The 70,146-nt window shown below is 49.1% G+C and overlaps 7 protein-coding genes across 7 annotated transcripts; 4 read left to right on the top strand and 3 right to left on the bottom strand.

Moving 5' to 3' along the window:
* Positions 1–12,830: 12,830 nt before the first annotated feature.
* On the top strand, positions 12,831–13,787 carry LOC102453623 (olfactory receptor 10A4-like). Its single transcript, XM_006112324.2, has one exon. The coding sequence runs from the start codon at positions 12,831–12,833 to the stop codon at positions 13,785–13,787; it is 957 nt and encodes a 318-aa protein (XP_006112386.2).
* A 9,206-nt stretch (positions 13,788–22,993) lies between these two features.
* On the top strand, positions 22,994–23,959 carry LOC102453362 (olfactory receptor 10A4-like). Its single transcript, XM_075911808.1, has one exon. It carries the CDS (start codon positions 22,994–22,996, stop codon positions 23,957–23,959), a length of 966 nt encoding a protein of 321 aa, XP_075767923.1.
* Positions 23,960–33,603: 9,644 nt separating this feature from the next.
* LOC102453107 (olfactory receptor 10A4-like) lies at positions 33,604–34,572 on the top strand. The gene has a single exon (XM_075912046.1). It carries the CDS (start codon positions 33,604–33,606, stop codon positions 34,570–34,572), a length of 969 nt encoding a protein of 322 aa, XP_075768161.1.
* Positions 34,573–41,639: 7,067 nt separating this feature from the next.
* Positions 41,640–42,608, top strand: LOC102452859 (olfactory receptor 10A4-like). The gene has a single exon (XM_006112323.2). It carries the CDS (start codon positions 41,640–41,642, stop codon positions 42,606–42,608), a length of 969 nt encoding a protein of 322 aa, XP_006112385.2.
* A 3,108-nt stretch (positions 42,609–45,716) lies between these two features.
* LOC102452599 (olfactory receptor 10A4-like) lies at positions 45,717–46,670 on the bottom strand. The gene has a single exon (XM_006112322.2). The coding sequence runs from the start codon at positions 46,668–46,670 to the stop codon at positions 45,717–45,719; it is 954 nt and encodes a 317-aa protein (XP_006112384.2).
* Positions 46,671–56,000: 9,330 nt separating this feature from the next.
* LOC102452343 (olfactory receptor 10A4-like) lies at positions 56,001–63,273 on the bottom strand. The gene is made up of 2 exons (XM_075912158.1): positions 63,190–63,273; positions 56,001–56,963 (listed from the first exon to the last, which is right to left on the bottom strand). Exons 1-2 carry the CDS (start codon positions 63,271–63,273, stop codon positions 56,001–56,003), a joined length of 1,047 nt encoding a protein of 348 aa, XP_075768273.1.
* A 3,439-nt stretch (positions 63,274–66,712) lies between these two features.
* On the bottom strand, positions 66,713–67,666 carry LOC102452097 (olfactory receptor 10A4-like). The gene has a single exon (XM_006112320.3). It carries the CDS (start codon positions 67,664–67,666, stop codon positions 66,713–66,715), a length of 954 nt encoding a protein of 317 aa, XP_006112382.2.
* Positions 67,667–70,146: the final 2,480 nt, after the last annotated feature.

Raw genomic sequence — 70,146 nt, 5'->3', positions numbered from 1 at the left:
AACAGGGTAGGCCCATAGCTCAGTGAGGAGGGAGAAACAACAACAGGAAACTTGGAAATGGCTGAGGTTCTTAATGACGTCTGTGTTTCAGTTTTTGTCAAGGAGATCGATGGTTACAGGATGCCTAACATAGTGGATGCCAGTGGAAATGGGGTTGGTTTAGAAGTTAAAATAAAAGAACAAGTTACAAATGACGTAGTAAAGTGAGATGTCTGCAAGTCCCCAGGGCCTGATGAAATGCCTCCTAGAATACTCACGGAGCTGAGAGAGGAGGCATCTGAGCCTTTAGCTGTTCTCTTTGAAAAGTCATGGAAGTCGGGAGAGATCCCGGAAGACTGGAAAAGGGGAAATTTAGGGCCCATCTATAAAAAGGGAAATAAGAACAACTCTGGAAACTACAGAGCAGTCAGTTTAACTTCTGTGCCAGGAATGATAATGGAGCAAGGAATGAAGGAATTTAACTGCCAGCATGGAACAGCCAGCTTGGATTTGAAAAGAACAAATCACGTCAAACCAATCGGATAGGTTTCTTTGATAGGATAACGAGTCTTGTGTCTAAGGGGGAAGCAGTGGACATGGGATACCTAGACTTTAGTAAGGCATTTGATGCAGTCTAGTATGATCTTCTTATCAACAAACTAGGGAAATACAACCTAGGTGGTCTACTGTAAGGTGGGTGCATAACTGGCTAGAGAACCGTTCTCAGAGAGTAGCTATGAATAGTTCACAGTGATGCTGGAAGGGCATTAACAAGTAGCAATCTAGACGCGCTTTTCCGGAAAAAAGCCCCAATCGCCATTTTCGCGATCGGGGCTTTTTTGCGGAAAACAAATCTGAGCTGTCTACACTGGCCCTTTTGTGCAAAAGCTTTGCGGAAAAGGGACTTTTGCATGAATGGGAGCAGAATAGTATTTCCGCAAGAAGCACTGATTTCTTACGTAGGAAGTCAGTGCTTTTGCGGAAATTCAAATGACCAGTGTAGACAGCTGGCAAGTTTTTCCGAAAAAGCAGCTGATTTTCTGGAAAAACTGGCCAGTCTAGACACAGCCTATCACTCTGGGAGATGGCTGTAAACTTTCATAGCATTTTGCAAATGCACAGAGGCCTTTGCTCGCAGATCTTGGCACATCTCATAGATTCAATGATTAAAAAAACAGGCAGGGCGGTTTTGAACATCAAGCCTCAGCTCCTGCTTTATCAGGACAGAATTTGACCTGGTGAGTGAGAGAAACACTGTACATAATTTATATTCCATCTGTAAAATAACAGCTGTGTTCAAACCTCATAGAACTCGAAGAAATTTCATCCATGTATACAAATGTTGCCCCAGATGCCTGTGTATATAGCACATACTTGTAGAACTATAAGATAAATATACTTTTTGTATATTCTTTTGATGAAACATGCTATTCTCCTTGCTCCTCTGTCTATATCACTGCCTACAGATAATAAATACCAAATGAAAAGCTTCTATCTCTAGCTCATTTGCATCATTCTATTTCTTTCCCACAACATCCTTGGAGTACATTTATACGAAGCTCAAAATACCCAGAGACTCTGAGGGTACGTCTAGACTACATGCCTCTGTCGCCAGAGGCATGTAGATTAGGCTACCAGACATAGGAAAATGAAGCAGCGATTTAAATAATCGCCACTTCATTTAAATTTACATGGCTGCCGCGCTGAGCCGACAAACAGCTGATCAGCTGTTTGTCCGCTCAGCGCGATAGTCTGGACGCGCGGGTGTCGACATCAAAGGTATTTGTCGACCACCCAGGTATATCTCCTGGGATGAGGTTTACCTGGGTGGTCGACAAATACCTTTGATGTCGCCACCCTCGCGTCCAGGCTATCGCGCTGAGCCAACAAACAGCTGATCAGCTATTTGTCGGCTCAGCGCGGCAGCCATGTAAATTTAAATGAAGCGGCGATTATTTAAATCGCCGCTTCATTTTCCTATGTCTGGTAGCCTAATCTACATGCCTGTGGCGACAGAGGCATGTAGTCTAGACGTACCCTAAGATGCCATGCCTCCCAGTTTGTGAAGGGTTTTTTGTTATTTCTCTTTGATCTTCCATGGTCTACAAATAAAAAAAGAGTCGTAGAAAAAGTGGAAACAAGGTCAAATTCCAAGGGATGAATATAAGCAAACAGCACAGGTGTGCAGGGGCAAGATTAGAAAGGCAAAGGCAGAAAAAGAGCTAAATCTAGCTAGGGGCATAAGGGGTAACAAGAAGATGTTCTAAAAGTATGTAGAAGCAAGAGGGTATGTTAGAAGACCAAGTACAGGATGGGCCCTTTAGCTCAGTGAAGAGTGAGAACCAATAACAGGAAACTTGGAAATGGCTGAGGTGCTTAATGACTTCTGTGTTTTGGTTTTTGTGAATAAGATGCATGGTGATGGGATGCCTAACATGGAGAATGTCAGTAGAAATAGGGTAGGGTGTGATCTTAAAATAAAAGAACAAGTTACAAATGACGTAGTAAAGTGAGATGTCTGCAAGTCTCCAGGGCCTGATGAAATGCCTCCTAGAATACTCAAGGAGCTGAGAGAGGAGGCATCTGAGCCTTTAGCTGTTATCTTTGGAAAGTCATGGAAGTCGGGAGAGATCCCGGAAGACTGGAAAAGGGGAAATCTAGTGCCCATCTATAGCAAGGGAAATAAGAACCAGCCAGGAAACTACAGAGCAGTCAGTTTAACTTCTGTGCCAGGAAGATAACTGAGCAAGGAATGAAGGAATTTAAATGCAAACACCTGGAAGATAGTAAGGTGATAGGGAACAGCCAGCATGGATTTGTAAAGAACAAACCACGTCAAACCAATCTGATAGGTTTCTTTGATAGGATAATGAGTCTTGTGTCTAAGGGGGAAGCAGTGGACATGGGATACCTAGACTTTAGTGAGGCGTTTGATACAATCTAGTATGATCTTCTTATCAACAAACTAGGGAAATACAACCTAGATTGGGCTACTATAAGGTGGGTGTATAACTGGCTGGAGAACCATTCTCAGAGAGTAGTTATTCACGGTTTACAATCCCGATGGAAAGTCATAACAAGTGGGGTTCTGCAGGGGTCTGTTTTGAGAGTGGTTTTGTTCAATATGTTTATCGACAATTTAGATATTGGCATAGAGAGGATGCTTTTAAAGTTGCAGATTATACCAAGCTGGGAGGGGTGACAAGTGCTTTGGAGGATAGGGTCAGAATTCAAATTGATCTGCACAAGCTGGAGAAATGGTCTGAGGTCAATAGGATGAGGTTTAACAAGGACAAATACAAAGTGCTCCTCTTAGAAGGAACAATCCGTTTCACACACACAGAATGGGAAGCGACTGTCCAGAAAAGAGTCCTGCAGAAAGGGATCTTGCGGTCACAGGGGGTGTGTTGTACCTAGACTTTAGTAAGGCTTTTGATATGGTCTTTCATGACTTTCTTATCATGGTGCCCATCAAATCTGACCCATTGCTGTATTTGACCCCAGCCCTGGGACACACTGCATTGTGCTGCCAGTGCCCATTTATCCTGCCTCACCGCCTGTGTAACTCCAGCCCTGGATCCCACCCCACAGCCTTGCCAGTGCCCATCCATCCTACACCCCCCAACCCTGTGTTACCCCAGCCGTGGGACCCACCCCACAGCTCTGCCAGTGCCCATCCATCCTGCACCCCGCAACCCTGTTTCCCCAGCCCTGGGACCACCCCACAGCTCATCCAGTGCCCATTCATCCTGCCCCCCCAACCCTGTGTTACCCCAGCCCTGAGCTCCCACTCCCAATTACCCTGGGTATTGTTCCTGCCCCTGACTCTGTGTGTTGGGGACAGAACTCTCCTTTTTCTGGACGGCAGTGTCCCACTCTTCACCACAGCCAGGAAATCCCATTACAGTTGTTCATCGAGAAAACAACCTAGACGATTGTGAGGCTGGTACAACCTCCTGTGGCCTGACGGAGGCAGTGAGTGTTGCTTGGCTGCTGTTCCAGGCCGGGTGGCTCTTCCTCTGGGAATTATTCCCAGCAATTTCCCGTGGGGACTTGCTCCCAGAAGCTGGGGAAGGAAATCAAATCTCCGCTATTCCCTTCAGCCGGTCCAGCGTCTCCAGCGAGCGGAGGGAGCTGCCTTTCTCAAACTTGGGAGTCAATACATGAATGACCGAAGCTCCCAGCCTTTCTCCCTCTTAAGGGTGTTAATTAACTTCAGTTTTCTATATGTGGCAAAGAATCTTACGATATGAATGCAGGCATAACTCACAGACTAAAACACACATCTGTCTGTCTGCCTGTCTATCCCCATCCACCCTATCTATCTATCTATCTATCTATCTATCTATCTATCTATCTATCTATCTATCTATCTATCTATCTATCTATCTGTATGTCTACACTACAGAGTTAGGGTATGTCTACACTAGAAAGTTAGTTCGAACTAACTTTCCTATGCGCTACACTAGCGCTCCGCTAGTTCGAATTTGAATCGAACTAGCGGAGCGCTTAGTTCGAACTAGGTAAACCTCATTTTACGAGGACTAACGCCTAGTTCGAACTAGCTAGTTCGAACTAAGGGCTGTGTAGCCCTTTAGTTCGAACTAGTGGGAGGCTAGCCCTCCCCAGGTTTCCCTGGTGGCCACTCTGGCCAACACCAGGGAAACTCTATGCCCCCCTCCCGGCCCCGGACCCCTTAAAGGGGCACGGGCTGGCTACGGTGCCCGTGCCAGGTGCAAGCCTGCCCGCACCCAGCTAGCAGACCCTGCACCTGGCACGGCACAGAGCCACCCACCCGATGCCCCCCAGCCCACCCCCTCTTGCCGGGACCAGGCTGGCGGCTCCCGGGAGCTTGCCCTGGACCGCAAGAGGCGGGCACCTTCCTGGGCTAGTGCGGACATCGTGGACCTCGTCCACGATCTCCGCACTAGGCACAGGAAAGTGGCCATCTAGGGCAGGAGAGCTGCCAGCCTGGCCACCCAGGACCAGGTGTGCATGAAAATCAAGGGGGTCCACTGAGACCCCCGACACTGAGCCCTGAGCTTACAATGGCCGTCCTGGGTCAGACCAAAGGTCCATCTAGCCCAGTAGCCTGTCTGCCAACAGCGGCCAACCCTAGGGACCCTGGAGGGGATGGACCGAAGACAATGACCAAGCCATTTGTCTCGTGCCATCCCTCTCCAGCCTTCCACAAACTTTGGGCAGGGACACCACTCCTACCCTCTGGCTAATAGGACTCCATGGACCCAACCTCCATGACTTGATCTCACTTCCCTTTAAACTCTGTTCTAGTTGTAGCCTTCACAGCCTCCTGCAGCAAGGAGTTCCACAGGTTAACTATTTGCTTTGTCAAGAACAACTTTCTCTTACTAGTTTCAAGCCTGCTACCCATTCCTTTCCTTTGGTGTCCTCTAGTCCTTCTTTATGGGAACTCATGAAGAACTTTTCTGAATGCACCCTCTCCACCCAACCCCTGCTTTTAGAGACCTCTATCCTGTCCCCCCTCCGTCTCCTCTTTTCTAAGCTGAACAGTCCCAGTCTCTGTAGCCTCTCTTCATCTGGGACCTGTTCCCAACCCCTGATCATGTTAGTTGCCCTCCCCTCTCCCAGCCTTTCTCTTCCCCTCTCCCACCTCCTTTTCCCAGTCTCCCCCAGTTTTTTTCAATAAAGACAGAGTCAATGTTGGAAGAAACGTTATCTTTATTTTGTACATCAATAAGAAGGGGGGCTAGGGAAGGGCAAGTGGAAGGAGGTGAGGGAGGAATGGGGTACGAGCCCCCGATGGGGAGGACTGGGCTGGCTCTGCGGGCTTCTGGGGGTGGAAGCTCTCCTGCAGCCCCCCAATTACTCCCTCTCCCCAGATGGCAGCCTGCGGCAAGTGCAGCCGGGCTGATGGCCGAGTGGTGTGATGTGCCCAGTGTGGGCACTCAGGGCACTCCAAGCCAGAACTTCGTTGCAAGCGGGGCACCCCTTAGAACTGTGTGTCCGGGGTGGGGGTCGGGACCCTTTAAGCGCAGCCCTCGGCTAGCCTGAGACAGCATCTCCATGCTCTAAGTCCTCCTTTTATGCCCTGCCGGCACTGCTTCCGGCCATCATTAAGCCCTGTTCAGAGTCCACTCAATGTGGACTTACTAGTTCGAACTAGCAAAACGCTAGTTCGAACTAGTTTTTAGTTCTAGATGCGTTAGTTCGAACTAGCTTAGTTCGAATTAACTAATTCGAACTAAGTTAGTTCGAACTAGCGCTGTAGTGTAGACGTACCCTTAGTTCGAACTAATGGACGTTAGTTCGAACTAACTTTCATAGGCGCTACACTAGCGCTCCGCTAGTTCGAACTAGGAAAACCTCATTTTACGAGGATTAAGCCTAGTTCGAACTAGCTAGTTCGAATTAAGGGGTGTGTAGCCCCTTAATTCGAACTAGTGGGAGGCTAGCCCTCCCCAGCTTCCCTGGTGGCCACTCTGCCCACCTCCTGGCCCCGGACCCCTTAAAGGGGCACGGGCTGGCTACGGTGCCCGTGCCAGGTGCAAGCCTGCCAGCACCCAACCAGCAGACCATGCACCTGGCACGGATCGAGCCACCCACCCGATGCCCCCCAGCCCTCCCCCTCTTCCCGGGACCAGGCTGGCGGCTCCCGGGAGCTTGCCCGGGACCGCAAGAGGCGGGCACCCGCCTGGGCTAGTGTAGATATCGTGGACCTCGTCCACGATCTCTGCACTAGGCACAGGAAAGTGGTCGTCTAAGGCAGGAGAGCTGCCAGCCTGGCCACACAGGAGCAGGTGTGCAAGAGAATCAAGGGGGTCCAGTGAGACCCCCGACCCTGAGCCCTGAGTTTACAATGGCCGTCCTGGGTCAGATCAAAGGTCCATCTAGCCCAGTAGCCTGTCTGCCGACAGCGGCCAACCCTAGGGACCCTGGAGGGGATGGACCGAAGACAGTGACCAAGCCATTTGTCTCATGCCATCCCTCTCCAGCCTTTCACAAACCTTGGGCAAGGACACCACTCCTACCCCCTGGCTAATAGCACTCCTGCTACCCATTCCTTTCCTTTGGTGTCCTCTAGTCCTTCTTTATGGGAACTAATGAAGAACTTTTCTGTATGCACCCTCTCCACCCCACTCCTGCTTTTAGAGACCTCTATCCTGTCCCCCCTACGTCTCCTCTTTTCTAAGCTGAGAAGTCCCAGTCTCTTTAGCCTCTCTTCATATGGGACCTGTTCCAAACCTCTGATCATTTTAGTTGCCCTCCCCTCTCCCAGCCTCTCTCTTCCCCTCTCCCACCTCCTTTTCCCAGTCTCCCCCCGTTTTGTTCAATAAAGACAGATTCCATTTTTGACCACACGTTTTCTTTATTTTGTACATCAGGAAGGGGGGCTAGGGAGGGGTAAGTGGAAGGAGGTGAGGGAGGAATGGGGTACGAGCCCCCGATGGGGAGGACTGGGCTGGCTCTGCGGGCTTCTGGGGGTGGAAGCTCTCCTGCAGCCCCCCAATTGCCCCCTCTCCCCAGATGGCAGCCTGCGGCAAGTGCAGCCGGGCTGATGGCCGAGTGGTGTGATGTGCCGAGTGTGGGTACTCAGGGCACTCCAAGCCAGGACTGCTTTGCAAGCGGGGAACCCCTGAGAACTGTCTGTCCGGGGTGGGGGTCGGGTCCCTTTAAGCGCAGCCCTCGGCTAACCTGAGACAGCATCTTCACGCTCTAAGTCCTCCTCTGACGCCCTGCCGGCACTGCTTCCGGCCATCCTTAAGCCCTGTTCAGGGTCCACTCAATGTGGACATGCTAGCTTGAATTAGCAAAACACTAATTTGAACTAGTTTTTTAGTCTGGAACCGTTAGTTCGAATTAGCTTAGTTCGAATTTACTGATTCGAACTAAGTTAGTTCGAATTAGCGCTGTAGTGTAGACGTACCCTGAAACAAGGATGGGACCCAGAGTCTGAGCCTCAGGGACCGGGAGCCATGAGTCCTGGGGGTCTCCCTGCCGCTGCCCCTGCCCCTGCCCCTGCCCCTGCCCCGACTCCGTGTGTTGTGTGGCCTGGGACGGAGCATCCCTCCAGCCAGGGAAACTCATGTCACAAACCTTCCCACAGTTTGTGCAGCGTGTGACAGTTTTCATCTCGAAACCACGGTGCTGCTGAGAGAAACGCCCTTGGAACACCCGGCCTGGGGATGGGGATTGGCTGCAGTTCCAGGCAGGGCTGCTCTGCCCCCGGGGAACAGGGCGAGACTTTTGCACCAGGGGCTCGGTCCCAGAGGCCAGTGAATGTCATAAAACCTTCTGGTCCCGTCCCCCCGTCCAGAGCCTTCTGCAAGGAGAAAAGGTAGCTGCTAACCCCCGGCCATCTCCCTCGGTCTTCTCTGAGTATTGGGCCCCCTCTGCAACCGGAGCAAAATCATCCCGTTGCTTCCTTCATCTGGGTTTGCTACCCAAGGGCAGTGGGAGTGTATGTCTGAATACACAGGTTTTGTGTGTATTCTTATCTCGCTCTCTCTCTCGCTCTCTCTCTATCCCCACACACCCCCTATCTATCTATCTATCTATCTATCTATCTATCTATCTATCTATCTATCTATCTATCTATCTATCTATCTATCTATCTGTATGTCTATTAGTACATCAAGTGACCTGTGGGTCTCTGAATCTATCCTTGTGTCCTAGCTTATCAAACGTGGTCAGGTTAAGAATCTGACCTTGGGGTGAAAGTTCTGGTCCCAGGTTTCCGGACAGCCCGTCCAAGTGGGTGTGGGGATGTTCAGGGTGTTATTTTGTGCTTCCTTCTCTCGGCTTTACTCCCCTCTGTTCCCAACCCTCCTCCTCACCCCCTGAACTCCGAAAAGGGTCTTGCATGTGGAGCTGAGCCCGGTCAAGTGGTGGGCTCAGTCTGAACCCTTCTTTTTGGACTTCCCACCTTCTGGCCTCTGTCCACAGCACATGCACTACCCCTGGCGCCCAAGAGTTACCTGCTGCCCCCTTCTAGCTGCATCTTCCCCAACCTCCCTGCCCCAGAACGCATGTTTCTGTGGTCACTTCCATGTTCTCCTGCATTGAAATAGTGTCCTGATGCCTTGATGAGCATCCCTGTACTGCCACCCAAAGCACCTCTGGACATCTTCCTGCTCATGGTGAGTGAAATGCTCCATGAAGCAAAGCCTTATCACGTATCTGCAAAAACACAGAAATACTCCACATCCCTCTGGCACAATTATTTTAACTCTGCTGACGTTCTCTAGGAGAGAACACGGATGTTGATGGAAATTGTCTGTTTCATATGACCTCTTCTGAATCACGGTTTGGGTTTTTGCTATTTTAATGTTTTGTTTTCACTCCAGGTGAAAACACGTATCGGGATATTGGGATTTTCCTTACATGGAAACGCCATTTTCCAGCCAGTCCTGCATCCCCTGCCCTGGGCATGCAGGAGAAAGTCCTCACAGAAGTGTAGGTTCCCAAAGTATCTCTTGAGAGACACACAAGAATTCCCATCTTTACAGAACATGCTATACCAGTGTTTTCAATTGCTCTGTGCAGTGCTCTTTGCAACACCAGCGTGTGCTTCTCTTGTTGGATTTATCTCACTCTCTGTGATTGGCTTTGACTCTGGGTATGCGATCCTGCTGCACCCCTTGGAGAGTTGGAGCCCTTTCTTCTGTGTGTGTGTATAATTTTCCAGGCCAATGGTTGTGTGATTATTCAGAAATCCAGGTAACAGGAGAACTCAATTTCCATGTATGGAAATGCAGACTCAGTGTTTAATCCCAGTCTCCTCGCTCTCTCATTCCCAACTTCCCTTATATTATGTGGCGGTTATTCAATGCGTGGCTTTAAGAGACGGATTTTGAAGGTGATAAGGGCATGCAATCTACGATATTTATTGGGTCTCCTTTTAATTTCGACTCTGTCACTTCACTGTCTCGCTTGTTATTATGAAAATCCTTTTCAGTTAATAACTTTCAAGTAAACCATCAGCGAAAAGTGTATAAAATCCTAGAATAATAGAACTGGAAGGGACCTTGTGAGGTCATCAAGTTCAGTCCCCTGCCCTCATGGCAGGACCAAGCACCGTCTAGACCAACCTTGCTTGACGTCTATCCAGCCTGCTCTTAAATGTCTCCATTGATTGAGATTCTACAACCTTCCTAGGCAATTTATTCCAGTGTTTAGCCACCATGACAAAGAGGAAGATTTTACTGATGTTCAACCTAAGCCTCCCTTGCTGCAGTTTAAGCCCATTGCTTCTTGTCCTGTCCTCAGAGGCCAAGGAGAACAATTTTCCCCCCTCCTCTCTGTAACACCCTTTTAGATACTTGAAAACTGCTATCCTGTCCCCTCTCTGTCTTCTCTTCTCCATCCTAAACAAGCCCAATTCTTTCAGTCTTCCCTCATAGGCCATAGGGCTTCCCTCATAGGCCATGTTTTCTAGACCATTAATCATTTTTGTTGCTCTTCTCTGGAGCAATTTCTCCACATCTTTCCTGAAATGCAGTGCCCAGAACTGGACACAATACTCCAACTGAGGCCCTATCAGAGCAGAGTGGAATGGAAGAATGACTTTCTTTTTTTGCAACAGTATCACACTGTTGACTCCTATTTAGCTTGTGGTCCACTATGACCCCTGGGTCCCTTTCTTCAGGACTCCTTCCTAGTCAGTCACTTCCCATTCTGTAGCAAAATGCAGAACTATGTAGCACTTTAAAGACTAACAAGATGGTTTATTAGGTGATGAGCTTTCGTGGGCCAGACCCACTTCCTCAGATCAAATAGTGGAAGAAAATTGTCACAACCATATATACCAAAGGATACAATTTTAAAAAATGAACACATATGAAAAGGACAAATCACATTTCAGAACAGAAGGGGGCTGCGGGGGAAGGTAAATGTCTGTGAGCTAATGATATTAGAGGTGATAATTGGGGAAGCTATCTTTGTAATGGGTAAGGTAGTTGGGGTCTTTGTTCAATCCCCCCCCGGAGAGTGTTGAATTTTAGCATGAATGACAGTTCAGAGGATCCTCACAGACACTTACCTTCCTTCCCTCCCCCCCCCTCCCGCATCCGCCTTCTGTTCTGAAATGTGATTTGTCCTTTTCATATGTGTTCATTTTTTCTTAATTGTATCCTTTGGTATATATGGCTGTGACTATTTTCTTCCACTACTTGATCTGAGGAAGTGGGTCTGGCCCACGAAAGCTCATCATCTAATAAACCATCTTGTTAGTCTTTAAAGTGCTACATAGTCCTGCATTTTTCTTCAGCTACACCAGACTAACACGGCTACATTTCTATTACTATTCCCATTCTGTGTGTGTGAAACGGATTTGTCCTTCTTAAATGGAGCACTTTGCATTTGTCCTTATTAAACTTCATTCTGTTTACCTCAGACCATTTTTCTACTTTGCCCAGATTATTTTGAATTATGACCCTATCCTCCAAAGTAGTTGCAACCCCTCCCAGCTTGGTATCATCTGCAAACTTAATAAGCATACTCTCTATGCCAATATCTAAATAGTTGATGAAGATATTGAACAGAACTGGTCCCAAAACAGACCCCTGCAGAACCCCATTTGTTTTGCCCTTCCATCATGACAGTGAACCATTAATAACTACCTTCTGAGAACGGTAATCCAGCCACTTATGCACCCACCTTACAGTAGCCCCATATAAGTTTGTATTTGCCAAGTTTATTGATGAGAAGGTTGTGCGAGAGCATATTGAATGCCTTCCTAAAATCTAGGTATACCACATCCACCGCTTCTCCCTTATTCACAAAATGTGTTATCCTATCAAAGAAAGCTATCAGATTGGTTTGACATGATTTCTTCTTTACAAATCCATGCTGGCTGTTCCTTATCACCTTGTTTTCTTCCAGATGTTTGCAAATGAAATTCTTAATTACTTGCTCCATTATCTTCCCAGGCACAGAAGGTAAGAGACCCTTACCCTGTAAGATTTTCCTTTTTGTAAATTCTTCATAGCAAGGTCCTAGAATAAAGACACACAACTGGTGTAAATCACTATAGCACCTATTATACCCATTGAGCTGTTCATATTTACACCAGCTGTGGAACTAGTCCTGAGTTTCTTTCCGTGTATTGATACACACCAATGTATTTTTGATGTTGTTATGACAGCAGCAGGAATTATTTCATTTGTTCTGTTATATTCAAGGAAGAAAAGGCCCAAATCCCCCATTATTTGTAACATCCATCCTGCTTCTCACTTTACAAATGGCTTCAAACATGGTGGGATCAGGAACCTCAGTTTCATCGTACGAGCAGTTCTCAGACATCTCAGCTGTAACTTCCATAGGAGGCTCCCTGTTAGTGTCACTGTTCCTGGGATGGAGGTAGGAGTGAGATTGGAGACAATCGGTTGGGTCAATGTGCTGGTAGAGGAAAGAAAGAAAGAAAGAAAGAAAGAAAGAAAGAAAGAAAGAAAGAAAGAAAGAAAGAAAGAAAGAAAGAAAGAAAGAAAGAAAGAAAGAAAGAAAGATCCTTTTCAATTTCCATGTAGAGAGAATAAGTTTGATCTCCTGATATTGGAAGCTTGTATGCCCCCATTGCTGGGATAAACTGATGTAGGTCCTGTAGAGTCAACATAGTCAACTCCCATTGCTTGTATATCAGCTGTAGCTCTACTGGTGTCCAAGGAGGCATCTCTCCAGCTGACCGACCCTGGAGAAATGGGAATGACATCCCAACTGTGTCTGGGCTGGATATGTGGGTCTGTACAGAATTGCAGCAGGTTTTAGTCAGAGGCCTTCCAGCAGAAAGGAAGTCAGCAGGAATTGGGTGAGTCACATCCCCCTGCTTGGTTTTCCTGAGTTTCAGCTCCAGTGTATCTCTGTCGTCCCTGTAGATGACCTACTATGAGATCGACCCAGGTGAGAACCAGACCATCTCCAGTGTGTTCATCCTGGTGGGGTTTTCCTACCTTAAGAAGATGCAAATCCTTCTGTTTCTGGTGCTTCTGGTGGTCTACCTGCTCACCCTGATGGGGAACCTGCTTGTTATACTCTTGATATTGCTAAACCCTTCCCTCCACACCCCCATGTATTTCTTCCTGGTCAACCTGTCCTTCCTGGAAATCTGCTTCACCACCAGTGTGGTCCCTCAGCTGCTGATTCACCTCCTGGTGGATGAAAAGACCATCTCCATTCATGGATGTGCAGCCCAGATGTATGTCTACACCATCATGGGCTTCATGGAATGCTGCCTCCTTGTGGCCATGTCCTATGACCGCTACGTGGCCATCTGCCACCCCTTGCACTACACGACCATCATGAGCGGCCGGGTGTGTTCATGGCTCGCGGGGGCTTCCTGGATCATCTGTATCTTAGTGGCCGTAGCTCATACAACTTGGCTTTTCAGCCTGCCCTTCTGTGGCTCCCATCACATGGACCACTTCTTCTGCGACATCGCACCAGTGATGAAGATGGTCTGTGCCGACACAACAAACATTAGGATTGTGGGGTTCATTTTGACTGGGCTGTTTGTCATGAGCCCTTTCCTGTTGATACTTCTGTCCTACATCTGCATTATCTACACCATCCTCAAGCTGCCATCAGCAGAGGGGAGGCGTAAAGCCTTTTCCACCTGCTCCTCCCATCTCGTGGTGGTGACTTTGTTCTATGGAACGGCCCTTTTCACCTACCTTGTGCCCAAATCTGAATCCACCATGGAGAGTGATCAAATGATTTCCCTCATGAACACCATTGTGGCCCCTGTGTTGAACCCCATGATATACACACTGAGGAACAAAGAGGTGAAGGGAGCCTTCAGAAAAGCAATAGAGAAGAACATCTTTGCACGTTGATGGAGAAATTAGAGAAAGAAAAGAAGAGTGAGTCAAAATGGGGGGATTAAGGAAAATTCATAAATATTTTGTTATATTTCTCACAACGACTCTAGATTTTTATTCAAATGTTGTCATATGAAAGGTTTTGATCTCTTCTCAACTTGCCTGGATAATGGAAAGAGAAATCATTGTCATGAAAAACAACCTCTAAATGTTGATGTTCTTAATGTACCTGAAAATAGTACCTTTTAAAAAAAATCATTGAAAAAAAAATCAAAGGAGAAGACTTAGTCAATGGAGCGTCCCGATCATCAAAATATGAAATGAAGCTTCAAAAGGGAAACATTGCCTTCCTGGCACACAGGCAGCAACCATGTCTGTCATGGGATGGAATACATGGAGCTGTTGGGTTGTTCAGCACCTCCCAGGCGGACCAGCGCTGGCAGTGATCTAGGCATTGATACCATGTGGGGTGTTGACAGGGAGAGGTGTGTGTGGGGGCGGGAGTACAGCTGTTTAGGTCTTCATGGGCTGCAGCAGGAGGCGAGACGGTAGGAGCCAAAGGGGCAATTGCAGAGGGTTCAGATGATTTATAAGGGCCTCCAAATGCCATCATCGCCGGCAGCAGTGTGTCTGGAGACTGTGGGCCATGTGCTCAACAGGCCCATTCTACTCCACAGTGGGGCACAGCCAAGGGCCCTTCCCATTGGGGTCCCCCAAGAGAGGAAATTTCACATGGGGCGGGGCTTGCCGGGGGAAAAGGGGCTTCCTGTCCAGCTGCACCCCAGGCAGTGGAGTTAACTTCTGTGACCAGAACGATCAGCCTGGGGCATTGTGGGACAGCTCCTGGAGGACAATATCAATCAACATCTGTGCCCATCCTATTCAACTTGATAATATCGACCATCGCTCTGTGCCACTCAGGAAGTGGGTGTTATCCAATGGGCGTGGCCAGGGAATATATGAGAAGACACATAGGCTGTGTCCAGACTCAAGGGTAAACTTCACTTGAGTCTAGACTACAGCCGCGTTCTTTCGAAATTAATTCGAAAGAACGCGGCTTTTCTTTCGACGGCGGTAAACCTAATTTCACGAGGAAGAACGCCTTTTTTCAAAAGTGCTCTTTCGAAAAAAGGCGTTCTTGAATGCAAACAGGGCGTTTTCGAAAGAGAGCATCCAGACTGCTTGGGTGCTTTCTTTTGAAAAAAGCGGATTGCTTTTTCGAAAGTACTGATTACAGTCTAGACGCTCTTTTTCGAAAGAGGCTTTTTCGAAAGATTCTTTCAAAAAAACCTCTTTCGAAAGAGGTTTGCAGTCTAGACGTAGCCACAGAGAGCTAGATTAATGTAGGCAGGCCTTGGGTCCCGTATGTAATCTCTGCCCCAATCAATCATGTACGTTTCCAAAGCCTGTTGAGTTTGAGGGGGCTAAAAATAAATATCAACAAAAATGAAATAAATTCCAAAACATTATTAATCATTGCCCTTGAGATTGAATTCTCCAGAGCAGCACCTGGCTTGCTTCGGCTCAGTCGAGTTTGGGAGATTTGAGTGAGTCTTTAACCCTGGCCAGTCTTGGGGTGCATGGCTCAGATAGGAAATAAGGGGTAGATTTCTACAGGGGGTCTCTTCTTTGGAAGCCTGTACTTTGCCCCAGCCAGGAAAAGAGTAAACTAGAGAAGTCACTTCCCCAATCCAGCTTCAATTATTTGAAAGTTGCCAATTCTGAGACCACAACAGAGAGGTCGAGTGAGATAGCCCTAATGATTGTAGAAACGGGTCATGGGGCACTAGAGACAGGTGTCGTTCTTGCGGAGCAGAAGTGGGTGACGAAGATCCTATGCAGTGTTCCGGAATTTACAGGGCAGAATGATATCGGTGACTAGGTATGTTAACGTAACAGGTTGCAAGACGTATGCACTACAGACATACTGACAAAGAATAAAAGTTCCCTTTCTCTGAGAAACTTAGAAACAGAGTAGCTCAGGCAACCCTGACATGGAAACCAGAAATTCAGCCAAAAGTTGTGCATGAGCTTTGGCTTATATAAAATGAATGGATAACATGTTGGATAAAGAATGCGGGGAGAGGGGTGTTCAGCAATTGACAACAGGAAAATGTAGGAGAATACATATCAAAAGGAGGCCCAAAGCTGGAAAAATGATGGACCAGAAACCAATGAAAGAGACTAATGGACAAGACCAGAAGATCCAGGGAGGTGAAAACTATCATGGGAGAAGGAAGGACTTGTCCCTTAAATGTGGTAAATTGGGCCTACTTAGCTACTGTGACTTACCTGTTGTTACTTGTCACCAGAAATATGTCCAGACACAATGGCTACGTCTACACTGGCCCCTTTTCCGGAAGGGGCATGTAAATTTCACTAGTCGTCGTAGGGAAATCCGCGGGGGATTTAAATATCCCCCGCGGCATTTAAATAAAAATGTCCGCCGCTTTTTTCCGGCTTTTAAAAAAGCCGGAAAAGAGCGTCTAGACTGGCCCCGATCCTCCGGAAAAAGTGCCCTTTTCCGGAGGCTCTTATTCTTACTTCAAAGTAAGAATAAGAGCCTCCGGAAAAGGGCACTTTTTCCGGAGGATCGGGGCCAGTCTAGACGCTCTTTTCCGGCTTTTTTAAAAGCCGGAAAAAAGCGGCGGACATTTTTATTTAAATGCCGCGGGGGATATTTAAATCCCCCGCGGATTTCCCTACGACGACTAGTGAAATTTACATGCCCCTTCCGGAAAAGGGGCCAGTGTAGACGTAGCCTATTAGTGACACTAATTCTCTCTGTAATCATGTTGAATACAGCCAAAACTGATTAAGCCATAATTTAGGGATGTCTGACTCAGTTTCCCACTGTACACTCTCAACCACCACTCAAATAATTTGATACAACAGGGTTCATTTCACATTAATTCCCTCATCTCTGCTTCATTCAATAGTTTAGCCAAAGTGCAACACGCATGTCGTAATAATCAAAGCAATAATCCTTGACATGTTAGCGAACACAGAGGTGTTCAGTTACCGTATAAACCGTGCTATGAAAACCTGGCAGTTACAAAAGCTGCATTAGCACATGTCGTTTCCAAGTGGTTTGTTCCCTCTTCCTAACCTACATCCCCCACTACCTTGCTCTCATATCACTTAAGCTGTATCACGAATGGATACAAAATGTGTCAAAGGGTGTGTCTAGACTACTGAGTTTTGTCGACAAAAGTGGACTTTTGTCGACAAAACTATACCAGCATCTACACTACTGCTGAGTTCTGTCGACATAGCGTCAGGGGTTGCCGGGAGTCAGACCAAAGATTCGATCGTTGGCTGGGGAAGAAGGACTCAAACTATTCCCCTGCGGGGGTTGAACCGGCCCCTCCTGGGCTCCAGCAAAGACATTCCCTGCAGAACAACAAGGCTGACGCAACCGACTTCCCGCCGTCACCAACAGCATTTCCCTGCGGAGTAGTGGTCTAGATGTTTTCAATGACTTCAGAAACACGAGGCGGGGGGGCTGGTATCTTGTCTTGCCGGGAGAGACAGCAGCCTGTCCAACAGGAGACCTCCCCTCCCCGCTGTGTCTTGTTCATTCCCTGGCTCACAGCAGCCCTGCCCACGAGAGCAATTGACGTCGTGAGTGTCAGGCCAAGGCCTCATTGCTGGTCCAGAAGTGGTCTCTCCAGGAGTGACCGTCAGTCAGTCATGTCACCGTCCCCTGCCGTGACAGCCCCTCCGGGCTGTTTCTTCCTCTGCCCTCATCTCAGAGGCTGCAAAGAGCAGGGAGGGGACCTGGGTGGCGTGGCCAGGCCGGGCTGGGCTAGTCTTACTGCTGGACGGCGGCTGATGGCTGCCCAAAAGGGGTCAATATCCGAGGTCCAGGCTCATAAAAGGATAAAAGGATCATTGGTCTAAAGAATCAAAGGGCTAGCTGCGTTAGTCTTTGTCACTTTTGGTCTAACTGAGAAATTGACCCCAGTGTTGCCATAGAGATGAAAGACAAGTAGGGTGGGAAGCTCGGCTGAACCTGCATCAGGCACCGTCACATCAGGGTTCTGAGCCCTGTCAGGGCAGTGGGGGATAGTGGTCAGAGCAGGTGGAGCCGGGAGCCAGAGCTCCTGGGTTCCCATTGTGGCTCTGAGACAAGAGCGGGGCCCAGAGTCTGAACCTCACGGACCTGGAGCCATGAGCCCTGGGGGTGGTTCCTACCCCTGCCCCGACTCTGTGTGTTGGATTGTGTGGGAGAAATAAGTGTCACCCAATTTACCACAGTCAGTAAATCCCAGGGTGAGTTTCCTCCACAAAGCACACAGGATGACAAGGAAAAGGGGGTAGGTACAATGTCCTACAACTCGACTGGCCACGTGAATTTGTTTTGCTGCAGTTCCAAGCCGGGTTGCTCGTCCTCCAAGGAATATGACGAGATACTCCCTGCAGCGACCGGCTCCCAGAGGCCAGGGAAGGAAACAAAACCCCCTCTGTTCCCTCAGCACATCCAGCGCCTGCCGCGAGCAGAGGGAACCGCTCCTCCTACACAAGGTATGCTCTGATGCAAGCACCAAGTTCCCCAGCCATTCGCCCAATGAAGGCCGTTGGCTCCCTTCCCCAGTTACAGCAAAGCCAGACCACTTTCTTCATCAGAACTTTCCATGCGTGTGTCGAGAAGCTTCATGTGTGTTGGAGCACATGGGTTGTGTGTGTATTTGCATCTATCTATCCCCATACATCCCCTCTATCTATCTATCTATCTATCTATCTATCTATCTATCTATCTATCTATCTATCTATCTATCTATCTATCTATCTATCTATCTATCTATCTATCCCCACACACCCCCTCTATCTATCTATCTATCTATCTATCTATCTATCTATCTATCTATCTATCTATCTATCTATCTATCTTAGGGTATGTCTACACTAGCTCCCTAGTTCGAACTAGGGACGCCAATGTAGGCATTCAAACTTACAAATGAAGCCCGGGATTTAAATATCCCGGGCTTTATTTGCATTTTCCCATCCAGTCGCCATTTTTAAATGCCACTAGTCCAGACTAACTGCCCGCGGCTACCGGTGGCAGTTAAATGGTAGTTCAAACTAAGTCGTTAGTTCGAATTACCTGTTATTCCCCCTGGAATGAGGTGTAGACATACCCTAAGTCAAATCCATCTGTCAGTCTACCTATTAGAAAATCAATTGTTTAGTCTCTGATTCTTTCCGTATGAACGTAACTAATTTAACTATCATGGGTCACGTGAAGAGCTTGACTTCAGGGGTGTGATTCTAGTTCAAAGCAGAAGATGTTGGTCCCATAATTTCATGCACCCAACCAGGCGGATCAATGAGCATCAAACATGATCATCACCAAGCCATGATTCCTTCTGCTACTTTTGTCTGGATTTTGCGTCTGGGTTCCTAGAGTCCTAGAATCCCAGGATTGATAGAGTCCTCAAGAGTCATCGAGTCCAGCCCCCTGCCCAAAGCAGGACCAATCCCAACTCAATCATCCCAGCCAGGACCTTGTCAAACTTGGACTTAAACTCCTCTAGGGATGGTGATTCCACCCCCTCGCTAGGGAACCCATCCCAGTGCTTCACCACCCTCCTAGGGAAATAGTTTTTCCTAATCTCCAACCTAGATCTCCCCCACTGCAGCTTGAGCCCATTGCTCCTTGTTCTGCCACCTGCCCCCACTGAGAACAGCCTCTCTCCATCCTCTTTGGAACCTCCCTTCAGGGAGTTGAAGGCTGCTCTCAAATCCCCCCTCACTCTTCTCTCCTGCAAACTAAACAAACCCAAAGCTCTCAGTCTCTCTTCATAGGTCATGTGCTCCAGCCCCCTCATCATTCTGGTTGCCCTCCGCTGGACCCTCTCCAATGCGTCCACGTCCTTTCTATAGTGGGGAGGGAGGAGGCAAAATTGGACACAATACTCCAGATGTGGCCTCCCCAGTGCTTAATAAAGGGGAATAATCACTTCTCTAGATCTGTTGGCAGAGCTCCTACTAATGCACCTTAATATGCCGTTAACCTTCTTGGCTACAAGGGCGCCCTGTTGACTCATCTCCAGCTTCTCATCCACTATAGTACCCAGGTCCTTTTCTGTAGAACTGCTACTTAGCCATTCAGTCCCCAGCTTGTAACTATGCTTGGGATACTTCCGTCCCAAGTGCAAGACTCTGCACTTGTCCTTGTTGAACCTCATCAGATTTCTTTTGGCCCAATCCTCCAATTTGTCTAGGTCACTCTGTACCTGATCCCTGCCCTCCTGTGTATCTACCTCTCCCCCTAGCTTAGTGTCATCTGCAAACTTGCTGAGGGTGCAATCCATCCCCTCATCCAGGTCATTAATAAAGATGTTGAACAAAACCGGTCCTAGAACCAATCCTTGGGGAACTCCTCTAGAAACCGACCGCCATCCTGACATTGAGCTGTTGATCACTACCCGTTGGGCCCGACTGTCTAGCCAGTTTTCTATCCATCTTACAGTCCATTTATCTAATCCATACTTCCTTACCTTGCTGGCAGGAATCCTGTGGGAGACCGTATCAAAAGCTTTGCGGAAGTCAAGGTATATCACATCCACCGATATACCTTTCATTGCTTTCATGTTCTCCTGTGCACAAATCCAGTGTCCCGATATCTCGAGGACCTCTGAAAATGTCACTCAGCTGCCAGTCTCCACCTTTAGAGATGATCATTCGCTTGTGTTTTAAATTGTGCAGCGTGCTGCACTGTGTAGTGTACAGTCTATATTGTATAGTGTAGATTGCATAGTGCATCACCAGAGTTTGCGGCGGTTGTTTAATTTAATTTTCTCTCTCTGATTCCTTCAATAGTCTTGTGTGTGCATGTGTGTGTGTGTGTATTCATTTCTAGGACAATGGCTCTTTGTGTATAGAATGTTCCAGATCTCAGGAGATGCCGGTTCCCATTTCTGGCGACGCTGACTCAGTGTGTAAACAGTCTCTTTCCTCCATCATTCCCAGGTCCCCCTTTCGTAGCTCATGATTGTTTGTTGCCTTAGCTACAGGGGTGCAAAATGCTGTTTCCTATTGTCCATTTCCCTCCCCCCCCCAACTGTGTCGTGTCACTGACATGCCAATTATCATGGCGTCTCTTGTCAAGAAAGCGCCTTAAAGTAAAACATCTGTGGGAAACGTCTCTCACACTGTAGGACATTCCTTCTTGTGAAACACCTTGCAGTGAGGTCATGGGACAGAGAACCTCAACTGGTATAAATCAGCGACGCTCTGTGTCTATCCAGGGAGCTTTTACAATTTACTTCATTTAAGGAACTGGCCCTAACTCTAGGTTTGGATATTGGGAGACACCAAGTGGGATGGGGGCATTCCCCACGCTTTATGGAAATCGGTTTGTGAATGTGACTATGACGCCACTGGAATATCTCATGTATGTGTATATATCAGTCATTGTGGGAAACGTTATAATCTTCTGAATATGATTTTCCCACTTGCATGCAGGTATCCCTTTGGTAGACCAAGCTAGGAATATGGAGTAGAAACCGGCATCGATAATACAGCCATGCTAAGTGAGCACTATTCCTGATACTTCCGGGCTCTATTGACCCAATAGCAAAGAAGCAAGGAAGCTTTGCCTTCCTAGGGACTCGTGGGTTGGCCCATGAACAATGGAGATGTGCATCTTGCAGAGACATGTGATCGTACCACCTGATACTGGAATCCATCTTAACCCATGGACTTTTCCATGAGTTGCTGGGAGGGGTCAGACCGAAACCAAGGGCTCTGGCTTTCTGCAAATCTGACGTACGAGCGAGGAGGGAGGTGATCCCGGTCGCCGGTGCTCCCTGGCTTGGGAGATTTTCCAGTCTTATTAGAGCAACTCAGGAGGCAAGAGATGACATGGAAGTAGTGTCTTTGTTGTGTTAACTTTAGCTTGCGTGTTGTGTTTTATTTTCTTTAGGAAGCTACCTGTGTCCTGCCTGCTGTCTCTTATGGCCACTTCCAACCTACACTTTTATACATAATAAAACCACTATTGTTTCCTGATAAACCCAGTGACAAGAACATTTATGGTGGGTGGAGGAAGGAATCCGGGCACCTCACCTTATCCTGAGACAGAAGGAGAGCATGAGCTCTTCTTTTTTTTCTTCATGCAGTGCACAGTCAACCTGTGGAACTCCTTGCCAGAGGATGTGGTGAAGACCAGGACTTTAACAAGTTTCAAAAAAGAACTCGATAAATTCATGGAGGTTGGGTAGGAGTGGTGTTCCTAGCCTCTCTTTGTCAGGGGCTGGAAATGGATGACAGGAGAGGGATCACTTGACGGTTGCCTCTTTATACTCATTCCCTCTAGGGTATGGGCATTGCTCACTGTCGGGAGACAGGACACGGGTAGATGGACCTTTGGTCTGATCCGTTATGGCCATTCTTATGTTATGTTATATCTTATATATTATGAGTTCTCATGGTATAAAACTTTGTGCAGAGTAAAGGGGATATCTCGGGGTGGGAGGGAGGGGAAGAATGAAGTGTCTCTTATGGTCATGTCCATCCTACACGTTTATACTTAATTAAAACACTTTTGCCTCTTGATAAATCCAGTGACAGTAACAGTGATTGGGTTCAGGGGGAAGGAGAGGAGAAGTCTAGACATCTCTCCTTCCCTTTTCGAATGTTCAAGTAGAGAGAAAAAACTATCCCTGCGTCTAGACTACCGCCGTGTTCTGTCAACAGTAAATTGACAGAACGTGGTGGTTTTGTCGATGGCAGTAAACCTCATTCTACAAGGATTAATGCCTTTTTTTGAACGTCATCTTTTTTGAAAAAGCCCTGTTTTCATGCAATCGCGCCTTTTTTCAAGAGAGCAGCTAGACTCTCTTTTGAAAAAGCGATACGCATTTTTGAAAAATCTTCTTGTTGTCTAGATGCTCTTTTTCGACAGAGGCTTTTTTGAAAAATACTGTCAAAAAAGCCTCTATCAAAAAAGGCGTGCAGTCTAGATGTAGCCCCAAGTGGGCATCTCTCCAGCTGACCGACTGTAACGCTGCGTGAGTGACATCCAAAGAGTGGCAACAGCTCGCACCTGGTGGTGACAGGATCCAGGTTCATGTCCACGTACGGCAGAGAGGCAGGTTTTATCCAGAAGCCTCCCAGCAGAAAGGCAACCAGCATGAACTATGTGAGTCCCATCACACCGTGTTGAGTAGGGCTCACACTCAGCTCCGGCGTCTCTGTCTCTGTCGCCCCTGCAGATGATCCATTCCGAGAAAGACCCTGGCGAGAACCAGACCATCTCGGATGGGTTCATCCTGGTGGGGTTTTCCTACCTTAACAAGCTGCAAATCCTTCTCTTTCTGCTGTTGCTGCTCATCTACCTGGTTGCTCTGATGGGGAACCTGCTCGTTATCATCTTGATAAAGCTGAACCCCTCCCTCCACACCCCCATGTATTTCTTCCTTATCAACCTGTCCTTCCTGGAAATCTGCTTCACCTCCAGCATATTCCCTCAGCTGCTGGTTCACCTCCTGGTGGAAGAAAAGACCATCTCCCTCACGGGCTGTGTAGCCCAGACGTACGTCTTCAATATCACGGGCCTCACGGAATGCTGCCTCCTTGCGGCCATGGCCTACGACCGCTATGTGGCCATCTGCCGCCCCTTGCACTACACGACCATCATGAGCGGCCGGGTGTGTGCGCAGCTTGTGGGAGCTTCATGGCTCATCGGGATCTTGGTGGAAGTAGCTCAGGTCACGTGGATCTTCAGCCTGCCCTTCTGCGGATCCCAACATGTCCACCACTTCTTCTGCAACATCCCACCCGTGTTGAAGATGGTTTGCACCGACACATCGAAAATCAAGATTATGATCTTCACTGTGTCAGTTGTCTTCATCATGAGCCCTTTCCTGCTGATAATCCTGTCCTATATTTGCATTCTCTACACCATCCTGAAGCTGCCCTCAGCAGAAGGACGGGGTATTGTCTTCACTTGCTCCTCTCACCTCATGTTGGTGACTTTGTTCTATGGGACAGCCTTCATCGCTAACCTGAGGCTCAAGTCCAACTCCAGCCAGGAGGCTGATCAAATGATTTCCCTCTTGAACATAATTGTGGCACCCTTTTTGAACCCCATTATATACACACTGAGGAACAGAGAGGTGAAGGAAGCCTTGAGAAAAACAGTGGAGAAGAGTATCTTTGCACGCAGCCAGAGAAATTAGAGAATTGAAAGTAGAGTGAGTCTTTGAATCTCATCCCATCTTGGTGCATGGCTCAGATAGGAAATGAGGGGTAGATTTCTGATGGTGTCTCTTCTTCGTGGGTAGATGTCACTTCCCCAAGCCAACCTCAAATGTTTGGAGGTTACCAGCTCTGAGACCAGCAACTGAGAGGTCGAGTGAAGCAGCCCTAATGGCTGTAGCACATCAGCCATGGGGCACTAGCGATAGGTGACATTAAGCAATTGACAACAGGAAAATGTAGGAAAATACATTAAAAAAAGAGGCCCGAGGCTGAAGAAATCCTGGACCAGAAACCAACAAAGGAGACAAATGGAGAAGCCCAGTGGAACTGGGGAAGTGAAAACCATCAAGAAAGAAGGACTCATTCTCGGCATGTGATAACTTGAGCACATTTCCCTGGCCTTTCTTGCCTACTGTAACAGGTCAGGCAGAAAACATCTGTCCAGATACTGTACGTGACATTAATTCTGTCTATAATCTATTGAATAAAGCCAAAACCGATTGAGCCTAGATTTGGGGAATGCATGACTCAGTTTCCCATTGTACACACCCACAATTTGACACAACAGGGTAAATCTCACATAAATTCCCTCGCGTCTGCTTTATTCAATAAGTTAGCAATGGCGTGATACTCATATGGCAAGATTCAAACAATCCCTTACGTTTTTGCGAACACACACGTGTTTGGCAGGCATATGAACTAGGTTATGAATACCTGGCAGTTACATACGCTGTATTAGCACATGTTTTTTCTCAGTCGTTTCTTCACTCTTCCAAACCTATATCCCCCACTTCCCTGTTATGGTACAATATAACTTTTATTACAAGTGGATGCAAAACTTGTCCAAGTCAAGATTAATTCATTCCATGGCTTAGCACTCACTTGCAGGGAACATATAGGGTGTGACTACAGGGTTTTGTCGACAAAAGTGGACTTTTGTCGACAAAACTAGACCTGCGTTTTGTCGACGGCGGTAAACCTCATTCTATGAGAAATAATGCCTTTTGTCGACAGAGTTCTGTTGACAGAAGGCGTTATTGCATCTACACTGTCCTTTGCATCCACACTGTCATGTCGACAAAGCTGCTTGCTTTGTTGACAGAACTAGATGTAGTCTAGACCCTCTTTGTTGACAGAAGCTTTGTCGACAGAATCTGTTGACAAAACTTCTGTTGACAAAAGCCTGTAGTCTAGACGTACCCATATGGACCAGCGTCTGGGATGCTCTGTCCAACTTGAAGATCAGGAAGGTAAAGCTTCATACAAGACATTAAGGAACAGAGATGATGGGACAGGCTGGGTTTATGTGATATGTGAAGAGTTTTGGCACTAGAGTTACTCCTGCCCAACGTGTAAATTCACCGTGGGTCAGATGAATTTAACAGTGATGCAGAAGAACTCCTCCTAAACCATAAGAGTCAGGGCCACCACATTTGGCAAGCAGCTTCCTCTTACCCTAACTTAAACCAAGGTCTGGGTGTGGTTGTGCCAGGGAACCAGGATGTGCTGGGAACAGGACTGGTTTCCAGAAAATAGAAAGGGAGGGGGAGAGAGCGGAGGGACGCAATACTCACAGTGACCACTAGGGGAAGAAGGTGCAGGGACAGTGATACTGCAGACTGAGCATCAGGGCAAATGCACCAGAAAGAGACTGGCCATTTGGGGATGGGGCTTTACAGTAGAGCAGGTAAGTGGCCCCCATGCCCCAAAACAGTGCCAGGAGGAAGCCCCTTGCTGCCCAGCCTTGCACCCCCTTCCTCCTGGACCCAGAGCCCCACCTCTCACCATCCCACCTCGGATTCTGTGGCCTCACCCAGGAGAAGTTATAACCCCAAGAGAAGTTATAACCCTACCCAGACAGGCTTCAGGCCACGGGGGTCACTGGAGGCCAGAAGGAGCCCCCAGAACTAGCCTCCCCCACCACCCGCAGCCAGAATCAACCATGGTGTCATATGATTTGATTTTTCAGTTCCTGCACTGCAGGGCCATCTTATCCATACAAACACATCCCTTTTCCCTGTCGCCGGAGGCAATCCCCAACCTCAGCAGCTCAGATCAATTAACCCCAAGGGAACTCAGCACAGTGTCACTCTTCGTTACAGCTAATGCAAAATTGGGTTTTGCTGGGGTCTGTGCCCTGTGCGTGTGCGTGGGGCAAGGGCAAGAGCCAGGCCTGAGCCTGGCATGGCCCTAGTCCATTTCCCACCCCGCACAGCTCACCCTGGGCTCGGGTTGCAAAGGGGCTGAGGGTCTCCCAGGACAGACGTGGGTCTCAGGGGTTGCTGGGAGTCAGACCAAAGATTCGGTCGGTGGCCGGGGAAGAAGGACACAAACGATTCCCCTGCGGGGCAGAACCGGCCCCTCCTGGGCTCCGGCAGAGCAACAAGGATGATGCAACCGTCTTTCTGCCATCGCCAGCAATGCTTCCCTGCTGAGCTGGGGCTGGCGTCGGTGTCCCTGGCACACAGGAGACCGTCCCTGCGCTGCACCTGGGGCTGTTTGGCACCTTGAGATGCCGCGTGTTTGTCTGTGAGATTCGCATCTCCCAGATCTGTGGCTGCCTCACCTTGAACACTGACGGGTGCATCTCACGGGGGCCCGTCCCGTTGGCCGAGGGGCAGGGCAGGGAAGGTCAAAGGTCTCTGGGTTATCCCGTCTGGCCTGCTCTGAGTCACGTTGTGTTAACTCTCATCGCAGAGGCCTGGAGACTATTTCAGCTGGACCTAAAAGAGAAACGTCCTTAGTGGGCCCAGTCCGAGGCTCATAAGCTCGAGCTAAAAGGATCATTGGCCTGTGGAGAAAGTGACCCCGGTGTTGCCATGGCAATGAACGCCAAGTAGCATGGGAAGCTCTGCTGAACCTGCACCGGGCACCATCACCTCAGGGTTCTGTGCCCTGGCAGGGCAGTGGAGTGTAATGGTTAGAGAAGGTGGTGCTTGGAGTCAGAGCTCCTGGGGTCTCGTCGTGTCTCTGTGACAAGACGGGGCCCAGAGTCTGAGCATCAGGGAGCCATGAGCCCTGGGGGTTGTCCCTGTCCCTACCCCTGACTCTGTGTGGTGTGTTGTCAGTCAATCCCAGGGCGAGTTTCCTCCACAAAACAGACGGGATGACAAGGAAGACGCGGATGATACAGTTTCATATAGAATGACTGACCGCGAGATCGTCGTTTTGTTGCAGTTCCTGGCAGGGCCATTCCACCTCCGAGGAACGTGATGAGACGTTTCCTCCAGGGACTTGGTCCCAGAGGCCAGTGAAAGAAATAAAAACCCCCTGTTCCCTTCCGCCCAGCCAGCATCTGCCGCGAGCAGATGGAACCGCGCTGCTCAAGCAAGGTAGGCTAGGAATCAATCGCTAAGGTCCCCAGTAAAGTCCATTGGCGTCATGCCCAGGTCTGCAGTTACCACAAAGACAGGCCAACCCTTTTTTCATTTGAATTTCCCATACGTGTGTAGAGAAACTTTGTGTGTGTCGGAGCACATGGGCTGAGTGTGTCTTCATCTATCTATCTATCTATCTATCTATCTATCTATCTATCTATCTATCTATCTATCTATCTATCTATCTATCTATCCCCGCCCACCCCATCTATCTATCTATCTATCTATCTATCTATCTATCTATCTATCTATCTATCTATCTATCTATCTATCTATCTATCTATCTATCTATCCTCGCCCACCCCATCTATCTATCTATCTATCTATCTATCTATCTATCTATCTATCTATCTATCTATCTATCTATCTATCTATCTATCTATAACCGCCCACCCCATCTATCTATCTATCTATCTATCTATCTATCTATCTATCTATCTATCTATCTATCTATCTATCTATCTATCTATCTATCTATCTATCTGTCTGTCTGTCTGTCTGTCTGTCTGTCTGTCTATCTATCTATCTATCTATCCCACACACCCCCTCTATCTATCTATCTATCTATCTATCTATCTATCTATCTATCTATCTATCTATCTATCTATCTATCTATCTATCTATCTATCTATCTATCTATCTATCTATCTATCTATCTATCTGTCCCCACCCCCGATCTATCTATCTATCTAGTCAAATCCACTGGTCAGTCTACCTATTAGAATATCAATTGATCTTTTAGTTTCTGAATCTATCAGTCTGAATTCAGCTAATTATCAATCCTGGGCCAGCTGAAGAGCTTGACTTCAGGAGTGTGACACTAATTTACCCCAGGAGAAGTTGGTCCCATAATTCCATAGAGCCCACCTGAGTGATCGATGTGTATGATTCTTTCTGCTATTTTTGTCCTGTTGTTGGGGGTTGCTCCTTAGAATCATAGACTCCTAGGTCTGGAAGAGAACCTCCTAATATATGAACGATCAATCTCAGCTAAATCATCCCAGACAGGGCTAATCTCCAACCTAGACCTCCCCCACTGCAACTTGAGCCCATTGCTCCTCATTCTGCCACCTGCCACCACTGAGAACAGCCTCTCTCCATCCTCTTTGAACCCCTCTGCAGGGAGTTGCAGGCTGCTCTCAAATCCCCCCTCACTCTTCTCTCCCGCAGACTAAACAAACCCAAATCTCTCAGCCTCTCCTCATAGGTCTTGTGCTTTGACTCCTTCTAGACCACAGGCTTTTTTCGGAGAAAGAAATCTTCCGAAAAAACTTCTTCTGAAGGAGAGCATCCACACTGCAACCGTGCATCGAAAAAACCATCTGCTTTTTTGAAAGAGAGTATCCAGGCTGATTGTCAGCTGTGATTACTACGGACGGGTGGCCACCAGGGTACCTGTGTTTTTTCCTCTTCGATCTTCTTCTGAAAGAACGCCCTTTTCCCCGTGCACACATGTCTTTTTGTGAAAGAGCTCTTTCGCAAAAAGGCTTCTTCCTGGTAGAATGACCAATGCTGGAAAAGCCCCTCTGTTCTTTCGATTTTCTTGCGGAAGAACACAATTGCAGTGTGGACATTTTTTTTCGGAAAAATGGCTGTTTTTCCAACAAAACTCTGTAGTGTAGACATACCCCCAACATAAGTGTTGTTTCTAGTGGTGGGTCTTGTAAATGGATCTGAATTCAATCACCTGGATGGTCTCAGTGCGATCTCCTTTGTGCTTCTTTCATTGCTTTCATGTTCTGTATGCAAATGCAGAGTCCAGACATCTTGGGACCTCTGAAAATATCACACAGCTACCAGCGACTTGCATCAATACAGACGTTATTTCTAATAATGGTAAGTAAATGTCTCCGTTTGTGTAGACTTGGTCCAAATATCAGCCAAGCAATCAATCAGTCAGTCAGTCAGTGAGTCAGTCAATCATCCAATTAATCAGAATCCCTTCTGAAAAAAATGGTTGAATCCATATTGATGTTTGCTATTAGAAAATGTCAATTTTGATGGCAGTTTTCAATTTTCCCTTTGATTTCAATCCGACTCTTCTGAATCGAAATCGGGACTTTTGCTGTTTCAATCTGTTCATATCGATTTTGGGTGAAAACAAAGATTGGGGCATTGGGATGTGCCATGGGATGGAAACTCCATTTCCCGGCCAGCCCTGAATTTCCTGACCTAGGCGTGCTGTGGAAACTCCTCGGAAATGTCAGTGGAGGTTCTCCAAAGTAGCTCTTCAGAGAGTCACAAGAATTCAGCCCTTTCCCCCAGGTCTGCATCTTTAGATATGATCATTCACTTGTGTTTAAATTGTTCTGTGCAATGCCCTGTACGTAGTGCATCACCAGATTTTGCTCTGATTGTTTAATTTATTTTTCTCTATTTGATTCCTTTGGTTGTCCGTTTGTGTGTTTGTTGGACTATGCATCTCTGTGTTTCTATAATCCACAGTGGATGAGAAAAGCTCTTTCCTCTCTGTGGGTACGTCTAGACTACATAGCTCCATTGACGGAGCCATGTAGATTTGTTTGTTAGGCAAAGGGAGATGAAGCCGTGATTTAAATAATCGCGGCTTCATTTAAATTTAAATGGCTGCCCCGCTCTGCCGATCAGCTGTTTGTCGGCAGATCGGGGCAGTCTGGATGCTCCCCTGCCGACATGAAAGCCCTTTATCGACCTCCCCGGTAAACCTCATCCTACGAGGCATAACGGGGAGGTCGATAAAGGGCTTTCAGGTCGGCACAGGAGCACCCGGACTAGCACGCTGAGCCGACAAACAGCTGATCAGCTGTTTGTCGGCTCAGCGTGGTAGCCATTTAAATTTAAATGAAGCTGCGATTATTTAAATCGCGGCTTCATTTCCCTCTGCTGATCAGCCTAATCTACATGGCTCCATTGATGGAGCCATGTAGTTTAGACACACCCTTTATGTCTACCCTGCACCCTAAACTCAAAATAAGATACGTAATTTGCGCTATGCAAATTGCATATCTTATTTCAATTCTGTTTCAAAATTGGTTATTTCAAAATTTGGCAGGTCCACACAGTGTCAAATTTCAAAATAACACATCCCTTATCTCTCATGCAACAAGCTTTATTGAGATGGTAAAATAGCACACCAGTTATTTCAAAATATTTTGAAATAATGGGCAGCTTGTATAGATATGGCTTATGTAGACTTCTGGCATCCTGAAACAGCGGCACAGTGTAGACATATCCTGTGTATATGGGTGCGTGCGCGTGCGTGCGCACGTGTGTGTGTGTGTGGTAATTTCTAGGAGAAGTTTCTTTTTGTATAGAGAGTTTCAGATTTCAGGAGACACCAGTTCCCATTTCTGCCAATGCTCACGCAGTGCGTAAACAGTCTCCTTCTTCCATCATTCCCAGACCCCCTTCCGTAGCTCATGATTGTTACACCCTTTTAGATACCTGAAAACTGCTATCATGTCCCCCCTCAATCTTCTCTTTTCTAAACTAAACAAACCCAGTTCTTTCAGCCTTCCCTCATAGGTCATGTTCTCTAGACCTTTCATCATTTTCGTTGCTCTTCTCTGGACCCTCTCCAATTTCTCCACATCCTTCCTGACATGTGGTGCCCAGAACTGGACACAACACTCCAACTGAGGCCTAACCAGCGCAGAGTAGAGCGGAAGAATGACTTCTCGTGTCTTGCTCACAACACACCTGCTAATGCAGCCCAGAATCATGTTTGCTTTTTTTGCAACAGCGTCACACTGTTGACTCATATTTAGCTTGCGGTCCATTATAACCCCTAGATCCCTTTCTGCCGTACTCCTTCCTAGACAGTCGCTTCCCATTCTGATGTGTGAAACTGATTGTTCCTTTCTAAGTGAAGGACTTTGCATTTGTCTTTATTAAACTTCATCCTGTTTACCTCAGACCATTTCTCCAATTTGTCCAGATCATTTTGAATTATGACCCTATCTTCCAAAGCGGTGGCAACCCCTCCCAGCTTGGTATCATCTGCAAACTTAATAAGCGTACTTTCTAAGCCAATATCTAAATCGTTGGTGAAGATATTGAACAGAGCTGGTCCCAAAACAGACCCCTGCGGACCCCCACTTGTAATACCTTTCCAGCAGGATTGGGAACCATTAATAACTACTCTCTGAGTATATGGTTATCCAGCCAGTTATGCACCCACCTTATAGTAGCCCCATCTAAGTTATATTTGCCTAGTTTAGTGATAAGAATATCATGCGAGACCGTATCAAATGCCTTACTAAAGTCTAGGTATACCACATCCACCGCTTCTCCCTTATCCACAAGACTCGTTATCCTATCAAAGAAAGCTATCATGTCCAACTCTGTCATGTCACTGTCATGCCAATTATCATTACGTCTCTTGTCAAGAAAGAGCCTTGAAGTAAAACATCTGTGGGAAACGTCTCTCACACTGTAGGACATTCCTTTTTGTGAAACGCTTTGCAGTGAGGTGATGGGATAAAGAACCTCACCTGGTAAAAACTAGTGTAGCTCTGTGTATACCCAGGGAGATGTTAAAATGTACGTCGTTTAAGGAACTGGCCCTAACTCTGTTTTTTGGATATTGGGAGACACCAAGTGTGATGGGTCACTCCACACGATTTGTGGAAATCGATTTGTGAATGTGAATGGGACTCGATTGGAATATCTCACGTATGTGTATATATCAGTCATCGTTGGAAACGTTATAGTCTTCTGAATATGATTTTCCCACCTGTATGTGGGTATCCCCTTGGTAGACCAAGCTAGGAATCTGGAGTAGAAACTGGTGTCTTTCATAAAGCCATGCGAAGGGAGCACCATTTCTGGTACTTTTAGACTCTATTGGTCCATTGGCAAAGAAGCAAGGAAGCTTTGCCTTCTTGGGGACTCATGGGTCGGCCTATGAAGTATGGAGAAGGGGGTCTTACAGAGACATGTAACTGTACCACATGATACTGGAATCCTTCTTAACCCATGGACTTTTCCACGAGTTGCTGGGCGGGGTCAGACTGAAACCAAGGGCTCCGGCTTTCTGCAAATCCGATGTACGGGCGAGGAGGGAGATGATCCCAGTCGGCAGTGCAACCCGGCCACCACACCCAAGATGGCGGCTGGAGACATGCAAGAGTAAACTAGGGGAAAGGTTGGGAGGTTTTCCAGTCTGTGAAAGCCTCTCATGAAAGCAACCCAGGGGCTGAGACACGACATGGAAGTAGTGTCTTTGGTATGTTAGCTTTAGCTTGTGTATTGTGTTTTATTTTCTTTAGGAACGTTCCTGTGTCTTGCCTGCCATCTCTTATGGCCACTTCCAACCTACACTTTTATACTTCATAAAACCACTGTTGTTTCTTGATAAACCCAGTGACAGTAACAGTTATGGGAGGAGTGGGGGAAGGAGTCTGGGCATCTCATCTTACCCTGAGTGTGATGGAGAACATGAGCTCTTCCTTTTTTCTTCATGTAGCGCACCGTCAACCTGTGGAACTCCTTGCCAGAGGATGTGGTGAAGACCAGGACTTTAGCAGGGTTCAAAAAAGAGCTTAATAAAGGCATAGAGGTTAGGTCCATCAATACTTATTAGCCAGCATAGGTAGGAATGGTATCTCTAGCCTCTGTTTGTCAGGGGCTGGAAATAGATGACAGGAGAGGGATCGCTTGATGGTTACCTCTTTCTGTTCACTCCCTCTAGGGCATCAGGCATTGGCCACTGTGGGCAGATAGGCCAATGGGCTAGCTGGGCCTTTGGACTGATCCACTATGGCTGTTGTTGTGTTCTTATTTTATGTTATGTTATGAGTTCACATGGTATAAAACTTTGTGCAGAATAAGGGGGATTTCTCTGGGGGGGGGGAGAAAGAAAGAAAGAAAGAAAGAAAGAAAGAAAGAAAGAAAGAAAGAAAGAAAGAAAGAAAGAAAGAAAGAAAGAAAGAAAGAAAGAAAACTCCCCTTCCTGGGATACACCAATGTAGCTCCCAGAGTCAATTTAATCTGTTGTCACTCAGCTGTAGTGCCACTGATGTCCAAGTGGGCATCTCTCCGGCTGACCGACTGTAATGCTGTCGGCCTGACACCCAGACAACTGTAGCAGCTCGCACATGGCAGTGATGGGCCCAGGTGCATGTCCACACACAGAGTAGCGGCAGGTTTTAGTCAGAAGCCTCCCAGCGGAAAGGCAACCAACATGAACTGTGTGAGTCCCATCACACCGCGTTGAGTAGGGCTCACACTCAGCTCCAGCGTCTCTGTCTCTGTCGCCCCTGCAGATGGTCCATTCCGAGAAAGACCCTGGCGAGAACCAGACCATCTCGGATGGGTTCATCCTGGTGGGGTTTTCCTATCTTAACAAGCTGCAAATCCTTCTCTTTCTGCTGTTGCTCGTCACCTACCTGCTTACTCTGATGGGGAACCTGCTCGTTATCCTCTTGATAAAACTGAACCCCGCCCTCCACACCCCCATGTATTTCTTCCTGGTCAACCTGTCCTTCCTGGAAATCTGCTTCACCTCCAGTGTGGTCCCACAGCTGCTGGTTCACCTGCTGGTGGAGGAAAAGACCATCTCCCTTGCAGGCTGTGCAGCCCAGATGTATGTCTACACCATCATGGGCCTAACAGAATGCTGCCTCCTTGCAGCCATGGCCTACGACCGCTACGCGGCCATTTGTCACCCCTTGCACTACACGACCATCATGAGCAGCCGGGTGTGTGCACAGCTCGCAGGGACTTCATGGGGCATTGGGATCTCAGTGGAAGTAGCTCAGACCACGTGGATCTTCAGCCTGCCCTTGTGTGGATCCCACCGCATCCACCACTTCTTCTGCGACATCCCACCAGTACTGAAGCTGGCCTGTGCCGACACATCGAAAAACAAGATCATGGTCTTCACTGTGTCGGTGCTGTTCATCATGGGCCCTTTCTTGTTGATAATCCTGTCCTACGTCTGCATTATCTACACCATCCTCAAGCTGCCGTCAGCAGAGGGGAGGCGTAAAGCCTTCTCCACCTGCTCCTCCCACCTCATGGTGGTGACTTTGTTCTATGGAACGGCCCTCATCGCCTACCTGGTGCCCAAGTCTGAATCGACCATGGAGAGCGATCAAATGATTTCCCTCGTGAACACCATTGTGGCCCCTGTGTTGAATCCCATGATTTACACGCTGAGGAACAAAGAGGTGAAGGGAGCCTGGAGAAGAGCAATAGAGAAGAGCATCTTTGCAGACAGCCAGAGAAATTAGAGAATGGAAAGTAGAGTTAATCAAGGGGCATTCATGGAAATTCATGAAAAGTTTGTTGAATTTCCAGCAATGACTCTCAATATTTGTATTCCAAATTAACATTTTGATTGGCTTTAACATGTTCTAAACCTGCCGGGAGAATGAGATGAGAAACAGTTGTTACAAAAACTCTCCAAATTTTAAATAGCTTGATATTACTGAAAATATGGTAGCTAGAACATGTCACCAGTGTTAAAATTCACTGAATAATCAAAGAAGAATATTTAGTTAAAGTAGTTTCCTTGTTTTAGGTCTCCACAATTTGAAATGCCAAGGAAAAGAAAGCAGTAAAAGAAACGTATTCCAGGGGCATGTCTCCCAGGTCTGTGGCTGCTTCACCCCAAACATTGATGGGCGCATCTCACTGGGGCATTCCTCACTGTCCAAGGGGCACAGAAGGGAAGGTCAAAAAGGACGTCTAGATCACCTCATTTGACCTGCTCTCGTTCTGTTAACTTCCATCACACAGGCATAGAGAGCACATGACCCATGCATCAAACCGGACATAAAAGAGAAAAGGGCTTGGTGCTTTTGGTATCAGACCACTGAAATGGAGGCTCCTGATGTCTAAGGAGTGTCCTCCCCTCAGCGTGAGTCTTGCCCGCATTCACCACCAAAAATGTTCTGCTTACAAGGAGCACATGGGATTTTTCTAGAGAGAAAAGGCAACACACTGTGTTTATTGAGAATACAGTCACAAAGCAGGTAGCATATGCTTACATATACAGGCAAACAGACAAACCCAGGCTGTGTCTAGACTGCATCCCTTTTACGGAAAAGGGATGCAAATTAGACACATCACAATTGCAAATGAAGTGGGGATTTAAATCCCCCCCGCTTCATTTGCATAAACATGGCTGCCGCTTTTTTCCGGCTCGGAGCTTTGCCGGAAAAAAGCGCCAGTCTAGACATGGATCTTTCGGAAAATAAAGCCTTTTCTGAAAGATCCCTTATTCCTTATTTTAAGGGGAATAAGGGATCTTTCGAAAAAGCCTTTATTTTCCAAAAGATCTGCATCTATACTGGTGCTTTTTTCTGGCAAAGCTCCGAGCCGGAAAAGAGCGGCAGCCATTTTTATGCAAATGAAGCGGGGATTTACATTTCTTTTGGACTTCGTTTTTTACCACATTTGGTCCGTTGACCGTCACACTGATTTTTTAACACACTCATTTGTTAGTTACACAAACCCAGGTCGATGTCTTTGTTACAAAACACAGTCTCTGGTACAAAAAAGCCGGGTGCACACGGGCACAAACACCTCGCCTTACAACTGAGAAATCCGGTCAATATACTCATTTCCTTAGGTCACGATTGTCATTTTAAAACGTGCAACAAAATGGTAAAAATCGAGTCCTGCTTTCAAATCCATTTTAGACACAACGGACTGGCTGGTTCTTTGCCACTAGGAAGGGAAAGGTCTTTCGTGCTCTCAGAAAGCATGGCTGACATAAGAACATAAGAATGGCCATACTGGGTCAGACCAAAGGTCCATCTAGCCCGGTATCCTGTCTGATTCACTCCCTCTGGGGCACCTGGCATTGGCTGCTGTCAGCAAACAGGTAATGATCAAGCGATCTCTCTCCTGCCAGTCATCTTCATCCTCTGACAAACAGAGGCCAGGGACCCCATTCCTTACCCATCCTGGCTAATCGCCATTAATGGACTTAACCACCATGAATTTATCTAGTTCTCTTTTAAACCCTGTTATAGTCCTACCCTTCACAGCCTCCTCAGGCAAGGAGTTCCACAGATTAACAAAGAACACTGAGGCACAGAACGGCCTACAACCACCGTGCACACTCTATTCCAACCCAACAGGGATTGTGCTAATACCCGGCCACGGGGTGAGAAGGTGCCAGACTGAAGAAGGACTGGAAGGAGAAGGAGGGAATGAGCCACGCTCGGCGTGTGCGTACGTGCCGCGGCCTCCTCCTCTTGTCACCAGCCCCGTGGACACGTTGATGGCCAGAACAGAGGAACAGAGCTTTAATATGCGGCAGCTCCAAGAGCTACCACTGGGGCCCTGGGGTCAGCGCGGCCCCCCCCAGAGGAAAGCGTCCCCAAAAGAGCCATAGGCTTAGTTCCCAGCCCCTCAGCGCCCCCTGCTGCTGAGCTGGGGCATTGGGATCCACCCGCCTGACACCGTCCCACAGAGCCCTCCCGGCCCAGCCCCTCAGCGCCCCCTAGTGCCAGGGTGGGGCGTTGGGACCCCCCCCACCTGAAACCATCCTACAGAGCCCTCCCAGCCCAGCCCCTCAGCGCCCCCTGCTGCTGAGCTGGGGCATTGGGATCCACCCGCCTGACACCGTCCCACAGAGCCCTCCCGGCCCAGCCCCTCAGCACCCCCTAGTGCCAGGGTGGGGCGTTGGGACCCCCCCCACCTGAAACCATCCTACAGAGCCCTCCCAGCCCAGCCCCTCAGCGCCCCCTGCTGCTGAGCTGGGGCATTGGGATCCACCCGCCTGACACCGTCCCACAGAGCCCTCCCGGCCCAGCCCTCAGCGCCCCCTAGTGCCAGGCTGGGGCATTGGGATCCACCCGCCTGAAACCGTCCCACAGAGCCCTCCTGACCCAGCCCCTCAGCACCCCCTAGTGCCAGGGTGGGGCGTTGGGACCCCCCCCCCACCTGAAACCATCCTACAGAGCCCTCCCAGCCCAGCCCCTCAGCGCCCCCTGCTGCTGAGCTGGGGCATTGGGATCCACCCGCCTGACACCGTCCCACAGAGCCCTCCTGACCCAGCCCCTCAGCGCCCCCTAGTGCCAGGCTGGGGCATTGGGATCCACCCGCCTGACACCGTCCCACAGAGCCCTCCTGACCCAGCCCCTCAGCGCCCCCTAGTGCCAGGCCGGGGCATTGGGATCCACCCACCTGACACCGTCCCACAGAGCCCTCCCGGCCCAGCCCCTCAGCGCCCCCTAGTGCCAGGCTGGGGCATTGGGATCCACCCGCCTGACACCGTCCCACAGAGCCCTCCCGGCCCAGCCCCTCAGCGCCCCCTAGTGCCAGGCTGGGACATTGCCAGCAACACTTACTGGGGGGGGGGGGAATCTGTCCCACATGAAGCACACACTTCATGCCCGGTAGCCCCTATGGCCCTGCTGTAGCAAAGGGGTCAACGTACCTGAAACATGAGAGAGCTCCCATCCCCCCACTCGCTGCCGCCCCCGGCCCCCCGCCCCTCGGCTCCCACAAAGAGTTTGTTCTAACACCCCTGGGAGCCCGCCCTGATCCTGGTCCCGCTGCAAACGGACTGGAGCCAAAAGGACCCGTCCCCCCGCCTGCTCTGGGCTGTGGGGCTGGCCCTCCAAGAGGGAAATGGGACCTGTGGGTACTGGGGGGGCGGGGGGTCTGAGAGTGAGGACGCCTGGGTTCTGTGCCCAGCACCAGCAGGGCCGTGGGGAGTAATGGTTAGAGCAGGAGGGGCTGGGAGTCAGAGCTCCTGGGTTCCCATCTGTGCCTCAGGGACCTGGAGCCAGGAGCCCTGCGGTGTGTTCCTGCCGCTGCCCCTGCCTCTGTGTGTTGTGTTGCCTGGGGCAGCTCATTCCTGCTTCCTCTTGAAATGCCGCCTCCTAACGAAGGGCAGGGCCACACAAGTTGCCACCGTGAGCAAACCCCTGATGAATTTCATCTACCCCACGCACATGCTGATTCCGATGCTGCGGGTACCACGGGCTGTGAAACGACAGGCCCCAATGAATGCTGCTTTGGGGATTTCTACAGGGTAGTGCCTGCTGGGACGCCGTCCCCCAGGCCAGGGAAGGAAATAAAACTCCCTGTTCCCTCAGCACGTCCAGCACCTGCCGCACGGAGAGGGAACTGCTCCTCCTACGGGAGGGAGGCTACGAATGAACGACGGAGGCCCCCGGCCTTTCATCCAACGTGGTCCGCCAGAACCGTGCCCCAGCCTGCAACTGGAGAAAACCATCTCACCGCTTCTTTCTATTCAAACGTCCATATACGAATAGAGAACCACAATGTGTGTGTGAGCACGGAGGTTGGGAGTGTGTTCGTCTCTCTCTCTCTCCCCCCACCTCCCCTTTTTCTATCTATCTATCTATCTATCTATCTATCTATCTATCTATCTATCTATCTATCTATCTATCTATCTATCTATCCCCATACACCCCTTCTATCTATCTATCTATCTATCTATCTATCTATCTATCTATCTATCTATCTATCTATCTATCTATCTATCTATCCCCACACACCCCCTCTATCTATCTATCTATCTATCTATCTATCTATCTATCTATCTATCTATCTATCTATCTATCTATCTATCTATCTATCTACCCCCATACACCCCCTCTATCTATCTATCTATCTATCTATCTATCTATCTATCTATCTATCTATCTATCTATCTATCCCCACACACCCCCTCTATCTATCTATCTATCTATCTATCTATCTATCTATCTATCTATCTATCTATCTACCCCCATACACCCCCTCTATCTATCTATCTATCTATCTATCTATCTATCTATCTATCTATCTATCCCCACACACCCCCTCTATCTATCTATCTATCTATCTATCTATCTATCTATCTATCTATCTATCTATCTGACTGTCTGTCATCCTCACACAGCCCCCTCTCCCACCCGGCCAATCCAGTGAAATCTACCTGGCAGGACATCTTTTAGCATATCACTTAATCTACTGGTCTCCAGATCTCTCATTCTGGGTGAATGTCTGGCCCCAGATTTCCATGGTGCCCCGAGCACCAACGCGGCTCATCACCGTGTCTTGGTTTTATGTGTTCTTTTGGGGTTTTTGTTGTTATTTCTGGCTTCTCCTTCCCTCGTCTTTAGTCCCCTCTGTTACCTGACCCACCTCATCGTCCATCATCCACTGAAGGGGAGTAGAAATGTTGGTTCCTGACGGGGGCCTTGTGCATGGGTCTCAGTGTCGTCAGTCCCGTGGGTTCAGCTGGGGTCTTCTAATAAGTGTCCACACCCGATGCCCAAGCATTAAGAGCTGGATATAACGTGTGTTTCTTTACCCTCACTCCTGTTTTTTCTGTTTATTTAAACACAGCATCCTGTTGCCTTGATGTGCTCTGAAAATATCACCCACCCGCCACTGAAAAGAACCTCTCGAGTCCTTCTCCCTCACAGTGAGTAAACCACTCCGTTTATTTACAGCCTGGGCGACTATCCTGTGTGAGAAATAAAGAACTGACTCCAGGAGAGGCAGTTCCCTGCACTGGCGTGCTGAGCCAAGTCCTCGCCAACGTCAGGGTAATAGAATCATAGAACCATAGAGCTGGAAGAGACCTCAGAAGGTCATCACATCCAGCCCCCTGCCCTAGGCAGGACCAATCCCAACAAAATCAACCCAGCCAGGGCTTTGTCAAGCCGAGACTTAAACACCTGTAGGGATGGAGACTCCACTACTTCCCTAGGGAACCCATCCCAGTGCTTCCCCACCCTCCTAGTGAAATAGTTTTTCCTAATATCCAACCTGGACCTTTCCCACCACAACTTGAGACCATTGCTCCTTGTTCTGCCATCCGTCATCACTGAGAACAGCCTCTCTCCTTTTTTTTGGAACCTCCCTTCAGGAAGTTGAAGGCTGCTCTCAAATCCCCTCTCACTCTTCGCTTCTGCAGACTAAACAGACCCAACTCCCTCAGCCTTTCCTCATAAGTCATATGCTCCAGCCCCCTAATCATTTTGGTTGCCCTCCATTGGACCCTCTCCAATGCGTCCACATCCTTTTTGTAGTGGGGGGCCCAGAACTGGACACAATACTCCAGATGTGGCCTCACCAAAGCTGAATAAAGGGGAGTGTCTGTTCCCCCAAGACACTCTTCTAGGAGGCAGATAAATTCCCACCTCTCCTCCAGGTCTCTTGTTCCCCATTCGAGAAGCATCCTGTGCCACGCACTGTCCATAGCGCACCAGCAGGGTTTGCTTTGGTTGAGTGATATAATTTGCTCTCTGTGAATAATTTATGGACATACACCTATACCTATTTCATAGGGTATGTCTACCACGGCAAAGTTATTTTGAAATAACTTTCCTAGCGTCTATACAAGCCAACCGCTATTTCGAAATAAATTCTAAATAAAGGAGGGCTTATTTCAAAATTGGTAAACCTCATTCCATGAGGAATAGTGCCAATTTTGAAATTGCTATTTCAAAATAAGTGTTGTATAGATGTTTATTTTGAAATAGGGGGCCTCCAGCCCTTCCCAGGTGCCCTGCTGGCTGCCCTGGCCACAAGCTAACTTCTGACCGGATGCCCTGCCGGAACCTGTTCTAGCCGGCCTTAAATGTGATTCAGCATCCAATCAGTGTGGACGCACTATTTCAAAAGAGCAAAAAGCTATTTTGAAATGCATTTTGTGTGTAGACACGTTATTTCGAAATGAGATATTTTGAGATAACACTGTAGTGTAGACACACCCATACAGAGCTGAAAAGGATCTTGAAAGGACATTGAGTCCAATCCCCTGCCCTCACAGCAGAACTACGTACCATCCTTGGCAGATTCGCCCCAGCTCCCGAAATGGTCCCCTGAAGGATTGGGACCAGTACTGAAGCAGGCCAATACTCAAACCACTGAGCTACCTTCATGTGCATCTCTGTCATGCCCCCTCGATGTGCGTGTGTTTGTGTGTGAGTGTGTGTAAAACCCAGGAAAAGGTTCCTGCGATTACGGCAGAGTTTCAGGGATCGGGAGAGCTCAGTTTTCAAACAGAGAGAAAACAACTAGCACCGTTGCTTTTACGCCCCCTATTGCTGGCATACACTGACGTGGCCCCATTGGAGTCAATGTATCCGATTCTGACCCACTGTGAATCCGCTGCAGTTCCATTGGGGCCAAAATACAACGTCCATACAGCGCCAGCTGTGAACCCCTATTGGGGGCTCCACCCCGTCACACGTGTCTATGCCGAACTGCAGCAAGATTTGGACAAATGCCCCCCAGCAGAAAGGAAATCAGTGTCCAATGTGTGATTCACCTCCACACGTGTGGGTTTGACTCCCGTGTCTCTCTGTTACCCCTGCAGATGAACAATTCTGAGAGCCACCCTGGCGAGAACCAGACCATCTCCCCTGGGTTCATCCTGGTGGGGTTTTCCTACCTCAACGAGCTGCAAATCCTTCTGTTTCTCCTTCTGCTGCTCATCTACCTCCTCACCCTGATGGGGAACCTGCTCGTTATCCTCCTGATAAAGCTGAACCCCTCCCTCCACAGCCCCATGTATTTCTTCCTGGTCAACTTGTCCTTCTTGGAAATGTGCTTCACCTCCAGCGTGGTCCCGCAGTTGCTGGTTCACCTGCTGGTGGAGGAAAAGACCATCTCCCTTGTGGGCTGTGCAGCCCAGATGTACGTCTACAGTATCATGGGCCTCACAGAATGCTGCCTTCTCGCGGCCATGGCCTACGATCGCTACGTGGCCATCTGCCACCCCCTGCACTACACCACCATCATGAGCGGCCGGGTGTGTGCAGAGCTCGCGGGGGCGTCATGGCTCATCAGCATCACGGTGGAGATTGTTCCAACGGTCTGGATCTTCAGCCTGCCTTTTTGTGGCTCCTACTGCATCCACCACTTCTTCTGCGACATTCCCCCCGTGCTGAAGATGGTCTGCACCGACACATCGAACATTAGGATTGTGGGGTTCATTGTGACAGGGCTGTTTGTCATTAACCCTTTCCTGTTGATACTCCTGTCCTACGTCCGCATTATCTCCACCATCCTCAAGCTGCCATCCACGGAGGGGAGGCGTAAAGCCTTCTCCACCTGCTCCTCTCACCTCACAGTGGTGACTTTTTTCTATGGAACGGCCCTGATCACCTACCTCGTGCCCAAGTCTGATTCCACCAAGGAGAGTGATCAAATGATTTCTCTTATGAACACCATTGTGGCACCCCTGTTGAACCCCCTAATATACACACTGAGGAACAAAGAGGTGAAGGGAGCCATGAGAAAAGCAGTGGTGAAGAGTATCTTTGCACACAGCCGGAGAAATTAGAGAATGGAAAGTTGAGTGAATCAAAATGGGCAAGGGGGTGGGGGGAGGGGATTAAGGAAAATTCATATTTTCTTATATATCTCACAATGACTCTCGATATGTTTACTCAAATTTTGTCATTTTGTTTTGTTCTCAACTTGCTGGGATAATGAAAAGAGACATGGTTGTTATGAAAAACAACCTCCAAATTTTAAATGTCTTAATTTTCCATCATGTATAATAGTTGGGAAATTTTTACTTTAAAAAAAAAAATCACTGAAAAATTGAAGAAGAAGATTTAGTCGATGGAGTGTCCCGAACGTCAAAATATGAAAAGAAACTTAAAAAGGGAAACGTTGCCTTCCTGGCACACAGTCACCAACCATGTCTGTGACAGGATGGAATATGTGGAGCTCTTGTTCTTTTTAACACCCCCCAGGTGGAACAGCCCTGCCACTGACCTGGGCACCGATGCCATGTGGGGTGTTGACGGGGAGAGGTGGGGATGGGGGGTCCCAAAATTGAGGTTTTCATGGGCTGCAGCAGGAGGTGAGAAAAAGTTTGTGTTTCTCTGACAGCAAACTGAGAGGCTGGTGGGGCTGAAGGTAACAACAAACAGCTGCTCTACTTCCTGCTCCTACCCCTGGGCTGGTCTCGTCTGCCTTTGTCCCCCTCCAGCTGGTCTCCAAGGGGAGCCCCTGCCAGGCCTGCTGACGGTTGGAGCAAAAGGGGCAATTTCCCAGGGCCCGGATGCTTTTAAATGGCTCCCAAAAGCCATTGCTGCCGGCAGCAGGGTGTGTGGAGCGTGTGGGCCATGTGCTCCACAGGCCCGTTCCACTCCACAGTGGGGAGTTGCCAAGGGCCCTTCCCACATGGGGCCCCCAACAGAGGGAATTTCACAGCAGGGCGGGGCTTGCCTAGGGAGGAGGGACTTCCTGTCCAGCTGCACCTTGGGCAGCGGAGTTCACCACTGGGACCAGAATGGCCAGAGTGGGGCATTGTGAGACAGCTCCTGGAGGCCCATCACAGTCGGCATCTGTGTCCACATGGATAATATCAACTGACCCGCTGTGCCACTCAGGGAATGGGTGTTCTCAGATAGGTGTGGCTGGGCATGTATGTGAAGACACATTCTTTCTGTGTGAAATCTTATTGAGTAAAACCAAAATGGGTTATGCTTAAATCTGGGGGGGGAGGAGTGATTCAACTTCGCACTGTACACTCCCAAGCACCACTCCCATAATTTGATACCACATAATCGCCCTCATCTCTGCTTCATTCAATAATTTAGTAAAGATGAGTCATTCCTACAGTCATAATCAAAGCAACAATCCCTGGCCTGATGGGGTGTGTCTAGACTACAGGGTTTTGTCGACAAAAGTGGACTTTTATTGACAAAACTATACCTGCATCCACACTGCCTTTGAGTTATGTCGACATAACGTTGACAAAACTCAGCAGTTTTGTCAACGTATGTAAACCTCATTCTACGAGGAATAATGCCTTTTATCGACAGAGTTCTGTCAATAGAAGGCATTATTGCATCTACACTGTCCTTTGTGTCCGCACTGTTATGTCGACAAAGCGGCTTGCTTTGTCGACAGAACTGGATGTAGTCTAGACGCTCTTTGTAGACAGAAGCTTTGTCGACAGTATCTGTCGACAACATTTCTCTCGACAAAACCCTGTAGTCTAGACACACCCTTAATGAGTATAGACACGTACCGTGGTATGAATGCCTGGCTTATAAAACCCGATCTCTCCAACTCCGAACAGGGTCTCCCGGTCTCAAAGGCCTAGCCACGGTCCCGGGTCAATTTATGCCTCAGGACAATTTCTGGCCCAAAGAACATGCTGGGCCAGTTCTTAAGCATCTAAAAGCATATAAAGAAGAGAAAAAATGAAAGAAAAGCTTGAGAGTAAAATTGTTAATGGAAACCAAGTGGCGCACCCCAGTCACCAAGTTCCTGGTGCAAGCAGAGGGGGAATGACTAGCTATCCTAAAAGTCTGTGGAGGGCATCCCAGATTAGTCTGTGGAGGGCATCCAAAATTTTTTTTGGAAGAGCAGATGCATTACCTAGACGTCGCAGTTTTTCTGGGATAATTCCGGGATCCCGGAAAAACTCCATAGTATACACAGACAGACAGACAGAACTCCTGTACTTTCCAGGACACAAGAATCAAATCATCAACTTGAAAAAAGTGATTTTTATTGACAAAACAAAAGATAAACTTGAGAAAGCAATCTCGGTGGCTAGATGTTACAGTGCAAGTAAGGAAAACAAATTAAAACACAGAGAAAAATCTCTGGGGACAATTCTTAGGTGATGAATGGGGGAAGGGAGGCACGGATTCACACAGAGCAGTTCATACCAAAACACAACAATAAAGACAAATACCCTGAGTGTGACTGGATACACATTTCCCCTTAATTTACTCATGATCCCATCTGAGTTCAGTCTACTTCCATACCCCGAATTCCTGTATGGATTTAAATGATCCTTTGTGTCTCAACTCCTGGCTTAACTCTCCCAACACACGAAAAAAACAGGGAAGATATCTTACACAATTCAAATTTCACTCCTCTTTCTCGATTGACTCGTCTGCCCCCCCCCCCCCCGCCACCCTTGCCAGCACTCTTGCTAGCTATCTGAGTTTCACTCCTGAGTGACTGAGTACGGGCTAGCACTCCTCTTGTCAGTCACAAGAACCATCTGGAATTTTTGTAGTATTAAACTTCTGGTGGCAATTGGAAAAATTGCCCACAGGGAGGTGTACGTTTTAGGAAAGCGTTCTCATTTTTAGCTTTTTTTTTCCTGTGACTTTTCAAGTTTTTTTCCTCTAGATAGCAGATTTGAATATGCAGTGCACCATAGATCTGGTCAAAAGGTGCAAAAACTTGCATATTTTGTGAAACATTTATGTTATTTGTGTGTATATTTATTTTTCTTATATTTCTCTTCCAATTCTCCTGACAGTTGTAGATCAAGTCACATTTTATTCAACTAGCAAAGTAGCATTTAAAAAAACAAGGACCTTCTGCCAAAGTTGAACAAAATGCCTGTAACTTTCCCTCTCTCCCACCCTTTTGACTTAATCTATTTTTAATGTGTCGAGTTACAACACTTCTATGCAACGGAGACCTTTCCTAATGTTTTGGTCAGGGCCCCCTTCACCTCTTTGTTCCTCAGCGTGTATATTACAGGGTTCAATGCTGGTGGCACAATTATGTTCATGAGGGTAATTATTTGATTGCTCTCTGAGGTGGAGCTAGACTTGACCCCCAGGTAGGTGATGAGGGCCAGCCCGTAGAACAAAGTCACCACCATGAGGTGCGAGGAGCAGGTGGAGAAGGCCTTACGTTTCCCCTCCGCGGATGGCACCTGGAGGACGGTGGAGAGAATGCGGATGTAGGACAGGATTGTCAATAGAAAAGGGCCCATGATGAATAGAACACACACAGTCAAGACCATGATCTCGTGTTTTGATGTGTCGGCGCAGGCCATCTTCAGCACGGGGGGGATGTCGCAGAAGAAATGATGGATGCGGCGGGAGCTACAGAAGGGAAGGCTCAAGACCCACGTGGACGGAGAAAGTGCCATTGCGATGCCTAAGAACCACGAAGCCCCCGCAAGTTGTACGCACACCCGACCACTCATAATGGTCATGTAGTGCAAAGGGTGGCAGATGGCCACGTAGCGGTCGTAGGCCATTGCCGCGAGAACAAAGCATTCTGTGAGGCCTGTGATGGTGTAGGCGTACATCTGGGCTGCACATCCCACAAAGGAGATGGTCTTTTCCTCCACCAGGAGGTGAACCAGAAGCTGAGGGACCATGCTGGTGGTGCAGCACATTTCCACGAAGGAGAGGTTGACCAGGAAGAAATACATGGGGGTGTGGAGGGAGGGATTCAGCTTTATCAGGAGGATAACGAGCAGGTTCCCCATTAGGATGAGGAGGTAGATGAGCAGCAGAAGGAGAAACAGAAGGATTTGCAGCTTGTTGAGGTAGGAAAACCCCACCAGGATGAACCCGCTGGAGATGGTCTCGTTCTCGCCAGGGTCTCCGTTGGAATAGATCATCAGTCGGGGTGACAACGAACGATATGCCGGAGATGACTCTGAGCCCTGCTAAACACATGCAAGTGAATCCCACAATTCGTACAGTCTCTTGGGAGCCTTGACTTTCAACCTGGCTGTAATTCAGTTTATAAATGTGTACCTGGGCTCCATCGCCAGCAGGAGGGAACAGCAGGGCTTGGGTGGGAGGCCAAGGAAGCCGTGCCCACAGAGATCAGCCATTAATATACAGGAAAACACGAAAGTCATGAAGGACGCACACAGTCTGTGGAGAGAGGGAGGGCGGGTAAATTCAGTGACAAGAGACCAGCACTTAACTCTTGGACATTAGGTGCAGAGCCTTTGCTGTCGGGGTGTTGATCCTAGGAGTGGATTCTGTTATTAGAAGAGATCACACACAGGCAGCTTTTGAGAGGAGCCTTTAACTACCTGACAGGGGGATCCAAAGAGGCTGGAGAGAGGCTGTTCTCAGTGGGGGCAGATGGCAGAACGAGGAGCAATGGGCTCAAGTTACAATGGGGGAGGTCTAGGTTGGAGATAAAAAATGTAAAAACAGCCAGACTGGGTCAGACCAAAGGTCCATCCAGGCCAGTTCCCTGTCTGCCGACAGTGGCCAATGCCAGGTACCCCAAATAGAGTGAACCAAGTGGTAATGATCAAGCGATCCCTCTCCTGCCATCCATCTCCATGCTCTGACAAACAGAGGCCGGGGACACCATTCCTTACCCATCCTGAATAATAGCCATTCATGGACCTAACCTCCATGAATTTGTCCAGCTGTTTTTTGAACCCTGTAATAGTTCTTCCCAACTCCTCAGGCAAGGAGTTCCACAGGTTGACTGTGTGCCGTGTGAAGAAGAACTTCCTTTGGTTTGTTTTAAACCTGCTGCCCATCACTTGCAGGCCCCTAGTTCTGATATTGTGGGAACAAGTAAATAACTTTTCCTTATTCACTTTTTCCACACCAGTCACGACTTTATACACCTCTATCAAATCCCCCTTTGTCTCCTCATTTCTAAGCTCTCTTCATATGGGACCCGTTCCAAACCCTAATCATTTCAGTGGCCCTTTTCTGAACTTTTTCTAATGACAAGATATCTTTTTTGAGATGAGACCACATCTGTACGCAGTATTCAAGATGTGGGCGTCCCATGGTTTTATATAAAGGCAATGTCTGTCTTATTCTCTATACCTTTTTCAATGATTCCTAACATCCTGTTTTCTTTTTTGACTGCCACTGCACACTGAGGGTACGTCTACACTACAGCGCTAGTTCGAACTAACTTAGTTCGAATTAGTTAATTCGAACTAAGCTAGTTCGAACTAACGCATCTAGAACTAAAAACTAGTTCGAACTAGCGTTTTGCTAGTTCGAACTAGTAAGTCCACATTGAGTGGACTCTGAACAGGGCTTAATGATGGCCGGAAGCAGTGCCGGCAGGGCATAAAAGGAGGACTTAGAGCGTGGAGATACTGTCTCAGGCTAGCCGAGGGCTGCGCTTAAAGGGTCCCGACCCCCACCCCGGACACACAGTTCTAAGGGGTGCCCCGCTTGCAAAGAAGTTCTGGCTTGGAGTGCCCTGAGTGCCCACACTGGGCACATCACACCACTCGGCCATCAGCCCGGCTGCACTTGCCGCAGGCTGCCATCTGGGGAGAGGGAGTAATTGGGGGGCTGCAGGAGAGCTTCCACCCCCAGAAGCCCGCAGAGCCAGCCCAGTCCTCCCCATCGGGGGCTCGTGCCCCATTCCTCCCTCACCTTCTTCCACTTGCCCTTCCCTAGCCCCCCTTCTTATTGATGTACAAAATAAAGCTAATGTTTCTTCCAACATTGACTCTGTCTTTATTGAAAAAAACTGGGGGAGACTGGGAAAAGGAGGTGGGAGAGGGGAAGAGAAAGGCTGGGAGAGGGGAGGGCAACTAACATGATCAGGGGTTGGGAACAGGTCCCAGATGAAGAGAGGCTACAGAGACTGGGACTGTTCAGCTTAGAAAAGAGGAGACGGAGGGGGGACAGGATAGAGGTCTCTAAAAGCAGGGGTTGGGTGGAGAGGGTGCATTCAGAAAAGTTCTTCATGAGTTCCCATAAAGAAGGACTAGAGGACACCAAAGGAAAGGACTGGGTAGCAGGCTTCAAACTAGTAAGAGAAAGTTGTTGTTGTTGTTGCCAAAGCAAATAGTTAACCTGTGGAACTCCTTGCTGCAGGAGGCTGTGAAGGCTAGAACTAGAACAGAGTTTAAAGGGAAGTGAGATCAAGTGATGGAGGTTGGGTCCATGGAGTCCTATTAGCCAGAGGGTAGGAGTGGTGTCCCTGCCCAAAGTTTGTGGAAGGCTGGAGAGGGATGGCACGAGACAAATGGCTTGGTCATTGTCTTCGGTCCATCCCCTCCAGGGTCCCTAGGGTTGGCCGCTGTTGGCAGAGAGGCTACTGGGCTAGATGGACCTTTGGTCTGACCCAGGACGGCCATTGTAAGCTCAGGGCTCAGGGTCGGGGGTCTCAGTGGACCCCCTTGATTTTCATGCACACCTGGTCCTGGGTGGCCAGGCTGGCAGCTCTCCTGCCCTAGACGGCCACTTTCCTGTGCCTAGTGCGGAGATCGTGGACGAGGTCCACGATGTCCGCACTAGCCCAGGAAGGTGCCCGCCTCTTGCGGTCCAGGGCAAGCTCCCGGGAGCCGCCAGCCTGGTCCCGGCAAGAGGGGGTGGGCTGGGAGGCATCGGGTGGGTGGCTCTGTGCCGTGCCAGGTGCAGGGTCTGCTAGCTGGGTGCTGGCAGGCTTGCACCTGGCACGGGCACCGTAGCCAGCCCGTGCCCCTTTAAGGGGTCCGGGGCCGGGAGGGGGGCATAGAGTTTCCCTGGTGTTGGCCAGAGTGGCCACCAGGGAAACCTGGGGAGGGCTAGCCTCCCACTAGTTCGAACTAAAGGGCTACACAGCCCTTAGTTCGAACTAGCTAGTTCGAACTAGGCGTTAGTCCTCGTAAAATGAGGTTTTCCTAGTTCGAACTAAGCGCTCCGCTAGTTCGATTCAAATTCGAACTAGCGGAGCGCTAGTGTAGCGCATAGGAAAGTTAGTTCGAACTAACGTCCGTTAGTTCGAACTAACTTTCTAGTGTAGACATACCCTGAGTGGATGTAACTATCCACGATGACTCCAAGATCTCTTTCCTGATTAGTTGTAGCTAAATTAGACTCCATCATACTATAGGTATAGTTGGGGTTATTTTTTCCAATGTGCATTACTTTACGTTTATCCACATTAAATTTCATTTGCCATGTTGTTGCCCAATCACTTAGTTCGGTGAGATCTTTTCAACGTTCTCCACTGTCTGCTTTGGTCGTAACTGTCTTGAGTAGTGTAGTGTTGTCTGCAAACTTTGCCACCTCACTGTTTACCCCTTTCTCCAGCACATTTATGAATAAGGTGAGTAGAAGTGGTCCTAGGACTGACCCTTGGGGGACACCACTAGTTACCCATCTCCATTCTGAAATTTTACCATTTATTCCTACCTTTTGTTTCCTGTCTTTTAACCAGTTCTCAATCCATGAAAAGACTTTCCCTCTTATCCCATGACATTGTAATTTATGTAAGAGGTTTTGGCGAAGGAGCTTGTCAAAGGCTCACTGGAAATCTAAGTACGCTACATCCACTGTATCATCCTTGTCCACATGTTTGTTGACCCCTTCAATGAACTCAGATTACTAAGACATTATTTCCCTCTACAGAAACGACGCTGACTTTTGCCCATCAAGTTACATTCTTCTATGTGTCTGACAATTTTATTTTTTACTGTTGTTTCAGCTAATTTGCCGGGTGCTGAAGTTAGACTTACCAGTCTGTAAGTGCCAGGATTGCCTTTAGAGCCCTTTTTAAATATTGGCATTACATGAGCTTACAAGAAGCTAACAAGAAGGAAGCTGACAAGAAGTGGAAACTTGTACAGATGATGCGGGAGGAGTATAAATATATTGCTTGAGAATGCAGGAGCGTTATCAGGAAGGTGAAAGCGCAATTGGAATTGCAGCTAGCCAGGGATGTGAAGGGGAACAAGAAAGGTTTCTACAGGCCTGTTAGCAATAAGAGGGTGATCAGAGAGGGTGTTGGGCCCTTACTGGATGAGGGAGGTAACCTAATGACAGATGATGTGGGAAAAGCTGACGTACTCAATGCTTTCTTTGTCTCTGTCTTCACGGACAAGGTCAGCTCCCAGACTAATGCACTTGATAACGCAATAGGGGAAGGAGCTGGACAGCCCTTGGTGGGGAAAGAATAAGTTAGAAACTATTTAGAAAAGCTAAACACACAAATCCATGGGCCCAGATTTAATGCATCCGAGAGTACTCAGGGAGTTGGCAAATGTCATTGCGGAGCCTTTAGCTATTATCTTTGACAAAGTCGTGGAGATCGAGAGAGATCCCAGATGACTGGAAAAAGGCAAATGTAGTGACCATCTTTAAAAAAGGGAAGAAGGACAATCCAAGGAACTTCAGACAAGTCAGCCTCACCTCAGTCCCTGGAAAAATCATGGAGGGGATCCTCAAGGAATCCATTTTGAAGCATTTGGAAGAGGGGAAAGTGATCAGGAATAGTCAACATGACAAATCTGATTAGCTTCTATGATGAGGTAATTGGCTCTGTGGACATGGGAAAGTCAATGGATGTGATCTACCTTGACTTTAGCAAAGCTTTTGATACGGTCTCCCACAATATTCTTGCCAGCAAGTTAAGGAAGTATGGGTTGGATAAATGGACTGTAAGATGGATAGAAAGCTGGCTAGACAGTCAGGCCCAACAGCTAGTGATCAATGGCTTGATGTCAGGTTGGTGGTCAGTTTCTAGCGGAGTACCCCAAGGGTCCGTTCTAAAACCAATTTTGTTCAACATCTTTATTAATGACCTGGATCAGAGGATGGGTTACACCTTCAGCAAGTTTGCAGATGGCACTAAGCTAGGGGGAGAGGTAGGTATGCTGGAGGGCAGGGAGAGGGTCCGAAGTGACCTAGACAAATTGGAGGATTGGGCCAAAAGAAATCTTAAGAGGTTCAACAGGGACAAGTGCAGAGTCCTGCCCTTGGGACGGAAGAATCCCAAGCATTGCTACAGGCTGGGGACCGACTGGCTAAGTAGAGCACATGACCTATGAGGAGAGGCTGAGGGATTTGGGTTTTTTCAGAACCCTTGGGTGAATGCCATCTGGTCCTGGTGACTTGTTACTGTGAGGTTTATCAGTTTCTTCCAAAGGCTCCCTGGATGACACCTCAATCCGGGGCAGTTCCTCAGATTTGTCACCTACAAAGGATGGCTCAAGTTTGGGACTCTCCCTCATCCTCCGCTGTGAAGCATGAAGCATGAAGCAAAGAAATCGTTTAGTTTCTCCACAGGGACCTTATCATCTCTGAGTGCTCCTTTAGCATCTCAACGGTCCAGAGGTCCCACTGGCTCTTTAGCCGGCTTCCTGCTTCTGATGTACTTAAAAAACATTTTGCTCTTACTCGTTGAATTTTTGGCTCGCTGCTCTTCCAACTCTTTTTTGACTTTTCTTATTACATTTTTGCACTTAATTTGGCAGAGTTTACGCTCTTTTCTGTTTTCCTCACTAGGATTGGACTTCCACTTTTTAAAAGATGCCTTTTTATCTCTCACTGCTTCTTTGAGATGGTTGTTAAGCTACAGTAGCTCTTTTTTACATCTTTTACTGTGTTTTTAAATTTCGGGCATACATTTAAGTTGGGCCTCTATTATTCTTAGGAAAACTATGTCTGTAGGTGGATGGGGAAGCACTGGGATGGGTTTCATAGGGAGGGGCTGGAATCTCCATCCCTAAAGGTTTTGAAGTCCCGGCTTGACCAAGTCCTGGCTGGGTTGATTGAGTTGGGGTTGGTCCTGCCTTGGGCAGGGGTAGGACTCGATGCTTCCTGAGGTCTCTGCCTGCCTTGGGATTCTAGGATTCTAACCAAGGCCCACCTCAAAAAAAACCATGAACCTTCAGATTCAAAGGGGGGTGATGAGGCTTGGAGAACAGAGGGGAGTGAAGATGAGAGAAGGGAGAGGCAAAAAACAACACCAGCAACACAAGACCAAAACCAGCAAAACACCCGGACGTGGTGTTGATCGTGTTTGGTCCTCATCTGTCTCTCTTGTGGGCATTATGGAAATCTAGGACCCCCACTTCCCCTGGTGCAAGTTATCATGACCCCCATCAAGCTAGGCTCTTACAGGGACCCAGGAGAAACCGAGTTGAATTGAGAAGGACAGATAACAGAGACCAAGAACTGGTGTATGAACAGACGGGCCAGCTCCCCCTCAGTCTCGGACACACATGGAGGCTCTCAACGCCAGTGAAGAAGATCAAAATGAACCAGGGCCGTGAGCTCGCTGCGGTTGCAGACAAGGACATGACGCCTATGGGGATCCTTGGGAGAACGGCCGGGGGCTTCGGTCAACCCTACATAACCTACCTCGTTGGAGCAGAGCGGTTCCATCTCCTCGCAGCAGACGCTGGACGTGCTGAGGGAACAGGGGGTTTTGTTTCCTTCCCTGGCCTCTGGGAGCTAGTCCCCGAAGGAAATCACCTGTCCCAGTCCTGTCTGGAACGGCAGCAAAACAACAGTCCCCGGGCCAGTTACTGAATAGCAAATTGCACCATTGCCACCTTGTGTATTTTCCGAGGAAAATCACCCTGGGATTTGCTAAGGTTGGCAACTTGAGTGACATGGCTTTGTCTGGCAGGAGGATGCTCTGTTGCAGGCAACACAGCACAGAGAAAGAGGCGGGGCAGGGGCGATTCCGGGGGCTTGTGGCTGAAGATCCAGGACACTCAGGCCCCACTCTTGTCTCAGAGACACAATGAAACCCGAGGTGCTCTGAGTCCCAGCCCCACCTGCTCTAACCATTACGCCCCACTGCCAGAGCTGGGCACAGACCCCAGGAGCCCTCACTGCCAGCCCCCCTACCCACAGGGCCCATTTCCTTTCTCTAGGGCCAACCCCATAGCGCAGTCAGTTTGCAGCGGGACCAGAATCAGGGCGAGCTCCCAGGGAGTTAGAACAAACTCGGTGTGGGAGCACAAGGGCAGGGGGCGGGTACAGTGGGGAGCTGCTTAAGTTGCTCAGTTTGGGGCATATACCCTCCTAGTCAGTACAGCTGGAAGTGCCCCAGCCTGGCACTAGGGGGCGCTGAGGGGCTGGGCTGGGTGTGCTCTGTAGGACAGTCTCAGGCAGGTAGATCCCATTGTCCTAGCCTGGCACTAAGGGGCGCTGAGTGACAGGACTGGGCTGGGACGGCTCTGTAGGCCAGTCTCAGGCAGAGGTATCCCATTGCCCCAGCTCAGCAGCAGGGGGTGCTGCATAGATGGGAACAGGGCATGTGGCTCATTTTCCTCGAGGGGGCAATGCTGACCCCAGAGCCCCAGCCCAGCCCCAAAGGGTGACACGCTGCACAGACCTGGAGCTGTCACTGGGGGGGGGGGGGGCGCTGTTCTCTCTGGGTCCAGGCTGACAGGGTCCCCTATGGCCCCTCTGCCACAAGTAGCTGAATGTGGCCTTGGCAGTGGGCCTGACTGGCTCTCAGGGGTCCTGGGCTATAAGGGGTGCTGTCCCCTAGGCCTGGCTGCTGAGCCATAGTGACCCACCACAGAGGACGGGGAACTGTGTCGGGTGGGAGTCACTAAGTACTGGGGTATAGCAGGGCAGTGGGGATGTAGGTTAGGAGTGAGCAAAACTCTGGGAAAACAAGACAGTAATGGGACTGCCAGGTATTCGTATCAGGCCCTAGCAGGTCCTCCCTTTGCCAATTGAACAAAAAGACGAGGGGTGGCCATTTCTATAGCATGTATTCTCTTTTACCAAAGCGTGTCAGTGGTGACTGTGAGTGTAACATGGGAAACTGAGTCACACATTCACCCCCAGTTGGGCTGGATCCCTTGTGCCTTCATTTCAGACAGAATTTGCATCATTTATAACATCGGGATATCGTTTCCTGCCTGGCAAGTAATCAGAGACAAGGCAAAATCGATAAACAGTCCTGAGTGACCTAACTTCAGTAACTCGCTCTCCTGGTTTGGTCTCCTTTGCTGGTTTCCAGAGCAATTTGTGTACCTTTTTCTGATTCTTTTTTCAGAAGAGGCTTTTCTGAAATTTAACCCGTTTACACTGGGCCAAATTTTGGAAAACCTCATCTTTTGGAACAGGTTTCAGGGCTTCAGAAAGAGCGCATCTGCTCTTCTGAAAAACATTTCAGAAGAGCAGATGCGTTACCTAGATGTGGCAGAGCTTTCCTGGGATACTTCTGGGATCCCGGAAAAACTCAGTAGTGTAGACACAGCCTCACTCTGAGGCCTGCAGATACACACAGACAGACAGATCTTCTAGGACACAAGAATCAAAGCATCACCTTAAAAAAGTGATTTTTATTAGCAAAAGATAAACATGATGAAGCATCTTCGGTTGTGAGATGTTGTAGCACAACTAAGGAAACCAAATTACAACAGAGAGAAAATCTCTGGGGACAACTCTTAGACGGTGAATGGGGGAGGGAGGCACAGATTCACACAGAGCAGTTCAAACCAATCCGCAAAAATAAAGAAAATTATCCTAATCATGTCTGGATACATTTTTCTTCTTTATTTACTCATGATCCTATCCGAGTTCAGTCCATTTCCATGCCCCGAATTCCTTGGGGCCATCGGAGTCCTGCCTGGGTTTAAATGATCCTTTATCTCTCAACTCCTGGCTTAACTCTCCCAACACACAAAGAAAACAGGCAAGATACTTATACAATTCAAATTTCACCCCTCTCTCTTGATTGAGTCTTCCATCCCCCTCCTTTGACAACACGCTTGCTAGCTATCTGAGTTTAACCTCTTAGTGACCGGGTACGGGCTAGTACTCCTCCTGTCCGTCACAAGAACCATCTGGAGTTTTTCCGTATTAAACTTCTGGTAGCAATTAGAAAAATTGCCCACAAGGAGGTGAATGATTTAGGAAAGATTTCTCATTTTCACCTCTTCGTTTTCTTTGACTTTTCAACCTTTTTTCCTCTAGAAAAATAAGGATGCTTCCTTGACCACCTTTGAATACGTAATGCACCTTAGATCTGGTCAAAAGGTGCAAAACCTTGCACATTTAATCAAACGTTTATATTATTTTTGTGTATATTTATTTATTTCATATTTCTCTTCCAATTCTCCTGGCAGGTGTAGACCAAGTTGCATTTTATTCAACTGGCAAAGTAGCATTTTAAAAAACAAGGCTCTTCTGTCAAAGTTGAACGAAATGGCTGTAACTTTCCTTCTCTCCCACCCTTTTGACAAAATCCATTTTTAATTTATCGATTTTCAACAGTTCTGTGCAACGGAGACCTTTCCTAATGTTTTGATTAGGGCCCCCTTCACCTCTTTGTTCCTCAGTGTGTATATTATGGGGTTCAACACTGGCGACACAATTATGTTCATGAGGGCAATTATTTGATTGCTCTCCGAGGTGGAGCTAGACTTGACCCCCAGGTAGGTGATGAGGGCCAGCCCGTAGAACAAAGTCACCACCATGAGGTGAGAGGAGCAGGTGGAGAAGGCCTTACGTTTCCCCTCTGCGGACGGTACCTTGAGGACGGTGGAGAGAATGCGGATGTAGGACAGGATTATCAATAGGAAAGGGCCCATGATGAACACAACTGTCACAGTCAAGACCATGATCTCGTTTTTCGATGTGTCGGAGCAGGCCATCTTCAGCACGGGTGGGATGTCGCAGAAGAAGTGGCGGATGCGATTGGAGCCACAGAAGGGCAGGCTGAAAATCCACGTAATCTGAGCTACTTCCACCGAGATGCCAAAGAACCAAGAAGCCCCCGCGAGCTGTGCACATGCCCGGCCACTCATGATGGTGGTGTAGTGCAAGGGGTGGCAGATGGCCGCGTAGCGGTCGTAGGCCATGGCTGCGAGGAGGCAGCATTCCGTGAGGCCCGTGATGGTGATGACGTACATCTGGGCTGCACAGCCTGTGAGGGAGATGGTCTTTTCCTCCACCAGGAGGTGAACCAGCAGCTGAGGGACCACGCTAGAGGTGAAGCAGATTTCCAGGAAGGACAGGTTGACCAGGAAGAAATACATGGGGCTGTGGAGGGAGGGGTTCAGCTTTACCAGGAGGATAACAAGAAGGTTCCCCGTCAGGGTGAGGAGGTAGATGACCAGCAGCAGCAGAAACAGAAGGATTTGCAGCTCGTGAAGGTAGGAAAACCCCACCAGGATGAGTACAGCGGAGCCAGTCTGGTTCTCTCCTGAGTCTCTGTTGGAATAGATCACCTGTAGGGATGAGAAAGCGAGATACACTGGAGATGACACTGAGCCCTGCTAAACCCATGGAAGTGAATCCCACAATTCATACTTGTTTCCAGTCTGTTGGGAGCCTTGACCTTAAAACCCGCTGTAATTTTGGTTCAATCGCCAGCAAGAGTAAACCATAGTATTTGGGGGGGATGCCAATGAAGCCACAGCCACGGTCACCAAAGTGATTCCTCAAAAGCATGCGACTCCTGATCTCACTCGTCTCTCAGGGTATGTCTACACTACCCCGCTAGTTCGAACTAGCGGGGTAATGTATGCATACCGAACGTGTAAATGAAGCCCAGGATTTGAATTTCCCGGGCTTCATTTGCATAAGCCGGCCGGCACCATTTTTAAATGCCGGCTTGTTCGAACCCCGTGCCGCACGACTACACGCGGCACGGGCTAGATAGTTGCCTAGGGAGGTTGTGGAATCTCCATCACTGGAGATATGTGAGAGCAGGTTGGACAGACACTTGTCAGGGATGATCTAGATGGTGCTTGGTCCTACCGTGAGGGCAGGGGACTGGACTCGGTGACCTCTTGAGGTTCCTTCCTGTTCTAGTGTTCTAGGATTCTATGCAAGCATGATTCTGGGAGGCATTAACTGGTGTGTTCTGGGCAAGACACGAGAAGTCATTCTTCCACTCTACTCTGTGCTGGTTAGGCCTCAGTTGGAGTATTGTGTCCAGTTCTGGGCACCACATATCAAGAAAGATGTGAAGAAATTGGAGAAGGTCCAGAGAAGAGGAACAAGAATGATGAAAGGTCTAGAGAACATGAGCTATGAAAGAAGACTGAAAGAATTGAGTTTGTTTAACTTGGAAAAGAGAAGATTGGGAGGGGACATGATGCGGTTTTCTAAAAGGAGGAGGGGGAAAACTTGTTTTCCTTCACCTCTGAGGACAGGACAAGAAGCAATGGGCTTAAACTGCAGCAAGGGAGGTTTAGGTTGGACATTAGGGAAAAGTTCCTAACTGTCAGAGGGTACGTCTACACTACAGCGCGAATTCGAACTAACTTAGTTCGAATTAGTTAATTCGAACTAAGCTAATTCGAACTAATGCGTCTAGAACTAAAAACTAGTTCGAATTAGCGTTTTGCTAATTCGAACTAGCGCGTCCACACTGATTGGACTCAGGGGGGCATTTAAGGATGGCTGAAACCTGTTCTGGCAGGGCATCAGGTCAGTAGTTGCGTTGTGTGGCTGCTGTCTGAGGCTATCTGAGGCTCGTGCTTAAAGGGACCCCCCCCCCCGGACAGCCGGTTCTCAGCTTTTCCGCTTGCTTGCCAACCTCGGCGAGGGACAGCAAAGCGTCGGTCTCTGTGCACGTCTGTGTTGGTGCTTCCCTTCGGGGACGCTGCCGCAGGTGGCAACATGGAGCCAGAGCTCGCCCTGCACCTTCTGGTGCACTTTCTGGACTTGCTTCTGCAAGCCTGCCACCAATGGCTCGAGGCTGCCTGGCACCACCTGGTGCACGTCAGCCCCCTACCTCTCCGCCTGGCTGCCCTGGGGGCCGTGGAGGAGCCGCGGTGGCGCCCCGGCACCGGCGTGCCCCGCCGCATCTGGCGTCTGGACACCAGCAGCGACTGGTGGGACCACATCGTCCTGGAGCGCTGGGAAGACCGACAGTGGACCCAGAACTTCAGGATGAGGAGGGACACCTTCCTGGAGCTCTGCGAGTGGCTCGCCCCTGCTCTGCACAGAAGGGACACTCGCATGAGACCCGCCATTCCCCTCCAGAAGCGGGTGGCCATCGCCCTCTGGAAGCTCTCCACGCCGGACAGCTACTGATCCATCGGGAACCAGTCCGGCGTGGGGAGATCCACCGTCGGAGCGGTGCTCATGCAGGTACGGCACTCGTCGGCCACTGCGCCGGGGCGGAGGGGGGCTGCGAGGAGGGGATGGGCCGCCCCAGGGACAAAGGGGGGGCGGGAGGAGGCGAAAGCGCCCCGCACCGGAGGGGTCGGGCTGTCCCGGCCGTACTACACGCTGCCCGGGGGGGTTGCTTCCGGGAGTGGGGCGCGGGGCACTGCCAGGGCACGAATGCTCCCAGCCACCTGGGCGCCCCACTGATTGGCGCTTTGCTGTGTCTCTCTCCCCAGGTGGTCAAATCCATCAACCGGGTGCTGCTCCGCAGGGTGGTCCGCCTCGCCGACCTGGACGCCGTCATCCGGGGATTCGGCGCCCTCGGCTTCCCCAACTGCAGGGGGGCCATCGACGGGACGCACATCCCAATCCGTGCCCCAGAACACCAGGCGTCTCGTTACGTGAACCGCAAGGGGTACTTCTCCATCCTCCTGCAGGCCGTGTGTGACCACCAGGGCCAGTTCACGGACATTAATGTGGGCTGGTCCAGCAAAGCACACAAAGCCCGGGTGTACCGCAACTCCTCCGTGTGCCAGCGGCTGCAGGACGGGACCTTCTTCCCCGACCGCCACATCAGGGTCGGGGACGTGGACATGCCCGTGTGCCTGGTGGGGGATGCCGCCTACCCACTGCAGCCGTGGCTGATGAAGCCCTACACGGGGCACCTCAATCCTTCCCGCCAGGCCTTCAATGCCAGGCTGACCAGGGCCCGCATCGTGGTGGAGGGGGCCTTCGGGTGACTGAAAGCCCGCTTTCGATGCCTCCTCACTCGTCTGGACCTGGCCGAGCACAACATCCCTCCCATGGTGGCAGCATTTTGTGTGCTCCACAATTTATGTGAGCGAAAGGGGGAGGCTTTCCTGCCAGCCTGGATGGCTGAGGCTGACCACATGGCTGTACACTATGGTCAGCCCCGCACCGCCGCCATCCGGGAAGCCCAGCGGGGGGCCGTCCGGATCCGGGAAGCCCTGCAGGAGAGCTTCCTGGTGGAGGAGGAGGACTGACCTCTCCCTGCATGCCCCACTGGGGCCTTCTTCCACCCTACCCCCCTTCCCCTTTCCCCTCACTACCTACTGTCAAATAAAGACACCTGTTTTTCAAACAAAAATGTCTTTTTATTTAACATAACTGGGGTGGGGGGTGGGAGGAAGAAGGGTGGGAGAGGGTAGGGGGAAACCTGGGATGAGGGAGCAGGAAGGGGAGGGAAGGGAGGAAGGGAAAGGAAAGCTCAGGGGTGGGAGTCCGGCTGCCTCTCCCATCTCGCCACACTGCGGGTCCGGGGGCGTCGGTGGGGAATGGTTGTGGAGGGTGGGGCAGGAGGGACAGGGGGTGTGGAGGAAGCAGGAGCGGGAGCATGGGGGGAGCTGGGGGAGCAGGGGGAGCTGGGGGAGCAGGGGGAGCAGGTGGAGCAGGAGGGGAAGCAGGGGGAGCAGGAGGAATTGGCAAGTGGTCCAGCAGGCTCTGGAGGTGGCCTCGCAGGGCACGGCCCTGCTCCTCCGGGGCCTCTAAGCTCCTCCGGCGCAGCCTCAGGTCCTCCTGGACCCAGTGGTCCTGGAGACGGAGCTGTTGCTCCAGGAACCGGAGGTGCCACCTCTGGTACTCCTCCTGGTTCCTGGCTCTCCTGCTTGCCCGGGCGCGGGCAGCTGCTGCAGGCGGGGTGGTACACCTTGCAGGCCCAGGTGCTGCGGCTGTGGTGAAACAAGACCAGCGGTCAATTACCCCAGGGGCCCAGGTGTGTGAAACCCAGCTCCCCTCTGCAAGGCCAGGGCCCCTGCAGGATCCCCAGCTGCTGCTCTGTGGTGGGCAAGGCCCAGACGCACGGTCCCGGGGCTCCCTTTCGCCCCAGCCCCCCGTACACATAAGGGGAGCAAGATGGTACTCACAGGTGGACGCCTCCTCGGCCTCGGACGACACAGACGAGCAGCTCTGTGGGGTGCCTCGGGGGTCCCGGGTCCTGGGCAGGCTGCCGGCAGGCTCCTGGCTCTCGGAGCCCTTCTACTCCTCCTCCTCCGTCTCCTGGAGCGGTCCCTCTGCTCCGGGGTCTATCACGTCTCGGGGGGCAGGGACGGCATGAGCCCCCAGGAGGTGGTCCAGAGCCAAAAACTGGGGGCACGCCTCCGGGTCAGCCCCTGGCTGGCAGGCCCAGGAGTAGGACTGCCGCAGGTCCTTTATTTTCCAGCGCACCTGCTCCCGGCTGCGCTGGTGGCCCCTGGCGGCCAGGCTGGCAGCCATGCAGCCATAGACTGCCGCGTTCCTGTGGCTAGTGCAGAGATCGTGGACATTGGAGGCTTTCCCCCAAACCTGGATGAGGTCCACGATCTCCGCACTAGACCATGCGGGCGCCCACCTCTTGCGGCTCCGGGCAGGGTCCTGGGAGCTGCCAGGCTGGTCCCGGGAAGAGGGGGAGGGCTGGGTTTCCTCGGGTGGCTGGCTCCTGGGTGTCAGGTGCAGGGTGTGCTGGCACGTGTGCTGGCAGCCGTGCAACTGGCACAAACTGTGTAGCCAGCCCGTGGCCCTTTAAGGGCTCCGGGGCCGGGAAGGGGGCAGTAGAGTTTGCCTGGTGTTGGCCAGAGTGGCCACCAGGGCAAGCTGGGGAGGGCTAGCCTCCCACTAGTTCGAATTAAGGGTCTACACAGTCCTTACTTCGAACTAGTAAGTTTGAACTAGGCTTAATCCTCGTAAAATGAGGATTACCTAGTTCGAACTAAGCGCTCCGTTAGTTCGATTTAAATTCGAACTAACGGAGCGCTAGTGTAGTGCCTATGAAAGTTAGTTCGAACTAACTTTGTAGTGTAGACATACCCAGAGTGGTTAAGCATTGGAATAAATTGCTTAGGGAAGTTGTGGAATATTTAAGAGTAGGTTAGATAAATGTCTATCAGGGATGGTCTAGATAGTACTCGGTTCTGCCATGAGGGCAGGGGTCTGGACTCGATGACCTCTCAAGGTCCCTTCCAGTCCTAGTATTCTATGATTCTAGACAGCATCCTTTTCTTGGCAGAAGCTACACAATTTGAGCTAGGCAAATTGTGTAGTGTATTCTGAGTCTAAGTTCAAAGACAAATTTCCAAATAAGACACTGTGCCATCAAATCCGTTAACCCTTGTGGAACAAGAGTTACAGGGATGCTGGAATAGTGGGTGCTTTTAAAAACACAGCATTGTTACTTTAGGATACTTCCAGTTTCCTGAAATAGCAACTCCGTATAGCGGTACCCTGAGGCTGAGAAGCAGGGGCTTGAAAAATGGGTCTTGACAAAGCCCTGGTTGAGATGATTGAGTTGAAGGGTACATCTAGACAACAGAATTTTGTCGACAGAGGCTTTGTCAACAGATACTGTCGACAAAGCTTCTGTCGACAAAGAGCATCTAGACTACATTCAGTTCTGTCGACAAAGCAAGCCGACATGACAGTCGACATGACAGTGTAGATGCAATAATGTCAACTCTGTCGACAAAAGGTGTTATTCCTCGTAGAATGAGGTTTACCACCATCGACAAAACTGCCGAGTTCTGTTGACGTTATGTGTAGACCCAGGTATAGTTTTGTCAACAAAAGTCCACTTTTGTTGACAAAACCCTGTAGTCTAGACACAACCTGATTTGGTCCTGATTTGGGCAGGGGGCTGGACTTGATGACTCCTGTGGTCTCTTCCAGCCCTAGGGTTCTATGATGTATCTTGCATGCAGAACAAAATTTATTCTGCACATGGTTGGATGGAGTCCATGATTCTCACCAAACTGACTTTACTGAGGTCCAAATACAAGACCCGCCTCAGAAAACAACATTAACCCCCAGATTCAAAGGAGGGAGATGAGGGTTGGAGAACTCAGGGGGAAAAGACGAGAGGAGAGAGGCAAAAAAGAAAGAGGCAAAAAACCAATGCCATCCACACAAGACCAAAAACAGCAAAGTGAACTCTGGCATGGTGGTTGGTTCTCATCGGTCACTCTCAGAAAACTGAGAGCCAGAGTTCCCTTCCATGCAAGTTATCATGATGCCCATCAAGCCGAGTTCTTACAGGGCCCCAGGAGAGGTACCCGAGTTGAATTCAGGACAGATTCAGAGACTAAGAACTACTGTGTGAACAGACAGGCGGCCAGGGGGCTGGAGGTACTAGATAGATACACACACACACACACACACACACACACACACACACACACACACACACACACACAGCACTTGGGCTCAGACACAGATGAAGGCGCTCAATGCCAGTAGGAATGATGGGATCCAGAACATGATTTCACCCTGGTTGTAGACTGGGACACGAGGCCAACAGACCTCCTTAGGCCAACAGCCGGGGGCTTCGGTCCTTCAGAGGTAACCTACCTTGTTTGCAGAGAGCGGTTCCATCTCCTCGTGGCCAGCACTGGATGTGCTGAATGGAACAGAGGGGTTTTTGTTTCCTTCCATGGCCTCTGGGCGCTAGTCCCCGAAGGAAATCACCTGTCCCAGTCCTGTCTGGAACGGCAGCAAAACAACAGTCCCCGGGCCAGTTGCTGAATACTAATTTGCACCATCGCCACCTTGTGTATTTTCCAAGGAAAATCACCCTGGGATTTGCTAAGGCTGGCAACTTGAGTGACATGGCTTTGTCTGGCAGGGGGATGCTCTGTCCCAGGCAACACAGCACAGAGGCAGGGGCAATTCCCAGGGCTTGTGGCTGCAGGTCCAGGATACTCAGACTCTGGGCCTACTCTTGTCTCAGAGACAGGCTGAGACCCCAGGAGCTCTGAGTCCCAGCCCCAACTGCTCTAACCATTACACTCCACTGAGGCACAGACCTTCTTAGTCGGTGCTGCTGGTAAAACCCCAGGCTGGCGCTAAGGGGCGCTGAGGGGCTGTGCCGGGAGGGCTCTGTAGGCCGGTCTCAGGCGGGTGAATCCCAATACCCCAGCTCAGCAGCAGGGGGTGCTGAGCGACAGGGAACAGGGCGTGTGGCTCATTCTGGAACAGTGCCCTCTGGTGGGGCAGGGCTGCACAGAGCTTAGTGAGCTGATGGGAAGGTTTGCTCCACGATATGGGGAACGAGGTACTGCAGGAAGGATTAGAGAAGTGGCCCAGGGAGGGGCTCGTGCTCAGGGGCAAGGGCCGAGCGACACGGCCTGCTCGGGTCTGCCCCCTCCTATAGAGCCCTGGGCCAGAACCCGGAGCAAATGGGTGGGACCGGGTTCCTCCCAACTCTCCTCAACCCCCCCCCCCCCCGCCCGGCTGGAAGGCCCAGCAGGGACTGGAGAAAGAAGGACACTGGACTGGCCAATGATGAATGAGGCTCTGGTAGCAGTGTACCCTGGCCTTCATGGCAGTAATTAGGGACACTGCAAGCCTCTGAGGCCCACAAGAACCCGCCAGGAAGTGCAGGACCCACAGGGCTTAGCCCCAGACTTTGCCACACTTGCAAGGACGAGAGGTGGGCATTTCTGTGGGATGTACCCTCTTTTACCACATTGTGTACGTGATGGTCATGAGGGTAGCATGGGAAATTGAGTCACACATCCACTCCCCCCATTGAGGCTGTATCTGCTGAGCCTTTATTTCGGACAGAATTAGCGTCATGTCTAACAGTGGGACATTGTTTCCTGCCTGAGGAGTAACCACAGTCAAGGTGGAATCAGTAAACGGTATCGAGTAACCTTACTTTAGTAACCTGTCTCCTAGTTTGGTAATGTGGTCTTCTTTGTAGTTTTGTAGACCAGTATTTCTCCAGCGTTGGGCCTCTTTGAAATGTATTCTCCTAGGGTATGTCTAGACTACATGCCTCTGCCAACAGAGGCATGTAAATCAGACATACCGACATAGTCAATGAAGTGGGGATTTAAATATCTCCCGCTTCATTAAAATAAAAATGGCCGCCATGCTGTGCCGGCTCAGCTGATTGTTGGCACAACACAGCAGTCAAGACGCAGATTGGTTGACAGGGAAAGCCGTTGTCGACAGATCCCTTATGCCTCGTGAAACGCGGTTTACAGGATTGGTCGACAACGGCTTTCCCTGTCGACCGATCCATGTCTTGATTGCCGCGTTGTGATGACAATCAGCTGAGCCGGCACAAGGCGGTGGCCATTTTTATTTTAATGAAGCTGGGGATATTTAAATCCCCGTTTCATTTACTATGTCGGGTGGTCTAATTTACATGCCTCTGTCGGCAGAGGCATGTAGTCTAGACATACCCCTACATGTTCTCTTTCATAAATGCTTCAGTTTACCCCCAGTCTTTATCCAATGCATTAGCCATTAAATTTCCCCTGCCGTGTACGTTGCCCATGCGCAAATGTGAACAACCATTCACACCTACCATTTTCTTGCGGACTGTTATTTCTGGGTCACGTTTCTGGGTCTCAGCTCCTAAATTTCCCAGAGAAAGGGTTGGTTTTGGGGTTATTCTTACAGGCATGGAACATTTCCAACATCACTCATTTCTTCTCTTCCCAACAAGACTTTTGTTTAATCAAAGCAGAAATTAGTAGCAGAGAGAAATAAAAAAGGCACCTACAGCCACCCCGTACTTCTCCTAATCTTTCTGCATTGTAAGCTTCCTACAAATGCCTGATAGGGCTAGTTAGAGAATGAAGACAGGTAGTCATGTCAATGCTGAGTCAGAGATTTTTTATTTGGTATGTGTTCTACATGGGCAGCGACATAAGCTGATGAGCAAACAAATTAGTGTCGCTCATCAGAGGAGTGTAGAAAAGTATGCACAATTTGTACCATATTCTCTGGCATTTGCTGCAATATTGTAGTACATCAATACAGACCTCTTGTGGTTCTGGACACAGCTCACATGTAGTACGAAATAGGCACAGTGCTTCTCCAACTCCAAAACCACCATTAAGCACAATCTGATGCTAGATCACGATCACTTGCCTTGTGAAGTGGTAAACAACGAATCTGCCCTGTCCACTGTCATCAGACAATCCGAACTGCTTGCACAGACTTTGGCACCATGCAAAATGTCATGCAGGTCAAGCTATCTGCTGGAGTTATTGTTTAAGTTAATTGGGTTAGGCATTGAAATATTTAGTAGTAGAAACCAATCATCTGTGCAAAGGAATGTTAGTTAAAATTAGGACACAGAGAACCCTCGGTAAATCAAGAGACAGACAACAAGTAATCAACACAATCTGACCCGTATTGTACAACGCTGCATCAGACTGCCAGACCAGGAAAAGGAGATGCATAAATGGAGTGGGTTGGATTTTTTCAAGTATTAAACTTGTACTAATATTTGCTACACTTGCACAAACTGTGGTGAATGTTTAGTGAAATAACTTAAAAAACAACAAACAGTCTAGTAGCACCTTAAAGACTAACAAAACATGAAGGGTGTCTAGACTACATGGCTCCGAAGACGGAGCCATGTAAACTAGTTTACCCGACATAGTCAATGAAGTGGGGATTTAAATAATCCCTGCTTCATTAAAATAAAAATGGCCGCCGCGCTGTGTCAACAATCAGCTGATCCAGCACAGCAAAGCAGTCTAGATGCGGATCGGTCGACAAGGAACGCCTTTATCGACCGCTCCCTTATGCCTTGTGAAATTTCAAAGTCTGAAGATATAAAATCAGGACCCTGCTTAGCCTAAACTTTCTCATTTGACTGTTCAAAGAAGTTGAAATCGGGTGAAAAGGCTCTATCTGCTTTTCATGAATATTCAGATATGAAAAATGTGGGTTATTTTTGGTAACAAAACTTTCTTTTCCCATTGCCCTGAGTGGTTTCAGAACAGGACAAAGTTTGTTTTTCAATTACAAAAGTGAGGGACATTGTGAGTAATTATTTACCTTGAAATTAATTTACCTTTCCCCCCTTGATTAAACTAACTCGACTTTTCATTCTCTAATTCCTCTGCTATTATGAACCGATGTGCTTCTCTACTATTTTTCTCAAGGCTCCCTTCACTTCTTTGTTTCTCAGCGTGTAGATTAAGGGGTTTGACAATGGTATCAGAATTGTGTTCATGAGGGAAATCCATAGATCCCTGTCCTTAGTGGAGGTGGATTTGGGCACCAGGTACGTGAAAAGGGCAGTGCCGTAGAAGAAAGTCACCACCATGAGGTGAGAGGAGCAGGTGGAGAAGGCTTTACCCCTTCCCTCTGCTGACGGCAGCCTGAGGATGGTGGAGAGAATGAGGATGTAAGACAGGATTATCAACAAGAATGGGCATATGACAAACAGCGCTGACACAGTCAAGACCATGATCTCGTTTTTCGATGTGTCGGCGCAGGCCATCTTCAGCACGGGTGGGATGTCGCAGAGGAAGTGGTGGATCAGGTGGGAGCCACAGAAGGGCAGGCTGAAGATCCACGTGGTCTGAGCTACCTCCATTGAGACACCGATGAGCCACGAAGTCCCAGCGAGCAGCGCACACACCTGTCCGCTCATGATGGTCGTGTAGTGCAAGGGGTGGCAAATGGCCACATAGCGGTCGTAGGCCATAGCTGCGAGGATGCAGCATTCTGTAAGGCCCATGGTGGTGATGAGAAACAGCTGGGCAGCGCATCCTGCAAGGGAGATGGTCTTTTCCTCCACCAGGAGGTGAGCCATCAGCTGAGGGACCACGCTGGTGGTGTAGCTGATTTCCAGGAAGGACAGGTTCACCAGGAGGAAATACATGGGAGTGTGGAGGGAGGGGTTCAGCTTTACCAGAAGGATAATCAGGAGATTCCCCATCAGGATGAGCAGGTAGAGGACTAGAAGCAGCAGAAACAGAAGAATTTGCATCTTCTTAAGGTAGGAAAACCCCACCAGGATGAACTCCTTAGAGACGGTCTGGTTCTCGGCAGGGTTGCTCTGAGAATAGGTCATCTGCAGGGGTGACAGAGAAAAAGACCTAACCAATGGATGTGAATAAAAACTATCATATTGGTTTCCTTTTTTGGGAGGGGGGGGGAATGTCAGACTAAAACCTGCATCAATCATGGATATTAACATGTAAAGGGGTAGAACCACCATGACGCATAAAGTCATGTGGCTGTTTTGATATCAGTCCAGCTCTGACAGCAGATGGACTTTCTTTCTTTCTTTCTTTCTTTCTTTCTTTCTTTCTTTCTTTCTTTCTTTCTTTCTTTCTTTCTTTCTTTCTTTCTTTCTTTCTTTCTTTCTTTCGTTCGTTCGTTCGTTCGTTCGTTCGTTCGTTCGTTCGTTCGTTCGTTCGTTCACCCTACGGTCATGTTCACCAAATGCAATTGCTAAAAATGAGGGCAAATTCTCATTGACTTCTATCTTAATCACGCAACTAGTTATTCTAATACATGCATGCCACTGAAGTGAGAGCTCCTGTAAGTGAGGCCTGCTGAAAGAGGTTTCTCTCAGTAGTCATTAAAAAAAAAAAAGACCTACGGCTAGTTCTTTGGTGGTGGAAATTTTAACACCTCCATGAATCTATATTGATAGATACCAGTGTTGACCTTGAGATAAAGAATTTTACAAGAAGGAAGTTCTAAAAAAGGCAACATAAGACTGGACTCGAGGACCTCGCGAGGTCTCTTCCACAGGATTCTATGGTTCTGTGAGGACGAGTGTGTCAGCTCTGTAACCCGGGATTCCCCTGCGCTGTGATGTGGGATTCCCACTGGCTCACCCACATGTGGATTGGCCCGGACACCTAAGCCCAGCCTGAGCAGATAATAAGGCACTTCCCAGGGGGAGGGATGAAGGATGGCGGAGAAAGCCACTTGGCTGGGGGGCAGGGCCTGGGAGCAAGACAGTTTTTTGCAGGGAAACCATGAAGAGAGGAGACTAAGCTGAGTACTGGGAGTTGAGGGGGGTGGGTGATGGACCCCTGCCCCAAGGGGTCTTAGGCAGCCAGGCCCTGACTCCTGTAACCACATCACGGCTATGCTGGGCTGTATCCTGGAGAAGCAATAATCCCTCTCTAAGCTACTGGCTGGCGGAGTCTCATCTTGCTGCTACAGGGGAGCCGCCACACCGGGTCTGAAATACGACCATTCCCAGAAAGGCAGAGCTGGCCAGGAAATGGACTTTCCACCGCATGGACATTTGCAATGTTCCAGTATTTGTTTCCACCCAGAATCGATCCGGAAATTTGAAACAGAGGAAGCCCTAAATTAGATTCAAAGGCTGTGTCTAGACTGGCCAGTTTTTCCGGAAAATCAGCTGCTTTTCTGGAAAAACTTGCCAGCTGTCTACACTGGCCGCTTGAATTTCCGTAAAAGCACTGACTTCCTACTGTAAGAAATCAGTGCGTCTTGCGGAAATATTATGCTGCTCCCGTTTGGGCAAAAGTCTTTTTCCGAAAGACGTTTGCACAAAAGGACCAGAGTAGACAGCAGAGATTTCTTTTGCACAAAAAAGCCCCGATCGCGAAAATGGCGATCGGGGCTTTTTTGCTCAAAAGCGCATCTAGATTGGCACGGATGCTTTTCCACAAAAAGTGCTTTTGCGCAAAATTGTCCGTGCCAATCTAGACGCTCTGTTCCAAAAATGTTTTTAACAGAAAACTTTTCCGTTAAAAGCATTTCCGGAAAATCATGCCAGTCTAGATGTAGCCGAGTTAATAGGAAATGAAATAGAACATTGAGACCTCCCGTCAACCTCAATGTTTTCTCCTGGAAAACGTCAACCCGGACAACACCCTGTGCTCGGAAAGGCTTTCAATTTATTTGTTTGTTTGTTGGCTGCCCTTTGGACCAGCTCCAAATACACGGAACCATTTACTCACCGTTAGGAATAAGGTCTGGACTGATGCTTGTCGCTGGCCACTGAGTGAATTTTCCAGAGTTCCTCACGGCACCTCGACAGTCTATTTATAAACACAACAGTTTAATAAAACAGAGCAATTTCTGAAAGCCTGAAAGATGTGGGGAGAGGGTTGTGGCAAACAGAGATCCTAATGCAAGAGCCCCTGTGAGGAAGAGGGGGAATGTATTCCCTCTGTTTGCTTTGTGGTGGTGCATGCAATTTCATCTGGCCGGTAGTAATCCTGTGTGTGCCTCAGTTTCCCTGTGAGATGATGGTGGGAGTTTTGGTGTGACAGCCACCTGTCCGGACACAACGGCTGATGCTTCCTGTAACCTGAGCCCAGGAAGCAGGGTAACAAGGTGACACCTTATGCCCGAGAAACTGGAAAAAGACCGGAGGCAGGCCTGTGCAAGGGGGGAGTGAGTCTCGCTGGCTTTGGGGGAAGAGATGGGGGAGTCCTTGGCTCTGGGCCTCCTCTTCCCAAGCTGGATGGTACTGGCTGTGTCTAGTCCCTGGGGGTATGTCTACACTTGCAGCCTATTTCGGAATAGGGCTGCAAATGTAGGCATTCGGAATTGCAAATC

This window comes from Pelodiscus sinensis, chromosome 30, assembly GCF_049634645.1.
Source record: "Pelodiscus sinensis isolate JC-2024 chromosome 30, ASM4963464v1, whole genome shotgun sequence".
Classification (NCBI taxonomy): domain Eukaryota; kingdom Metazoa; phylum Chordata; order Testudines; family Trionychidae; genus Pelodiscus; species Pelodiscus sinensis.
Note: the sequence above shows the minus strand (reverse complement) of the source record. Positions and strands in the feature narration are given on the sequence as shown.

Bases quoted from the DNA above. Each gene is read 5' to 3' on its own strand.
- LOC102452859 (XM_006112323.2), top strand. From the start codon at position 41,640: ATGAACAATTCTGAGAGCCACCCTGGCGAGAACCAGACCATCTCCCCT.
- LOC102452343 (XM_075912158.1), bottom strand. From the start codon at position 63,273: ATGGAAGGAAACAAAAACCCCTCTGTTCCATTCAGCACATCCAGTGCT. The intron at 56,964-63,189 runs GTAGGTTACCTC...TCATCCCTACAG, and splicing joins AACCGCTCTCTGCAAACAAG to GTGATCTATTCCAACAGAGA.
- LOC102452599 (XM_006112322.2), bottom strand. From the start codon at position 46,670: ATGATCTATTCCAACGGAGACCCTGGCGAGAACGAGACCATCTCCAGC.
- LOC102453623 (XM_006112324.2), top strand. From the start codon at position 12,831: ATGACCTACTATGAGATCGACCCAGGTGAGAACCAGACCATCTCCAGT.
- LOC102453362 (XM_075911808.1), top strand. From the start codon at position 22,994: ATGATCCATTCCGAGAAAGACCCTGGCGAGAACCAGACCATCTCGGAT.
- LOC102452097 (XM_006112320.3), bottom strand. From the start codon at position 67,666: ATGACCTATTCTCAGAGCAACCCTGCCGAGAACCAGACCGTCTCTAAG.
- LOC102453107 (XM_075912046.1), top strand. From the start codon at position 33,604: ATGGTCCATTCCGAGAAAGACCCTGGCGAGAACCAGACCATCTCGGAT.